We start from the raw sequence: 70,552 nt of genomic DNA, 5'->3' as shown, positions 1-70,552 counted from the left end.
CTGAGTTTTTCAATGAACCCTGAAAGGAACGAGAGGAATGTGTATCAGTGTCCTGATACCTGTCAGGTTTTCTAATGTTGTCCCTATTCCTAGGGTTACAACTCGTTATGGAGGGATCCTGTTGAGGAGACCTACCTCTGGATTGAGATCTATTCTCTTTATTCTTTTGTTGTTTGTTATTATCCCATTTCTTCTTTGAAGAAGCAGGTGCTTGCTTGATACTATCCTTTTCAGGACCACCCATCAGTTGAGGTTTTACCGCTCTAGGTCCCAAACTGTCTATACCTAATTCTGCATAAGCAGTTTCAATTATTTTAGGTAATTCATGTTCTTGTTGCAAAGGAGTGAACTCCCTCAGGCATTGGCATAATGCCACCGAAGCTGCTTCTCCTTTAATATTTGCCAATTATATAGCTGATACTTTGGCAAAATGACCTAGTAGTTTCATCCCTAAGTTCAGAGCAGGTTCTGCTCTATATTCGTTCTGTATTTGTCTCAATACATCTGGTATTACTGCTAATGACGGATAACCGTGAGTTCTGGTATATAAGGCAGCAAAAACTGTACCTCAAGAGGTACAATCCTCTATCTGGGGGGGTTATGCCCATGGGCAAGCAATCTGTTAGCATTCTGTGTTTTTCATGCGGGCTGGTGTTTGGGATTACTGCTTCTAGCTCTGTTATTTTTTGAGCCATCCAGAATGGCATCTGTTCAAGTTTAGTGGGCATTTTACCCATCACTGTGTGTAATGTTTGTGGTGTAATTTTAGTGGTTTATGTTTGAGTCGAACTTGTTGGTGTAGCTGTTGCTGGCTGAATTGTGAGTGTTCTCATCATGAACTGTGTCATGTTTCTGTTAAATTTCATTAATTCTTTTTGAAGTGTAAGTAAGTCTCCTGCTGGCAGTGTTTCAATGTCAGGATGTGGTATGTAGGCCGCTAGTACTGGCCATGTAGCTCCGTCTCTTCCGAGCGGACCGAGTCTTACTCATTTTCTTGCATGGGGTAGGGTGCCTTTAGACCAGTATAAATGCTCCTGGCAAGTAAGCAGAACTTCAATGTCCTCATACGGGCAATATTAATTCGGTATTTCATCTTCTGTGTAGTAATGAAATGTCTTTGTTCGTGCATTTGCCTGTGGGAATGTAACCCATGAATAGAATTCCTCTGTTCTAATTGATTTGTGTGCCTCAAACACAAAGGTTACTGGCCCACCCCTAGTTGTTAAACCATATGAAGCTAGTTTTAGGGTGATGGCATTTCTAACATTTTCTGTAATTTGTATTGCATCTGCATCTTCTTCTTCGGCTGAGAGATTTAGCTCATGTACAGCGCTATCCGCTTGCTCAGTCATTGTTTTTTGTAAGAAGAGTTTTTCAAGAGAACCAAGATAAAGTGTTATGCACAAATAGGAACAATGTATCCTTCAAGCTTGATTAACCAACAGCCAATACATAGGATTTTGCCTACTCAGCTGCGGCAGCTTTTTGTACCCTCTCACTCCAGACGTCTCTGGGGAAATGTGAGTAGGGGTCTCTGAGAAAAGCACAACTGAACTACTCAGATTTGACTGTTAAATAAGTACCCACCCAACATTGGCGGCGCCATGTGATGTAGTTCCAATAAAACCTATATACGAACTGCGCGTTTAGACAACACACACTGTAGGATTGGTGTTAGACTGATTCTACACACCCCCACCGGGTATGTTGGCCTGTGTACCAGCTGGCTTACAGTGCCACTAGAAACTCCTCTTACCAAGGAGAGAATAGTTCTTGGCAACTATCGAACATGACAACCCTGATCCCTCAGGACCGTAGAAACAGTGTACTACTTTTCGCTCAGTCACTCGTGCTCACCTAGTCTCAAAGCGATACACAGAATAAACGGTATGGACGTTTTAAAATAAGTATTTATTGAACAGTCGTTATTCTGGTGTAAAATAGGTGTGCTGAAACAACCATTGGATAGTAACAGATATAAATGATTAGAAGCACTAAGAAAGTAAACGGATGGTAGATCTATACCATTTTGTTATAACCACGAAAAGGCAAGTACATAAAATACATGACAATAAAATGCGTACTCCTGCAATGCTTTTCTGACTAGATGTACCTAAGCGTACCTAGCATGTATGTAGATGTTAAGCCAAGAATCCCTCTAGGATAAAGTCAACCCCATTACCTGAAGTGAGAGACTGTGTGACCCTGTCTTGGTCTCGAGTTGGACACCCCGCAAGGGATGTTAGACCACTGCGAGCTGGAGTATCTGCATGCAGGAACCTCAGCGTCTCACGTCAGTGTGTCGGCAGGGAAATCCTGATCTCCTCTCTCTGTCTCAGCAAGATTGGGTATTTATATACCCGAAGGTCTCCATGGGGTTGTACCTTGCTGTGCCACTTGTCGGGCTTAGGATGACATCGGGAATGAACTTTATACATAGGTATTATACAGGAGATGGTAGTCCTGCTGAGTTTCCAAGAATCCTCATGCATAATATATGAGGCCTTTACCAGGGAAAATCAAGTGTTCTGTGTGCAGTGTTGTATCTAGGAAAAAGGTCAGTCCCTAAGAACTGTTATGTATTTAATGTAGGGAAGAATAAAGGTGAAGGGTTAGGATGTTACCTGATCCTATAGTGGGGTACCTCTATGAAATATAACACCTCTTGCCTCTTTCTGCACCCTTCTTTCTGTACCTCTCTTGCCCTCTTTCTGCACCCCTGTTCCCTTTTTCTGCACCTCTCTTGCCTGTTTCTGCACCCCTCTTTCCTGTTTCTGTATCTCTGTTGCTTCTTTTTGCACTGCTCTTGCTTCTTACTACACCTCTCTTGCCTCTTTCTGCACCCCTCTTGCCTCCTTCTGCACCTCTGTTGGTTCTTTCTGAAGTGCTCTTGCTTCTTTCTGTACCTCTTTTTTGTGTTTCTACACCTCTCATGCCTATTTCTGCACCTCTCTTGCATCTTTCAGCACCCCTCTTGCCTCTTTTTTGTTTTTTTTATTTTTAAGCCATAAGTTTACTTCAAAATAAGAACATAACAACATAAGATACAGAAAAAAGGGAAACATCTCATGTCAAATATTTAAACATACATAATCCAAGAGGGGACCCATTTATATCAGTCGAGAAAACAATATCATCAGTCAGAGCTAAATAAGAATTATGCAAACATACCAGGAAGAGAGAAAAAAAATAGAGTACAATATTCAATCCCAATAAAGACTGAACCACACCTTTTTAAATTTAAGCCAAGCTCGTGGACCTCTAGCTTTGGCTACTGCTAATTCCATTTCATATAATTATAGAAGTAAAACCCAAAATGTATTAATGCTTGGACTCGTATTTTGAATCCACACCCGGGCAATACATAAACGAGCACAAGCTATAAAAATGGAAATGAAAAGTCTCATATAGCTGCCCATATCTCTTATAACCCCTAAAACGATTTCCTTCTCGGCAATCTGATCATCATGCCCAATCATCATTAGAAGTGCAGAAGTTACCTCCGCCCAAAATAAACTCAACCTTGGACATGTCACAAACATATGCTTTAAGTCTGCAGTGTACAGTTGACTTTTTGATTTAGCCAAAGATTGGGTAATGGCCCATTTAGATATACCCTCAGTATACAACATAAATATTATCCAATGCTGTTGGAGTTTTAAATTAACTGATGTAATAGCTGTGTCTATACACTCCAGCGAGTCCTGTAATTCCTCCTGAGTTATCTAAATATGAAAAATCCAACTAAGTTTCTCTGAAACCAATGATCCATTATCGCTAGCAGCTGCTATCAACTTCTGATAAACTTTACCAATGGTTCCTCGACGAACAGTCATTAAGAATGTTGATAATACTTCTGGGGTATTCATCAACTCTAAAAGCCTCTGACCCTGTACAAAATAGTCCCTTACTTGCAAGTACTTAAAGAAAGTATTCTGTTGTAATGCAAACTCCTCTTTCAAGGCTTCAAAAGATCGGAACCCCTGTCCATCAAAAAGTTGCACAATTGCAAGACACCCTTGCGCTGTCAGCTTTTACCAATAGAGTCATGAAATATGTCGGGCAGTGTGGGATTACCCCATAATTTCGTATATGAATGCATTACTGGAACAGAGTATTCCTGACAAATATCCTGCCATATCCTAGTGATATCCCTTATTATCTTGAACCTAACTCGTTTGTAGTAGTTCAGGTCTGCCGTTTTACAAAGAAGGAATCCAGTATTAGGTCGACAAGCCAATTGATATGAAAGCCAAACAAAATTAGTATCAGGCCCATCAAGTAAACTTTGAATACGGCCATCATATGCAGCCCAGAAATAAAGTTTAAAATCTGGAAGCTTAAACCCCCCTTGTTTGTACGGTAATTTAATGTGCCTAAGAGCTCTTCTAGCACATCTGTAGACCCAAATAATGCTACCTAGTATGCTATCTAACCGTTTAAAAAATGAAAACGGAACCATTAAAGGAATTGTCTGAAAAAAATACAAAATTTTCGGTAGAATATTCTATATTACATCTCCCGTATATACTGAGTGGAAGCCGATGCCAACTACGTAATTTGGCCGTAATAGTTTTAAGCAGTGATTCATAGTTCAAAGAGACCACTTTGTCCACTCGGCTACTTAGACATACTCCCAAATATACTGCTGTTGTTCTGATTCCTGGCAATTGCGTAGCCCTTGCGGGCTGATAATTTAAGATAGTCTGGGTTTTGTTCACATATAGTTTGTAACCTGAAAACGAGCCAAAACGCTGTGCTTCTTGCGTAATTTCAACTATAGCCTCATCTGGACTAGAAGAGAAAATAGCAATGTCGTCCGCGTATGCGGTTATTTTAAGTTCCATACCGCTAAGCAAAACTGGGTTGATCCTTGCATTTCACAACAAAAGTCTTATCAAAGGCTCAATATATAACGCAAACAGTAATGGGGATTACGGACATCCCTGCCGCATGCCCCTTCTAATAGGGAAATGAGCAGATGTAAGGCCGTTCAACTTCAGAGCTGCTATCGGGTTGCTATACAATTTTTGTATTGCAGAGATAAAACTTTGACAGAGACCGAATGATGACATAATTGGCCATAATGTTCCACAGGCAACTCGGTCAAAGGCCTTCTCTGCATCCAACATTAACATCCCCATATGCTGATTTAATTGACCAGAAACGTCAAATGCAGCAATTGCCCTATTAAAATGTACTGCTGTGTCTCTGCCGGGGACAAAACCATGTTGTTGTTCCGATACTAGCTGATGTATGGTCGGGGCCAGCTGAGAAGCTAATATTTTAGAATTTTTTTAGCGTCAGCGTTAATCAATGATATGGGGTGATACGGTCCCCATTCCTCTAACCGCTTCCCCTTTTTAGGGACTACTATTATATTAGTAATTTTCCAGGTGGAAGGAACATCCTCCCCTTTCATAATATTATTAAACAATATAATAAAAACTGGTGCCAAAATGTCCTTAAAGTTTTTATAAAATTCCAATGGGATAGTATCTTTACCAACCGCCTTACCAGTTTTTAAAGAACTCAGCGCTCAACCTCCCCAAGTTCAATATCTCTTTGCAAAGATTTGTAATCCATTGGATTCAAAACCGGTAGCTCAGACTCCTGTATATAGTCCAAAGGTGCCTCTTTCTGCACCTCTTTTGCTTCTTTCTGCTCCTTCATTGGTTCTTTCTGCACTGCTCTTGCTCCATTCTGCACCTTCTGCACCCCTATTGCCTCTTTCTACACCCCTCTTGCCTCCTTCTGCACCTCTGTTGGTTCTCTCTGAACTGCTCCTTCTGCACCTCTCTTGCAAATTTCTGCAACCCTCTTGCCTCTTTCTGCACCCCTATTCCTTCTTTCTGCACCTCTCTTGCCTCTGTCTGCACCCCTGTTCCTTCTTTCTGCACCTCTTTTGCCTGTTTCTGCAAATCTCTTGCCTCTTTCTGCACCCCTCTTGCCTCTTTCTACACCTCAATTGCTTGTTTCTGTACTTCTTTTGCTTTATGCAAACCTCTTGCTTCTTTCTGTACACTTCTTGCCTCTTTCTGCACCCTTCATTCCTCTTTGTGCACCTCTTTTGCCTCTTTGTGTACATATTTTGCCTCTTTCTGCACTCCTCTTGCCCCTTTCTGTACCTCTTTTGCCTATTTCTGCAATTCTCTTGCTTCTTTCTGTACCCCTCTTGCCTCTTTCTGCACCTCTGTTGCTTCTTTCTGCACCTCGCTTGCCTCTTTCAGCACCTCTGTTGCTTCTTTCTGCAATTCTCTTGCCTCTTTCTGCACCCCCTGACTCTATCTGCACCTCTATTGCTTCTTTCAGCATTTCTCTTGCTTCTTTCTGCACCTCTCTTGCTTCTTTCTGTACCTCTCTTCCAAATTTCTGCACCTCTCTCGTAAATTTCTGCACCTCTCTTGCAAATTTCTGTACACCTCTTCTTCTTTCTGCACCTCTTTTGCTTATTCCGCACTAGTCTTGCCTTTTTTTGCACCCCTCTTGGTTCTTCTGCTCTGCTCTTGCTTCATTCTGCGCCTCTCTTGCAAAATTTTGCACCCCTCTTGCTGGAGTCTTCCCTTTTTATGCACCTCTCTTGCCTCAGTGTGCACCCCTGTTCCTTCTTTCTTCACCTCTTTTGCCTGTTTCTGCAACTCTCAAGCCGCTTTCTGTACTTCTCTACCTCTTTCTGTACCTCCATTACTTGTTTCTGCACTTTTCTTGCTTCTTTCTGCACCCCTCTTGCCTCTTTGTACACCTCATTTGCTTGTTTCTGTTCTTCTTTTGCTTCTTTATGCAAACCTCTTGCTTATTTCTGTACACCTCTTGCCTCTTTCTGCACTCTTCTGCCCTCTTTGTGCACCTCTTTTGCCTCTTTGTGTACCTATTTTGCCTCTTTCTGCACCCCTCTTGCCTCATTCTGTACCTCTTTTGCCTGTTTCTGCAACTCTTGCTTCTTTCTGTACCCCTCTTGCCTCTTTCTGCACCTCCATTGGTTCTTTCTGCACTGCTCTTGCTTCTTTCTGCACCTCTCTTGCAAATTTCTGCACCCCTCTTGCTTCTTTCTGCACTCTTTTTCCCTTTTTGTTTACCTCTCTTGCCTCTGTGTGCACCTATTTTGCCTCTTTGTGCACCTATTTTGCCTCTTTCTGCACCCCTCTTGCCTCTTTCTGTACCTCTTTTGCCTGTTTCTGCAACTCTTGCTTCTTTCTGTACCCCTCTTGCCTCTTTCTGCACCTCCATTGGTTCTTTCTTCACTGCTCTTGCTTCTTTCTGCACCTCTCTTGCAAATTTCTGCACCCCTCTTGCTTCTTTCTGCACTCTTTTTCCCTTTTTGTTTACCTCTCTTGCCTCTGTGTGCACCTATTTTGCATCTTTATGCACCCCTCATCTCTTTCTGCAACTCTTTTGCCTGTTTCTGCAACTCTCTTGCTTCTTTCTGTACCCCTCTTGCCTCTTTCTGCACCTCTGTTGCTTCTTTCTGTACCCCTCCTGCCTCTATCTGCAACACTGTTACTTCTTTCAGCATTTCTCTTGCTTCTTTCTGCACCGCTCTTGCTTCTTTCAGTACCTCTCTTGCAAATTTCTGCACCTCTCTCATAAATTTCTGCACCTCTCTTGTAAATTTCCGTGTACCTCTTCCTCTTTCTGCACCTCTTTTGTTTCTTTCCGCACTACTCTTGCCTTTTTCTGCAACCCTCTTGGTTCTTTCTGCTCTGCTCTTGCTTCATTCTGCACCTCTCTTGTAAATTTCTGCACCCCTCTTGCCTCTTGCTGTAGTCTTCCCTTTTTATGCACCTCTCTTGCCTCAGTGTGCACCCCTGTTCCTTCTTTCTGCACCTCTTTTGCCTGTTTCTGTAACTCTCAAGCCTCTTTCTGTACTCCTCCCGCCTCTTTCTGCACCTCCATTGCTTGTTTCTGCACTTTTCTTGCTTCTTTCTGCACCTCTCTTGCCTCTTTCTGCACCCTTCTTCCCTCTTTGTGCACCTTTCTTAGCTCATTTTACACCTCTCTTGCCTCTTTCTTTACCCCTCTTGCCTCTTCCTGCACTTCTTTTGCTTCTTTATGCACTTCTCTTTCTTCTTTCTGTACCTTTGTTGTTTCTTTCTGCACTTCTATTGCCTCTTTCTGCACCCCTCCTGCCTCTATCTGCACCCCTGTTGCTTCTTTATGCATTTCTCCTGCTTATTTCTGTACCTCTCTTGCCTCTTTCTGTACCTCACCTGTAAATTTCTATACCTCTCTTGCATCTTTCTGCACCTCTCTTGCCTCTTTCTGTGCCCCTCTTGCCTCTTTCTGCACCTCTTTTTCTTCTTTCTGCATCTCCATTGCTTCTTTCTGCACTGCTCTTGCTCCTTTCTGCATCTCTTTTGCAAATTTCTGTACCCCTCTTGAACATTTCTGCACCACTCTTGCCTCCTTCTGCACCTCTGTTGGTTATTTATGCATTGCTCTTGCTTCTTTATGGACCTCTTTTGCCTGTCTCTGAAACTCTTCTGCCTCTTTCTGACATTCTCTTGCCTCCTTCTGCACCTCTGTTGCTTCTTTATGCATTTCTCTTGCCTCTTTCTGCACACCTCCTTGCCTCTTTCTGCACCTCTGTTGCTTCTTTCTGTACTTCTCTTACTTCTTTCTGCACCTCTCTTGCTTCTTTCTGTACCTCTCTTGCAAATTTCTATACCTCTCTTGCCTCTTTCGTCACCTCTCTTGCCTCTTTCTGTACCCCTCTTGCCTCTTTCTGCACCTCTTTTTCTTCTTTCTGCACCTTCATTGCTTCTTTCTGCACTGCTCTTGCTTCTTTCTGCACCTCTCTTGTAAACTTCTGCACCCCTCTTGCTTCTTTCTGAACTCTTTTTCCCTTTTTCTTTACCTCTCTTGCCTCTGTCTGCACCCCTGTGCCATCTTTGTGCACCTCTGTTGCTTCTTTCTGCACTTCTCTTGCTTATTTCTGCACCTCCTTTGCTTCTCTCTGCACCCTCTTGCTCCTTTCTGCACCCTGCTCCCCTCTTTGTGCATCTCTCTTGACTCTTTCTGCACCTCTCTTGCCTCTTTCTGTATTCCTCTTGCCTCTTTCTGCTCCTCTTTTGCTTCTTTCTCCACTTCTCTTGCCTCTTTCTGCACCTCTGTTGTTTCTTTCTGTACTGCTCTTGCATCTTTATGCACGTCTCTTGTAAATTTCTGCACCCCACTTGCCTCCTTCTGCACCTCTATTGGTTCTTTATGCACTGCTCTTGCTTCTTTCTGCACCTCTTTTGCCTCTTTCTGCAACTCTCCTGCCTCTTTCTGTATGCTTCTTCCCTTTTCTGCACCTCTCTTCCCTCTCTCTGCACCCCTGTTCCCTCTTTCTGCACCTCTTGTGCCTCTTTCTGCAACTCTCCTGCCTCTTTTTGTATGCTTCTTCCCTTTTCTGCACCTCTCTTCCCTCTCTCTGCAACCCTGTTCCCTCTTTCTGCACCTCTTTTGCATGCTTCTGCAACTCTCTTGCCTCTTTCCGTACTTCGCTTGCCTCTTTCTGCACCTCTGTTGCCTCCTTTTGTACCCCTCTTGCCTCTTTCTGTACCTCTTTTGCTTCTTTCTCCACTTTTCTTGCCACTTTATGCACCCCTCTGCCTCCTTCTGTACCTCAGTTGTTTCTTTCTGCACCACTCTTGTTTTTTCTGCACCTCTCTTGCAAATCTCTGCACCCCTCTTGCCTTCTTCTGCACCTCTGTTGGTTCTTTCTGCACTGCTCTTGATTCTCTATGCACCTCTTTTGCCTCCTGCAAATCTCTTCCCTTTCTGCAGTTCTCTTGCCGCCTTCTACACATCTGTTGCTTCCTTCTGCACTTCTATTGCCTCTTTCTGCACCCCTCTTGCCTCTTTCTGGACCTCTGTTGCTTCTTTCCACACTTCTCTTGCTTCTTTCTGCACCTCTGTTGCTTCTTTCGGCACCCTGTTCCCTTTTTCTGCACCTCTCTTGCCTCTTTCTATCCCACTCTTGCCTCTTTCTGTACTTATTTAGTCTCTTTCTACAATTCTCTTGCCTCTTTCTGCACCCCTCTTGCCTCCTTCTGCACCTCTGTTGTTTCTTTTTGCACTGCTCTTGCTTCTTTCTGCTCCTCTCTTATAAATTTCTGTACCACTCTTGCAAATTTCTGCACCCCTATTTCCTCCTTCTGCACCTCTGTTGGAGGTTTTTTCTGAACTGCTCTTGCTTCGTTATGCACCTCTTTTGCCTGCTTCTGCAACTCTCTTGCCTCTTTCTGATCTCCTGCCTCCTTCTGTACCTCTGTTGCGTCTTTCTGCACTTCTCTTGTTGCCTCTTTCTGCACCGCTCTTGCCTCTTTCTGCACCTCTGTTGCTTCTTTCTGCACCTCTTCTGCTTCTTTCTGCACCTCTCTTGCTTCTTTTTGTACCTCTCTTGCAAATTTCTGCATATCTCCTGCCTCTTGCTGTACCTCTCTTTGCCTCTTTCTGCACCTCTTGTGCTTCTTTCTGCAGTACTCTTGCCTCTTTCTTTACCCCTTTTGCCTCTTTCTGCACCTCTGTTGTTTCTTTCTGCATCTATTTTGAACATTTCTGTACCCCTCTTGCCTCTTTCTGTACTCTTCTTCCCTTTCCTACGCCTCTCTTCCCTCTGTCTGCACCCCTGTTTCCTCTTTCTGCACTTCTATTGCCTCCTTCTGCAACTCTCTTGCCTCTTTCTTGACCTCTGTTGCTTCTTTCCGCACTTCTCTTGCTTCTTTCTGCACCTCTGTTGCTTCTTTCTGCACCCTGTTCCCTTTTTTTGTGCACCTATCTTGCCTCTTTCTATACCACTCTTGCCTCTTTCTACACCTATTTAGTCTCTTTCTACAATTCTCTTGCCTCTTTCTGTACCCCTCTTGCCTCCTTCTGCACCTCTGTTGTTTCTTTTTGCACTGCTCTTGCGTCTTTCTGCACCTCTCTTATAAATTTCTGTACCACTCTTGCAAATTTCTGCACCCCTCTTTCCTCCTTCTGCACCTCTGTTGGAGGTTCTTTCTGAACTGCTCTTGCTTGCTTCTGCAACTCTCTTGCCTCTTTCTGATCTCCTGCCTCCTTCTGTACCTCTGTTGCGTCTTTCTGCACTTCTCTTGTTGCCTCTTTCTGCACCGTTCTTGCCTCTTTCTGCACCTCTGTTGCTTCTTTCTGTACCTCTTCTGCTTCTTTCTGCACCTCTCTTGCTTCTTTTTGTAACTCTCTTGCAAATTGCTGCACATCTATTGCCTCTTGCTGTACCTCTCTTGCCTCTTTCTGCACCTCTTGTGCTTCTTTCTGCAGTTCTCTTGCCTCTTTCTGTACCCCTTTTGCCTCTTTCTGCACCTCTGTTGTTTCTTTCTGCATCCCTTTTGCACATTTCTGTACCCCTTTTGCCTCTTTCTGTACTCTTCTTCCCTTTTCTACACCTCTCTTCCCTCTGCCTGCACCCCTGTTTCCTCTTTCTGCACCTCTTTTGCCTGTTTCTGCAACTCTCATGCCTCTTTCTGTACATCTCTTGACTCTTTCTGCACCTTTGTTGCTTCTTTCTGCACTTCTCGTACCTCTTTCTGTACCCCTCTTGCCTCTTTCTGCACCTCTGTTGCCTCTTTCTGTACTCCTCTTGCCTCTTTCTGTACCTCTTGTGCTTCTTTCTGCACTGCTCTTTCATCTTTCTATACCTCTCTTGCAAATTTCTGCACCCCTCTTGCTTCCTTCTGTACATCTGTTTCTTCTTTCTGTATCTCTTTTGCCTGCTTCTGCAACTCGCTTGCCTCTTTCTGCACTTTTCTTGCCTCCTTCTGAACCTCTGTTGCTTCTTTCTGCATTTTTATTGCCCCTTTCTGTACCCCTCTTGCCTCTTTCTGGGCCTCTGTTGATTCTTTCTGCACTTCTCTTGCTTCTTTCTGCACCTCTCTTGCTTCTTTCTGCACCTCTCTTGCTTCTTTCTGTACCCCTCTTGCCTCTTTCTGTACCCTTCTTCCCTCTTTCTGCACCTCTCTTGCTTCTTTCTGCATCCCTATTCTCTTTTCTGCACCTTTCTTGCCTGTTTCTGCAACTCTATTGCCTCTTTCTGCAGTTCTCTTGCCTCCTCCTGCACTTCTGTTGCTTCTTTCTGGACTTTCCCTGCCTATTTCTGCACATTTCTTGCCTCCTTCTGCACCTCTGTTGGTTATTTATGCACTGCTCTTGCTTCTTTCTGCACCACATGTGCCTGTTTCTGCAACTCTCTTGCCTCTTTCTGCACTTCTCTTGCCTCCTTCTGCACCTGTGTTGCTTCTTTCTGTACCTCTCTTGCTTCTTTCTGCATCTCTCTTGCTTCTGTCTGCATCCCTCTTGCGTCTTTCTGCACCTCTCTTATAAATTTCTGTACCACTCTTGCAAATTTCTGCACCCCTCTTTCCTCCTTCTGCACCTCTGTTGGAGGTTCTTTCTGAACTGCTCTTGCTTGCTTCTGCAACTCTCTTGCCTCTTTCTGATCTCCTGCCTCCTTCTGTACCTCTGTTGCGTCTTTCTGCACTTCTCTTGTTGCCTCTTTCTGCACCGTTCTTGCCTCTTTCTGCACCTCTGTTGCTTCTTTCTGTACCTCTTCTGCTTCTTTCTGCACCTCTCTTGCTTCTTTTTGTAACTCTCTTGCAAATTGCTGCACATCTATTGCCTCTTGCTGTACCTCTCTTGCCTCTTTCTGCACCTCTTGTGCTTCTTTCTGCAGTTCTCTTGCCTCTTTCTGTACCCCTTTTGCCTCTTTCTGCACCTCTGTTGTTTCTTTCTGCATCCCTTTTGCACATTTCTGTACCCCTTTTGCCTCTTTCTGTACTCTTCTTCCCTTTTCTACACCTCTCTTCCCTCTGCCTGCACCCCTGTTTCCTCTTTCTGCACCTCTTTTGCCTGTTTCTGCAACTCTCATGCCTCTTTCTGTACATCTCTTGACTCTTTCTGCACCTTTGTTGCTTCTTTCTGCACTTCTCGTACCTCTTTCTGTACCCCTCTTGCCTCTTTCTGCACCTCTGTTGCCTCTTTCTGTACTCCTCTTGCCTCTTTCTGTACCTCTTGTGCTTCTTTCTGCACTGCTCTTTCATCTTTCTATACCTCTCTTGCAAATTTCTGCACCCCTCTTGCTTCCTTCTGTACATCTGTTTCTTCTTTCTGTATCTCTTTTGCCTGCTTCTGCAACTCGCTTGCCTCTTTCTGCACTTTTCTTGCCTCCTTCTGAACCTCTGTTGCTTCTTTCTGCATTTTTATTGCCCCTTTCTGTACCCCTCTTGCCTCTTTCTGGGCCTCTGTTGATTCTTTCTGCACTTCTCTTGCTTCTTTCTGCACCTCTCTTGCTTCTTTCTGCACCTCTCTTGCTTCTTTCTGTACCCCTCTTGCCTCTTTCTGTACCCTTCTTCCCTCTTTCTGCACCTCTCTTGCTTCTTTCTGCATCCCTATTCTCTTTTCTGCACCTTTCTTGCCTGTTTCTGCAACTCTATTGCCTCTTTCTGCAGTTCTCTTGCCTCCTCCTGCACTTCTGTTGCTTCTTTCTGGACTTTCCCTGCCTATTTCTGCACATTTCTTGCCTCCTTCTGCACCTCTGTTGGTTATTTATGCACTGCTCTTGCTTCTTTCTGCACCACATGTGCCTGTTTCTGCAACTCTCTTGCCTCTTTCTGCACTTCTCTTGCCTCCTTCTGCACCTGTGTTGCTTCTTTCTGTACCTCTCTTGCTTCTTTCTGCATCTCTCTTGCTTCTGTCTGCATCCCTCTTGCTTCTTTCTGCACCCTTCTTCCCTCTTTCTGCACCTCTCCTGCTTCTTTCTGCACCCGTGTTTCCCTTTTCTGTACCTCTATTGCCTGTTTCTGCAACTCTCTTGCCTCTTTCTGCACTTCTCTTGCTTCTTTCTGTACTTCACTTGCTTCTTTCTGCACCCCTCTTGCTTTTTTCTGCACTTCTCTTGCTTCCTTCTGCATCCCTCGTGTCTCTTTCTGCAGCCCTCTTCTCTCTTTCTACTCCTCTCTTGCCTCTTTTTTCTCCTCTCTTGCCTCTTTCTGCACTTCATTTACCTCTTTCTACACTTCTATTGCCTCGTTCTGCAATTCTCTTGCCTCTTTCTGCACATTTCTTACCTTTTTCTGCACCTCTCTTGCCTCTGTCTGCATCCTTTTCCCCTCTTTCTGTACCTCTGTTGCTTCTTTCTGCACTTCTCTAGCCTCTTTCTATACTCCTCTTGCCACATTCTGCACCTCTGTTACTTGTTTCTGCACTATATAGCTTCTTTCTGCATCTCAGTTGCTTCTTTCTGCACTGCTCTTGCTTCTTTCTGCACCGCTCTTGCAATTTTCTGTACCCTTGTTGCCTTCTCTTGCACCTCTGTTAATTTTTTCTGCACTGCTCTTGTTTCTTTATGCACCTCTTTTGCTTCTTTCTGCACCCCTCTTGCCTCTTTCTGTACTCTTCTTCCCTTCGTTGCACCTCTCTTTACTCTGTCTACACCCCTATTTCCTTTTCTGCACATCTCTAGCCTGTTTCTGCAACTCTCGCCTGTTTCTGCAACTCTCGCCTCTTTCTGCAGTTCTCTTGCCTTCTTCTGCACTTCTGTTGCTTCTTTCTCATCTTTTCTTGCCTATTTCTCTACCCCTCTTGCCTTTTTCTGCATCCCTCTAGCCTCCTTCTCTACCTCTGTTGGTTCCTTCTGCACTGCTCTTGCTTCTTTCTGCACCACATGTGCCTGTTTCTGCAACTCCCTTGCCTCGTTCTGCACTTTTCTTGCCTCCTTCTGCACCTGTGTTGTTTCTTTCTGTATCTCTCTGGCTTCTTTCTGAACATCTCTTGCTTTTTTCTGCACCCTCTTGCCTCTTTCTGTACCCTTCTTCCCTCTTTCTGCACCTCTCTTGCTTCTTTCTGCACCCCTGTTCCCTTTTTCTGTACCTCTCTTGCCTGTTTCTGCACTTCTCTTGCTTCTTTCTGCACCTCTCTTACTTCTTTCTGCACTTCTCTTGCTTCTTTCTGCATCGCTCTTACCTCTTTCTGCACCCCTCTTCCCTCTTTCTGCAATTCTCTTGCCTCTTTCTGCACATTTCCTACTCTTTCTGCACCTCTTTTGTTCTTTTCTGCAATTATCTGGCCTCTTTCTGCACTCTTCTGCCCTCTTTGTGCACCTCTTTTGCCTCTTTGTGCACCTATTTTGCCTATTTCTGCACCCCTCTTGCCTCTTTCTGTACCTCTTTTGCCTGTTTCTGCAACTCTTGCTTCTTTCTATACCCCTCTTGCCTCTTTCTGCACCTCCATTGGTTCTTTCTGCACTGCTCTTGCTTCTTTCTGCACCTCTCTTGCAAATTTCTGCACCCCTCTTGCTTCTTTCTGCACTCTTTTTCCCTTTTTGTTTACCTCTCTTGCCTCTGTGTGCACCTATTTTGCATCTTTCTGCACCCCTCATCTCTTTCTGCAACTCTTTTGCCTGTTTCTGCAACTCTCTTGCTTCTTTCTGTACCCCTCATGCCTCTTTCTGCACCTCTGTTGCTTCTTTCTGCACCCCTACTGCCTCTATATGCACCACTGTTGCTTCTTTCAGCATTTCTCTTGCTTCTTTCTGCACCGCTCTTGCTTCTTTCTGTACCTCTCTTGCAAATTTCTGCACCTCTCTCGTAAATTTATGCACCTCTCTTGTAAATTTCTGTGCACCTCTTCCTCTTTCTGCACCTCTTTTGTTTCTTTCCCCACTACCCTTGCCTTTTTCTGCACCCCTCTTGGTTCTTTCTGCTCTGCTCTTGCTTCATTCTGCACCTCTCTTGTAAATTTCTGCACCCCTCTTGCCTCTTGCTGTAGTCTTCCCTTTTTATGCACCTCTCTTGCCTCAGTGTGCACCCCTGTTCCTTCTTTCTGCACCTCTTTTGCCTGTTTCTGTAACTCTCAAGCCTCTTTGTGTACTCCTCCCGCCTCTTTCTGCACCTCCATTGCTTGTTTCTGCACTTTTCTTGCTTCTTTCTGCACCTCTCTTGCCTCTTTCTGCACCCTTCTTCCCTCTTTGTGCACCTTTCTTAGCTCATTCTACACCTCTCTTGCCTCTTTCTTTACCCCTCTTGCCTCTTCCTGCACTTCTTTTGCTTCTTTATGCACTTCTCTTTCTTCTTTCTGTACCTTTGTTGTTTCTTTCTGCACTTCTATTGCCTCTTTCTGCACTCCTCCTGCCTCTATCTGCACCTCTGTTGTTTCTTTATGCATTTCTCCTGCTTATTTCTGCACCTCTCTTGCCTCTTTCTGTATCTCACCTGTAAATTTCTATACCTCTCTTGCATCTTTCTGCACCTCTCTTGCCTCTTTCTGTACCCCTCTTGCCTCTTTCTGCACCTATTTTTCTTCTTTCTGTATCTCCATTGCTTCTTTCTGCACTGCTCTTTCTCCTTTCTGCATCTCTTTTGCAAATTTCTGTACCCCTCTTGCACATTTCGGCACCACTCTTGCCTCCTTCTGCACCTCTGTTGATTATTTATGCATTGCTCTTGCTTCTTTATGGACCTCTTTTGCCTGTCTCTGAAACTCTTCTGCCTCTTTCTGACATTCTCTTGCCTCCTTCTGCACCTCTGTTGCTTCTTTATGCATTTCTCTTGCCTCTTTCTGCACACCTCCTTGCCTCTTTCTGCACCTCTGTTGCTTCTTTCTGTACTTCTCTTACTTCTTTCTGCACCTCTTTTGCCTCTTTCTGTACCTCTCTTGCAAATTTCTATACCTCTCTTGCCTCTTTCGTCACCTCTCTTGCCTCTTTCTGTACCCGTCTTGCCTCTTTCTGCACCTCTTTTTCTTCTTTCTGCACCTCCATTGCTTCTTTCTGCACTGCTCTTGCTTCTTTCTGCACCTCTCTTGTAAACTTCTGCACCCCTCTTGCTTCTTTCTGAACTATTTTTCCCTTTTTCTTTACCTCTCTTGCCTCTGTCTGCACCCCTGTGCCATCTTTGTGCACCTCTGTTGCTTCTTTCTGCACTTCTCTTGCTTATTTCTGCACCTCCTTTGCTTCTCTCTGCACCTTCTTGCTCCTTTCTGCACCCTGCTCCCCGCTTTGTGCATCTCTCTTGACTCTTTCTGCACCTCTCTTGCCTCTTTCTGTATCCCTCTTGCCTCTTTCTGCTCCTCTTTTGCTTCTTTCTCCACTTCTCTTGCCTCTTTCTGCACCTCTGTTGTTTCTTTCTGTACTGCTCTTGCATCTTTCTGCACCCCTCTTGTAAATTTCTGCACCCCACTTGCCTCCTTCTGCACCTCTATTGGTTCGTTATGCACTGCTCTTGCTTCTTTCTGCACCTCTTTTGCCTCTGTCTGCAACTCTCCTGCCCCTTTCTGTATGCTTCTTCCCTTTTCTGCACCTCTCTTCCCTCTCTCTGCACCCCTGTTCCGTCTTTCTGCACCTCTTTTGCATGCTTCTGCAACTCTCTTGCCTCTTTCTGTACTTCGCTTGCCTCTTTCTGCACCTCTGTTGCCTCCTTTTGTACCCCTCTTGCCTCTTTCTGTACCTCTTTTGCTTCTTTCTCCACTTTTCTTGCCACTTTATGCACCCCTCTGCCTCCTTCTGTACCTCAGTTGTTTCTTTCTGCACCACTCTTGTTTTTTCTGCACCTCTCTTGCAAATCTCTGCACCCCTCTTGCCTTCTTCTGCACCTCTGTTGGTTCTTTCTGCACTGCTCTTTATTCTCTTTGCACCTCTTTTGCCTCCTGCAAATCTCTTCCCTTTCTGCAGTTCTCTTGCCGCCTTCTACACATCTGTTGCTTCCTTCTGCACTTCTATTGCCTCTTTCAGCACCCCTCTTGCCTCTTTCTGGACCTCTGTTGCTTCTTTCCACACTTCTCTTGCTTCTTTCTGCACCTCTGTTGCTTCTTTCGGCACCCTGTTCCCTTTTTCTGCACCTCTCTTGCCTCTTTCTATCCCACTCTTGCCTCTTTCTGTACTTATTTAGTCTCTTTCTACAATTCTCTTGCCTCTTTCTGCACCCCTCTTGTCTCCTTCTGCACCTGTGTTGTTTCTTTTTGCACTGCTCTTGCTTCTTTCTGCACCTCTCTTATAAATTTCTGTACCACTCTTGCAAATTTCTGCACCCCTCTTTCCTCCTTCTGCACCTCCGTTGGAGGTTTTTTCTGAACTGCTCTTGCTTCGTTATGGACCTCTTTTGCCTGCTTCTGCAACTCTCTTGCCTCTTTCTGATCTCCTGCCTCCTTTTGTACCTCTGTTGCGTCTTTCTGCACTTCTCTTGTTGCCTCTTTCTGCACCGCTCTTGCTTCTTTCTGTACCTCTCTTGCAAATTTCTGCACCTCTCTCGTAAATTTCTGCACCTCTCTTGTAAATTTCTGTGCACCTCTTCCTCTTTCTGCACCTCTTTTGTTTCTTTCCGCACTACCCTTGCCTTTTTCTGCACCCCTCTTGGTTCTTTCTGCTCTGCTCTTGCTTCATTCTGCACCTTTCTTGTAAATTTCTGCACCCCTCTTGCCTCTTGCTGTAGTCTTCCCTTTTTATGCACCTCTCTTGCCTCAGTGTGCACCCCTGTTCCTTCTTTCTGCACCTCTTTTGCCTGTTTCTGTAACTCTCAAGCCTCTTTCTGTACTCCTCCCGCCTCTTTCTGCACCTCCATTGCTTGTTTCTGCACTTTTCTTGCTTCTTTCTGCACCTCTCTTGCCTCTTTCTGCACCCTTCTTCCCTCTTTGTGCACCTTTCTTAGCTCATTCTACACCTCTCTTGCCTCTTTCTTTACCCCTCTTGCCTCTTCCTGCACTTCTTTTGCTTCTTTATGCACTTCTCTTTCTTCTTTCTGTACCTTTGTTGTTTCTTTCTGCACTTCTATTGCCTCTTTCTGCACCCCTCCTGCCTCTATCTGCACCTCTGTTGCTTCTTTATGCATTTCTCCTGCTTATTTCTGCACCTCTCTTGCCTCTTTCTGTATCTCACCTGTAAATTTCTATACCTCTCTTGCATCTTTCTGCACCTCTCTTGCCTCTTTCTGTACCCCTCTTGCCTCTTTCTGCACCTATTTTTCTTCTTTCTGTATCTCCATTGCTTCTTTCTGCACTGCTTGTGCTCCTTTCTGCATCTCTTTTGCAAATTTCAGTACCCCTCTTGCACATTTTGGCACCACTCTTGTCTCCTTCTGCACCTCTGTTGGTTATTTATGCATTGCTCTTGCTTCTTTATGGACCTCTTTTGCCTGTTTCTGAAACTCTTCTGCCTCTTTCTGACATTCTCTTGCCTCCTTCTGCACCTCTGTTGCTTCTTTATGCATTTCTCTTGCCTCTTTCTGCACACCTCCTTGCCTCTTTCTGCACCTCTGTTGCTTCTTTCTGTACTTCTCTTACTTCTTTCTGCACCTCTCTTGCTTCTTTCTGTACCTCTCTTGCAAATTTCTATACCTCTCTTGCCTCTTTCGTCACCTCTCTTGCCTCTTTCTGTACCCGTCTTGCCTCTTTCTGCACCTCTTTTTCTTCTTTCTGCACCTCCATTGCTTCTTTTTGCACTGCTCTTGCTTCTTTCTGCAACTCTCTTGTAAACTTCTGCACCCCTCTTGCTTCTTTCTGAACTATTTTTCCCTTTTTCTTTACCTCTCTTGCCTCTGTCTGCACCCCTGTGCCATCTTTGTGCACCTCTGTTGCTTCTTTCTGCACTTCTCTTGCTTATTTCTGCACCTCCTTTGCTTCCCTCTGCACCTTGTTGCTCCTTTCTGCACCCTGCTCCCCGCTTTGTGCATCTCTCTTGACTCTTTCTGCACCTCTCTTGCCTCTTTCTGTATCCCTCTTGCCTCTTTCTGCTCCTCTTTTTCTTCTTTCTCCACTTCTCTTGCCTCTTTCTGCACCTCTGTTGTTTCTTTCTGTACTGCTCTTGCATCTTTCTGCACCTCTCTTGTAAATTTCTGCACCCCACTTGCCTCCTTCTGCACCTCTATTGGTTCTTTATGCACTGCTCTTGCTTCTTTCTGCACCTCTTTTGCCTCTGTCTGCAACTCTCCTGCCCCTTTCTGTATGCTTCTTCCCTTTTCTGCACCTCTCTTCCCTCTCTCTGCACCCCTGTTCCCTCTTTCTGCACCTCTTTTGGATGCTTCTGCAACTCTCTTGCCTCTTTCCGTACTTCACTTGCCTCTTTCTGCACCTCTGTTGCCTCCTGTTGTACCCCTCTTGCCTCTTTCTGTACCTCTTTTGCTTCTTTCTCCACTTTTCTTGCCACTTTATGCACCCCTCTGCCTCCTTCTGTACCTCAGTTGTTTCTTTCTGCACCACTCTTGTTTTTTCTGCACCTCTCTTGCAAATCTCTGCACCCCTCTTGCCTTCTTCTGCACCTCTGTTGGTTCTTTCTGCACTGCTCTTTATTCTCTATGCACCTCTTTTGCCTCCTGCAAATCTCTTCCCTTTCTGCAGTTCTCTTGCCGCCTTCTACACATCTGTTGCTTCCTTCTGCACTTCTATTGCCTCTTTCAGCACCCCTCTTGCCTCTTTCTGGACCTCTGTTGCTTCTTTCCACACTTCTCTTGCTTCTTTCTGCACCTCTGTTGCTTCTTTCGGCACCCTGTTCCCTTTTTCTGCACCTCTCTTGCCTCTTTCTATCCCACTCTTGCCTCTTTCTGTACTTATTTAGTCTCTTTCTACAATTCTCTTGCCTCTTTCTGCACCCCTCTTGCCTCCTTCTGCACCTCTGTTGTTTCTTTTTGCCCTGCTCTTGCTTCTTTCTGCACCTCTCTTATAAATTTCTGTACCACTCTTGCAAATTTCTGCACCCCTCTTTCCTCCTTCTGCACCTCTGTTGGAGGTTTTTTCTGAACTGCTCTTGTTGCCTCTTTCTGCACTGCTCTTGCCTCTTTCTGCACCTCTCTTGCTTCTTTCTGTACCTCTTCTGCTTCTTTCTGCACCTCTCTTGCTTCTTTTTGTAACTCTCTTGCAAATTTCTGCACATCTATTGCCTCTTGCTGTACCTCTCTTGCCTCTTTCTGCACCTCTTGTGCTTCTTTCTGCAGTTCTCTTGCCTCTTTCTGTACCCCTTTTGCCGCTTTCTGCACTTCTGTTGTTTCTTTCTGCATCTCTTTTGCACATTTCTGTACCCCTTTTGCCTCTTTCTGTACTCTTCTTCCCTTTTCTACACCTCTCTTCCCTCTGCCTGCACCCCTGTTTCCTCTTTCTGCACCTCTTTTGCCTGTTTCTGCAACTCTCTTGCCTCTTTCTGTACATCTCTTGACTGTTGGACAGGCCACACGGAGGGCTTGCTTCCCCCCCGCACGACAGGGCCCGAGCTCCGGCCCACCAGGCACACCCCCGTGACAAGCCCCTGTACTCCGTCTCCCGACGGACCCCCTGCCCTCGGACCCCTACTCATCACGGGGCCCAGCCCCACCGGCTTCCCCGGCCGGGTCAAGCCGCCATCTTGGGCCCTGCACCACGCGGCCGCGTGGCCTCACCTCGACCCTATCCCCGGGCCTGGCCGGCCCGACATCCCGGCACCACCATCCACCCAGGAGGTGAGCGGACCACTTGGCAGGTCAATGGGAGAACGAAGCGTCAAGAGCTCTTCCCCCCGCCAGGTGCCGATCGCCTCCGGCAGCCCCCAGGCGCTGGCTCCACCCCCTGCTGGGTGTCTGGACACCTTCATCCCGGACCCTCCGACCTCCAAGTGCGAGGGTCCGGACATCAAAGGGCACCAGCCCTATAACTAAGGCAGCTCCGGAGCAGGAAGGCAGTTGTATCCTGGAGTCGAGAGACACCGAGTGAACTCAACCCTGACGGTCTACTGGCGCTGCCGTAGCCCGCTCTTGTGAACCATCGTCCTGCCTGCTGGCGCTGCCGCGGCCTTCTGCAACCTTCATCTTCCTGGGACCTGCTGGCGCTGCCGCGGCCCGTTGTAACGACCACCTTCACCGGGACCTGCTGGCGCTGCCGCGGACCGTACATCTTCCTGGGACCTGCTGGCGCTGCCGCGGCCCGTTGTAACGACCATCTTCACCGGGACCTGCTGGCGCTGCCGCGGACCGTACATCTTCCGGGGACCTGCTGGCGCTGCCGCGGCCCGTTGTATCAACCATCCTTACCGGGACCTGCTGGCGCTGCCGCGGACCGTACTGCCTAAACACCAAGCTCGAGGATTGTGAACTCGTCATCCTCTCATCTGAACTACCTGATTGGTAAATAGACTGACCCGCTACCCCCTTCCCTACCTTACGAGACTCTAATCGAGGGGACCCCTGCGTCCAGACCTCCTTGTACCATTCTACCGTATCATAACTAAGTACCTATAAAGAACACTGAACCTTATCCGTGTGTGATCTCTGTCTGTGGGGGGGGAAGTTACTTGTCTGTACGATCGCTGGAGACGGCTCTCTCCGGAGACCTCTCCCCCTGACCCCGGCCGGCCCTCCCGGTCTGTCTACCTTTTCTAACATTGGTGGCCAGCGGCGCGATCCGAATCAACGCGTAATCGTACAGAGAGTAGCTCACCCCACGACAAAAACACGATGTCGACCAAAGAGAGCAGCTCTACCGAGAAATTCCAAATGGAGAAATTAGAAGAATACAACCACCGCGAACTGAGACAATTTTGCATGGAACTTGGCATTGCTACCACCGGCCTGAGTACCAAGGATGATCTAAAGCGCGCTCTGGAGTCATGGACAGAAACGGGGGTCACAGGACCCTCCGACCAAAGCAGCGTCACACCAGACCAAACCAGCATCACACCAGAGGGGAACGCCACGGCTCCCGAGGAGCGGGGAACGGGCCTCCCGCAAGAGGAGATCCGAGAAAGAGACAGAGTCAGATTACACGAGTTGGAGATGGCACGACTCAAGATGGATGGGGAACTCAAGTTGGCTGAACAGAAAATTAACCTCGAGCAGATGCGGCTTCGAGAGGAACGAGAAGAAAAGCAGAGACAAAGAGAGCTGGAAGAGAAAAAAATAACGCTCGAGCACGAGCGCCGACTAGCGGAAATAGAACTGCGCAAACAGAATAAGGAACTGGGGGTGCCTGAGCGACCACACACCCCGGGGCCAAGTGAGAAAAAAGTTCACATCCCCAAGGATGTTGTCCGTGAATATGTCCGAGAAGACGACATACAACAATGGTTTAAAGCCTATGAGATCGCAATGACCTCCCACCGAATCGACCGGAGTGATTGGGGAGCCGGACTTTGGGGGAGGTTTATCAACGAGGGTCGCGATGCCCTGCTGCAGCTCCCCGATCACCAGATGTCGTCCTACGACCACATGAAGGCTGCCCTCCTCACCCGCTACGGCCTCACGCCCGAGATGTACCGCCAGAGGTTCAGAGATTGCACCAGGATCCCAGGTACAACTTGGGTGGAATACGTGAACTATTTCAGCCGGGCATTCGAAGGGTGGATCAAGGGAAGTCAGGTCGCCACTTACGAACAACTCTTCAACCTTATGGTGTGGGAGCACCTGTCAAACAACTGTTTCGTCGAGCTCCGGCAGCACCTACTCGACAGTAAGCTGACCGACCCCCGGCAGCTCGCCGCCGAAGCTGACCGGTGGGAAAGCACCCGAGTGGGCCGGAGAGGGCCCCACGATCAGAACAGAGGCAACCAAGGCCAGCACCGTCCTCGGGGAGGAGGAGGGGGCCAGGGGCGAGGGAGAGACGCCTTACCAACAACACCCGTGGCCAGCACCCCGCCTCCGGCCGGCCGGGGCAACCCCCCGTTGCGGCCTGGGTACCGAGCCAACGTCACGTGCCACCGGTGCCAGCGACTAGGCCACTACGCCAATGACCCGAACTGCCCGCTAAATCAAACACCCAAGCCCCGCCAGGTAGCGGCCGCTGCACTAGGGGAAGAGCAATCATCGGAGGGACCCGAAGAGTACGAGCCGGCCCAGCAAGGGTGGGAACCGGCCGCCATGGTCCTGGCATGCCTAGGGGGAAGAGACATGGTTCCGCGGGCTCCCCTACCCGCCAACACCCGAAAATACGGTCAGTGGGTGACCATTAATGGACAGAGAGCCGAGGCCTTGCGTGACACCGGCGCCAGCGTGACGGCCGTCCGCTGTCATCTGGTGAAGCCCGAGCAGATCCTGCCGAACATTCTCTGCCCCGTCCGCTCGGCAGATAACTCTGAGAGTATGTGTAAGATGGCCTGCGTCCCGTTTGAATGGGGAGGGGTCTCCGGCCTACTGAAGGTGACGGTCCGGGACGATGCCCCCGTGGACTGCCTCCTGGGGAATGACCTCGAGAGTTCCCCGTGGGCCACCGTCGAGAGAAGAGAGCACTTGGGGATGCTGGGCCTCCCGGACTGGGCCTGCATAACCACCCGATCCATGGCCGCCCGGGCCACCCCCCGATCAGAAGAAACCGAATGGCCAGCACCTCCGCCCCCGGTTGCCCCCGTCGAGGGCAACGGCGAGTCCGATCTCCCGGACCCGACTATCGAAGCAGACGCACAACACCAGGACCTTCTGGATCTGGCTCAGTGGCGTCAAGAGGGGGGGCCCACCCAAGAACAGTTCCGCCAGGAACAAAAGACCTGTCCCTCCCTCGAGGGACTCCGCCAACAAGCCGATACCCAAAACGCAGGGGACACCTCCGGAACCCACTGGGTCTACTGGGACAACGACCTGCTCTACAGCGAGCAAAGAATCGCCGAGCTGGGGGCCGGTCGAGTTCTGGTGGTACCGCTCCGCTTCCGAGACTTTCTGCTCAACCTGGCCCACGATGTCCCCCTGGCTGGACACCTGGGCCAGGACAAAACATACAGTCGCCTGGTGACCCACTTTTTCTGGCCGAAAATGAGGAATGACGTCCTGAACCACTGCCGATCTTGCCCCACGTGCCAAGCCAGCGGGAAGAGTGGTCGGAAGCTGAAGGCCCCTCTGCAACCCTTCCCTGTGGTCACCACCCCGTTCGAGAGGGTGGGGATAGACATTGTGGGGCCTCTGGACCCCCGCACGGCACAAGGACACAGGTTCATCTTGGTACTAGTGGACCATGCCACCCGCTACCCCGAGGCGGTGCCCCTACGGACAGTGACAGCTCCGGTGGTTGGCCGGGCCCTGATGGGGATCTTCTCCCGGGTAGGCTTCCCCCGAGAAGTCGTCAGCGACCGAGGTACGAATTTCATATCTAAATACATGAAGTCCCTCTGGCAACAATGCGGGGTCACCTACAGATTCACGACCCCCTATCACCCCCAAGGGAACGGACTAGTGGAGCGTTTTAACCGCACTCTCAAGGGGATGATTGGGGGATTGGAAGAGCCTCTCCGTCGCCAGTGGGATGTGCTGCTCCCGTGCCTCCTCTTCGCCTACCGAGAAGTCCCCCAGAAGTCCCTCGGCTTTAGCCCTTTCGAACTCCTGTACGGGCACCCTGTGCGAGGGCCCCTCAGCCTAGTCAAGGAAGGTTGGGAGATGGCCCCCTTAACGACCCCTCCCGACGTCTTCAAATACATCCTGGCCCTACGAAACCAGACCCGGCGCTTCAGGGAGATGGCCAAGGCGAACCTCGAGGCCAGTCAGGAGGACATGAAGAGGTGGTATGATCACAATGCCTCCTCCGTTGAATTCGAGCCTGGGCAGCAAGTATGGGTGATGTCCCCCACCGAACCGTGTGCCCTGCAAGACAAGTGGACGGGGCCCTTCAAAGTGGTCGAGCGTAAAAGCCCCGTCACTTACCTCATCGACATGGGGACCACCCGGAACCCCCTGCGGGTCCTCCACACTAACCGGCTCAAACCACACTTTGTGCGCTCCGAACTAAGCCTCCTGATGGCGACCGACAGTGGTACAGAAGAAGACTCCGAGCCCCTCCCGGATCTCTTGAAGACTCAGGAGAAGGACGGCTCCGTGGATGGGGTCCGGCTCTCCGACGCCCTCACTTCGGAGCAACGCCAGGACTGCCGGGACCTCCTGCTGCAGTTCGCTGCCCTGTTCGCCCTCACCCCCGGGGTCACTCCCTGGTGTTTGCACGACGTAGACACCGGGGACAGTCCCCCGGTCCGGCACCGGGCCTACCGCGTACCAGATCGGGTACGGGCCTGCATACAGGAGGAAGTGGCCAAGATGCTCACGATCGGGGTCATCGAGCCCTCGGACAGTCCCTGGGCCAGTCCGGTTGTATTAGTTCCCAAGGCCGCTGCCCCCGGCACCGCCCCTGAACTGAGATTCTGCGTCGACTACCGGGGCTTGAACGCTGTCACCCGGAACGACGCTCATCCCATCCCCCGAGCAGACGAGCTGATCGACCGGCTAGGGGCCGCCCGCTACCTCAGTATCTTCGACCTAACGGCGGGCTACTGGCAGATCGGCCTCACACCCAGGGCTCAGGAACGGTCAGCCTTCTCCACCCCCGATGGCCACTATCAATTTAAGGTCATGCCCTTTGGCATGAAAAATGCCCCCGCCACATTCCAACGTCTTGTGAACCAGGTCTTGGCAGGGCTCGAAGAATTCAGCGCTGCCTATCTAGACGATATCGCTGTGTACAGCCGCCACTGGTCCGACCACCTCCGTCACCTCCAAGAGGTCCTCCAAGCCCTCCAGCGGGCCGGCCTCACCATTAAAGCCGGCAAGTGCCAAATTGGCCAAGGGTCGGTGACCTACCTTGGGCACCAAGTGGGAAGCGGGCTGGTGGCCCCACTACAACTTAAGATTGCTGCCATCCAGTCCTGGCAGCCCCCCGTCACCCAGACCGAGGTCCGAGCCTTCTTGGGGCTCACCGGATACTACCGGCGGTTCGTAAAGGACTACGGCAGCATCGTGGGGCCCCTCACGGGACTCACATCCAAGAATCAACCGAAGCGGGTCCACTGGACTCCTGATTGTCAAGCGGCCTTCGAGGAGCTGAAGGCCGCCCTGTGCACCGCCCCGGTGCTCCAGGCCCCCGATTACAGTCGGGAATTTGTGGTGCAGACCGACGCCTCCGACCACGGCATCGGGGCCGTCCTCTCTCAGCTGAACTCCGAAGGTCATGACCAGCCGGTGGCCTTCATCAGTCGACGTCTCCTGGCCCGAGAACAGCGTTGGAGCACAATCGAGAGGGAGGCATTTGCAGTAGTATGGGCCCTCAAAAAGCTCCGACCCTATCTCTTCGGTACCCACTTCCGGGTACAAACCGACCATCGACCCCTGCAATGGCTGATGCAGATGCGGGGGGAGAACCCAAAACTCTTGCGCTGGTCCATTTCCCTGCAGGGAATGGACTTCACTGTGGAGCACCGGCCAGGCCAAGACCACGCCAACGCGGATGGCCTGTCCCGCTTTTTCCGCCTCGACGAAGAGAGTCCCCAAGGAGATGGGTGACTCTCCCCGCCTTCAGCTGGGGGGGACGCATGTTGGACAGGCCACACGGAGGGCTTGCTTCCCCCCCGCACGACAGGGCCCGAGCTCCGGCCCACCAGGCACACCCCCGTGACAAGCCCCTGTACTCCGTCTCCCGACGGACCCCCTGCCCTCGGACCCCTACTCATCACGGGGCCCAGCCCCACCGGCTTCCCCGGCCGGGTCAAGCCGCCATCTTGGGCCCTGCACCACGCGGCCGCGTGGCCTCACCTCGACCCTAACCCCGGGCCTGGCCGGCCCGACATCCCGGCACCACCATCCACCCAGGAGGTGAGCGGACCACTTGGCAGGTCAATGGGAGAACGAAGCGTCAAGAGCTCTTCCCCCCGCCAGGTGCCGATCGCCTCCGGCAGCCCCCAGGCGCTGGCTCCACCCCCTGCTGGGTGTCTGGACACCTTCATCCCGGACCCTCCGACCTCCAAGTGCGAGGGTCCGGACATCAAAGGGCACCAGCCCTATAACTAAGGCAGCTCCGGAGCAGGAAGGCAGTTGTATCCTGGAGTCGAGAGACACCGAGTGAACTCAACCCTGACGGTCTACTGGCGCTGCCGTAGCCCGCTCTTGTGAACCATCGTCCTGCCTGCTGGCGCTGCCGCGGCCTTCTGCAACCTTCATCTTCCTGGGACCTGCTGGCGCTGCCGCGGCCCGTTGTAACGACCACCTTCACCGGGACCTGCTGGCGCTGCCGCGGACCGTACATCTTCCTGGGACCTGCTGGCGCTGCCGCGGCCCGTTGTAACGACCATCTTCACCGGGACCTGCTGGCGCTGCCGCGGACCGTACATCTTCCGGGGACCTGCTGGCGCTGCCGCGGCCCGTTGTATCAACCATCCTTACCGGGACCTGCTGGCGCTGCCGCGGACCGTACTGCCTAAACACCAAGCTCGAGGATTGTGAACTCGTCATCCTCTCATCTGAACTACCTGATTGGTAAATAGACTGACCCGCTACCCCCTTCCCTACCTTACGAGACTCTAATCGAGGGGACCCCTGCGTCCAGACCTCCTTGTACCATTCTACCGTATCATAACTAAGTACCTATAAAGAACACTGAACCTTATCCGTGTGTGATCTCTGTCTGTGGGGGGGGAAGTTACTTGTCTGTACGATCGCTGGAGACGGCTCTCTCCGGAGACCTCTCCCCCTGACCCCGGCCGGCCCTCCCGGTCCGTCTACCTTTTCTAACATTGACTCTTTCTGCACCTTTGTTGCTTCTTTCTGCACTTCTCGTACCTCTTTCTGTACCCCTCTTGCCTCTTTCTGCACCTCTGTTGCCTCTTTCTGTACTCCTCTTGCCTCTTTCTGTACCTCTTGTGCTTCTTTCTGCACTGCTCTTGCATCTTTCTGTACCTCTCTTGCAAGTTTCTGCACCCCTCTTGCTTCCTTCTGTACATCTGTTGGTTCTTTCTGTATCTCTTTTGCCTGCTTCTGCAACTCGCTTGCCTCTTTCTGCACTTCTCTTGCCTCCTTCTGAACCTCTGTTGCTTCTTTCTGCATTTTTATTGCCCCTTTCTGTACCCCTCTTGCCTCTTTCTGGGCCTCTGTTGCTTCTTTCTGCACTTCTCTTGCTTCTTTCTGCACCTCTCTTGCTTCTTTCTGCACCTCTCTTGCTTCTTTCTGTACCCCTCTTGCCTCTTTCTGTACCCTTCGTCCCTCTTTCTGCACCTCTCTTGCTTCTTTCTGCATCCCTATTCTCTTTTCTGCACCTCTCTTGCCTGTTTCTGCAACTCTATTGCCTCTTTCTGCAGTTCTCTTGCCTCCTCCTGCACTTCTGTTGCTTCTTTCTGGACTTTCCCTGCCTATTTATGCACATTTCTTGCCTCCTTCTGCACCTCTGTTGGTTATTTATGCACTGCTCTTGCTTCTTTCTGCACCACATGTGCCTGTTTCTGCAACTCTCTTGCCTCTTTCTGCACTTCTCTTGCCTCCTTCTGCACCTGTGTTGCTTCTTTCTGTACCTCTCTTGCTTCTTTCTGCATCTCTCTTGCTTCTGTCTGCATCCCTCTTGCTTCTTTCTGCACCCTTCTTCCCTCTTTCTGCACCTCTCTTGCTTCTTTCTGCACCCGTGTTTCCCTTTTCTGTACCTCTCTTGCCTGTTTCTGCAACTCTCTTGCCTCTTTCTGCACTTCTCTTGCTTCTTTCTGTACTTCACTTGCTTCTTTCTGCACCCCTCTTGCTTTTTTCTGCACTTCTCTTGCTTCCTTCTGCATCCCTCGTGTCTCTTTCTGCAGCCCTCTTCTCTCTTTCTACTCCTCTCTTGCCTCTTTTTTCTCCTCTCTTGCCTCTTTCTGCACTTCATTTACCTCTTTCTACACTTCTATTGCCTCGTTCTGCAATTCTCTTGCCTCTTTCTGCACATTTCTTACCTTTTTCTGCACCTCTCTTGCCTCTGTCTGCATCCTTTTTCCCTCTTTCTGTACCTCTGTTGCTTCTTTCTGCACTTCTCTAGCCTCTTTCTATACCCCTCTTGCCACTTTCTGCACCTCTGTTACTTGTTTCTGCACTATATAGCTTCTTTCTGCATCTCTGTTGCTTCTTTCTGCACTGCTCTTGCTTCTTTCTGCACCGCTCTTGCAATTTTCTGTACCCTTGTTGCCTTCTTCTGCACCTCTGTTAATTTTTTCTGCACTGCTCTTGTTTCTTTATGCACCTCTTTTGCCTCTTTCTGCACCCCTCTTGCCTCTTTCTGTACTCTTCTTCCCTTCGTTGCACCTCTCTACCCTCTGTCTACACCCCTATTTCCTTTTCTGCACCTCTCTTGCCTGTTTCTGCAACTATCGCCTGTTTCTGCAACTCTCGACTCTTTCTGCAGTTCTCTTGCCTTCTTCTGCACTTCTGTTGCTTCTTTCTCATCATTTCTTGCCTATTTCTCCACCCCTCTTGCCTTTTTCTGCATCCCTCTAGCCTCCTTCTGTACATCTGTTGGTTCCTTCTGCACTGCTCTTGCTTCTTTCTGCACCACATGTGCCTGTTTCTGCAACTCTCTTGCCTCGTTCTGCATTTTTCTTGCCTCCTTCTGCACCTGTGTTGCTTCTTTCTGTATCTCTCTGGCTTCTTTCTGAACATCTCTTGCTTTTTTCTGCACCCTCTTGCCTCTTTCTGTACCCTTCTTCCCTCTTTCTGCACCTCTCTTGCTTCTTTCTGCACCCCTGTTCCCTTTTTCTGTACCTCTCTTGCCTGTTTCTGCACTTCTCTTGCTTCTTTCTGCACCTCTCTTACTTCTTTCTGCACTTCTCTTGCTTCTTTCTGCATCGCTCCTACCTCTTTCTGCACCCCTCTTCCCTCTTTCTGCAATTCTCTTGCCTCTTTCTGCACATTTCCTTCTCTTTCTGCACCTCTTTTGTTCTTTTCTGCAATTATCTGGCCTCTTTCTGCACTCTTCTGCCCTCTTTGTGCACCTCTTTTGCCTCTTTGTGCACCTATTTTGCCTCTTTCTGCACCCCTCTTGCCTCTTTCTCTACCTCTTTTGCCTGTTTCTGCAACTCTTGCTTCTTTCTGTACCCCTCTTGCCTCTTTCTGCACCTCCATTGGTTCTTTCTGCACTGCTCTTGCTTCTTTCTGCACCTCTCTTGCAAATTTCTGCACCCCTCTTGCTTCTTTCTGCACTCTTTTTCCCTTTTTGTTTACCTCTCTTGCCTCTGTGTGCACCTATTTTGCATCTTTCTGCACCCCTCATCTCTTTCTGCAACTCTTTTGCCTGTTTCTGCAACTCTCTTGCTTCTTTCTGTACCCCTCATGCCTCTTTCTGCACCTCTGTTGCTTCTTTCTGCACCCCTCCTGGCTCTATATGCACCACTGTTGCTTCTTTCAGCATTTCTCTTGCTTCTTTCTGCACCGCTCTTGCTTCTTTCTGTACCTCTCTTGCAAATTTCTGCACCTCTCTCGTAAATTTCTGCACCTCTCTTGTAAATTTCTGTGCACCTCTTCCTCTTTCTGCACCTCTTTTGTTTCTTTCCGCACTACCCTTGCCTTTTTCTGCACCCCTCTTGGTTCTTTCTGCTCTGCTCTTGCTTCATTCTGCACCTCTCTTGTAAATTTCTGCACCCCTCTTGCCTCTTGCTGTAGTCTTCCCTTTTTATGCACCTCTCTTGCCTCAGTGTGCACCCCCGTTCCTTCTTTCTGCACCTCTTTTGCCTGTTTCTGTAACTCTCAAGCCTCTTTCTGTACTCCTCCCGCCTCTTTCTGCACCTCCATTGCTTGTTTCTGCACTTTTCTTGCTTCTTTCTGCACCTCTCTTTCCTCTTTCTGCACCCTTCTTCCCTCTTTGTGCACCTTTCTTAGCTCATTCTACACCTCTCTTGCCTCTTTCTTTACCCCTCTTGCCTCTTCCTGCACTTCTTTTGCTTCTTTATGCACTTCTCTTTCTTCTTTCTGTACCTTTGTTGTTTCTTTCTGCACTTCTATTGCCTCTTTCGGCACCCCTCCTGACTCTATCTGCCCCTCTGTTGCTTCTTTATGCATTTCTCCTGCTTATTTCTGCACCTCTCTTGCCTCTTTCTGTATCTCACCTGTAAATTTCTATACCTCTCTTGCATCTTTCTGCACCTCTCTTGCCTCTTTCTGTACCCCTCTTGCCTCTTTCTGCACCTATTTTTCTTCTTTCTGTATCTCCATTGCTTCTTTCTGCACTGCTCTTGCTCCTTTCTGCATCTCTTTTGCAAATTTCTGTACCCCTCTTGCACATTTCGGCACCACTCTTGCCTCCTTCTGCACCTCTGTTGGTTAGTTATGCATTGCTCTTGCTTCTTTATGGACCTCTTTTGCCTGTTTCTGAAACTCTTCTGCCTCTTTCTGACATTCTCTTGCCTCCTTCTGCACCTCTGTTGCTTCTTTATGCATTTCTCTTGCCTCTTTCTGCACACCTCCTTGCCTCTTTCTGCACCTCTCTTGCTTCTTTCTGTACTTCTCTTACTTCTTTCTGCACCTCTCTTGCTTCTTTCTGTACCTCTCTTGCAAATTTCTATACCTCTCTTGCCTCTTTTGTCACCTCTCTTGCCTCTTTCTGTACCCGTCTTGCCTCTTTCTGCACCTCTTTTTCTTCTTTCTGCACCTCCATTGCTTCTTTTTGCACTGCTCTTGCTTCTTTCTGCACCTCTCTTGTAAACTTCTGCACCCCTCTTGCTTCTTTCTGAACTATTTTTCCCTTTTTCTTTACCTCTCTTGCCTCTGTCTGCACCCCTGTGCCATCTTTGTGCACCTCTGTTGCTTCTTTCTGCACTTCTCTTGCTTATTTCTGCACCTCCTTTGCTTCTCTCTGCACCTTCTTGCTCCTTTCTGCACCCTGCTCCCCGCTTTGTGCATCTCTCTTGACTCTTTCTGCACCTCTCTTGCCTCTTTCTGTATCCCTCTTGCCTCTTTCTGCTCCTCTTTTGCGTCTTTCTCCACTTCTCTTGCCTCTTTCTGCACCTCTGTTGTTTCTTTCTGTACTGCTCTTGCATCTTTCTGCACCTCTGTTGTAAATTTCTGCACCCCACTTGCCTCCTTCTGCACCTCTATTGGTTCTTTATGCACTGCTCTTGCTTCTTTCTGCACTTCTTTTGCCTCTGTCTGCAACTCACCTGCCCCTTTCTGTATGCTTCTTCCCTTTTCTGCACCTCTCTTCCCTCTCTCTGCACCCCTGTTCCCTCTTTCTGTACCTCTTTTGCATGCTTCTGCAACCCTCTTGCCTCTTTCCGTACTTCGCTTGCCTCTTTCTGCACCTCTGTTGCCTCCTTTTGTACCCCTCTTGCCTCTTTCTGTACCTCTTTTGCTTCTTTCTCCACTTTTCTTGCCACGTTATGCACCCCTCTGCCTCCTTCTGTACCTCAGTTGTTTCTTTCTGCACCACTCTTGTTTTTTCTGCACCTCTCTTGCAAATCTCTGCGCCCCTCCTGCCCTCTTCTGCACCTCTGTTGGTTCTTTCTGCACTGCTCTTTATTCTCTATGCACCTCTTTTGCCTCCTGCAAATCTCTTCCCTTTCTGCACTTCTATTGCTTCTTTCCACACTTCTCTTGCTTCTTTCTGCACCTCTGTTGCTTCTTTTGGCACCCTGTTCCCTTTTTCTGCACCTCTCTTGCCTCTTTCTATCCCACTCTTGCCTCTTTCTGTACCTATTTAGTCTATTTCTACAATTCTCTTGCCTCTTTCTGCACCCCTCTTGCCTCCTTCTGCACCTCTGTTGTTTCTTTTTGCACTGCTCTTGCTTCTTTCTGCACCTCTCTTATAAATTTCTGTACCACTCTTGCAAATTTCTGCACCCCTCTTTCCTCCTTCTGCACCTCTGTTGGAGGTTTTTTCTGAAATGCTCTTGCTTCGTTATGCACCTCTTTTGCCTGCTTCTGCAACTCTCTTGCCTCTTTCTGATCTCCTGCCTCCTTCTGTACCTCTGTTGCGTCTTTCTGCACTTCTCTTGTTGCCTCTTTCTGCACCGCTCTTGCCTCTTTCTGCACCTCTGTTGCTTCTTTCTGTACCTCTTCTGCTTCTTTCTGCACGTCTCTTGCTTCTTTTTGTAACTCTCTTGCAAATTTCTGCACATCTATTGCCTCTTGATGTACCTCTCTTGCCTCTTTCTGCACCTCTTGTGCTTCTTTCTGCAGTTCTCTTGCCTCTTTCTGTACCCCTTTTGCCTCTTTCTGCACCTCTGTTGTTTCTTTCTGCATCTCTTTTGCACATTTCTGTACCCCTTTTACCTCTTTCTGTACTCTTCTTCCCTTTTCTACACCTCTCTTCCCTCTGCCTGCACCCCTGTTTCCTCTTTCTGCACCTCTTTTGCCTGTTTCTGCAACTCTCATGCCTCTTTCTGTACATCTCTTGACTCTTTCTGCACCTTTGTTGCTTCTTTCTGCACTTCTCGTACCTCTTTCTGTACCCCTCTTGCCTCTTTCTGCACCTCTGTTGCCTCTTTCTGTACTCCTCTTGCCTCTTTCTGTACCTCTTGTGCTTCTTTCTGCACTGCTCTTGCATCTTTCTGTACCTCTCTTGCAAATTTCTGCACCCCTCTTGCTTCCTTCTGTACATCTGTTGGTTCTTTCTGTATCTCTTTTGCCTGCTTCTGCAACTCGCTTGCCTCTTTCCGCACTTCTCTTGCCTCCTTCTGAACCTCTGTTGCTTCTTTCTGCATTTTTATTGCCCCTTTCTGTACCCCTCTTGCCTCTTTCTGGGCCTCTGTTGCTTCTTTCTGCACTTCTCTTGCTTCTTTCTGCACCTCTCTTGCTTCTTTCTGTACCTCTCTTGCTTCTTTCTGTACCCCTCTTGCCTCTTTCTGTACCCTTCTTCCCTCTTTCTGCACCTCTCTTGCTTCTTTCTGCATCCCTATTCTCTTTTCTGCACCTCTCTTGCCTGTTTCTGCAACTCTATTGCCTCTTTCTGCAGTTCTCTTGCCTCCTCCTGCACTTCTGTTGCTTCTTTCTGGACTTTCCCTGCCTATTTAAGCACATTTCTTGCCTCCTTCTGCACCTCTGTTGGTTATTTATGCACTGCTCTTGCTTCTTTCTGCACCACATGTGCCTGTTTCTGCAACTCTCTTGTCTCTTTCTGCACTTCTCTTGCCTCCTTCTGCACCTGTGTTGCTTCTTTCTGTACCTCTCTTGCTTCTTTCTGCATCTCTCTTGCTTCTGTCTGCATCCCTCTTGCTTCTTTCTGCACCCTTCTTCCCTCTTTCTGCACCGCTCTTGCTTCTTTCTGCACCCGTGTTTCCCTTTTCTGTACCTCTCTTGCCTGTTTCTGCAACTCTCTTGCCTCTTTCTGCACTTCTCTTGCTTCTTTCTGTACTTCACTTGCTTCTTTCTGCACCCCTCTTGCTTTTTTCTGCATTTCTCTTGCTTCCTTCTGCATCCCTCGTGTCTCTTTCTGCAGCCCTCTTCTCTCTTTCTACTCCTCTCTTGCCTCTTTTTTCTCCTCTCTTGCCTCTTTCTGCACTTCATTTACCTCTTTCTACACTTCTATTGCCTCGTTCTGCAATTCTCTTGCCTCTTTCTGCACATTTCTTACCTTTTTCTGCACCTCTCTTGCCTCTGTCTGCATCCTTTTTCCCTCTTTCTGTACCTCTGTTGCTTCTTTCTGCACTTCTCTAGCCTCTTTCTATACCCCTCTTGCCACTTTCTGCACCTCTGTTACTTGTTTCTGCACTATATAGCTTCTTTCTGCATCTCTGTTGCTTCTTTCTGCACTGCTCTTGCTTCTTTCTGCACCGCTCTTGCAATTTTCTGTACCCTTGTTGCCTTCTTCTGCACCTCTATTAATTTTTTCTGCACTGCTCTTGTTTCTTTATGCACCTCTTTTGCCTCTTTCTGCACCCCTCTTGCCTCTTTCTGTACTCTTCTTCCCTTCGTTGCACCTCTCTTTACTCTGTCTACACCCCTATTTCCTTTTCTGCACCTCTCTTGCCTGTTTCTGCAACTCTCGCCTGTTTCTGCAACTCTCGCCTCTTTTTGCAGTTCTCTTGACTTCTTCTGCACTTCTGTTGCTTCTTTCTCATCTTTTCTTGCCTATTTCTCCACCCCTCTTGCCTTTTTCTGCAACCCTCTAGCCTCCTTCTGTACCTCTGTTGGTTCCTTCTGCACTGCTCTTGCTTCTTTCTGCACCACATGTGCCTGTTTCTGCAACTCTCTTGCCTCGTTCTGCACTTTTCTTGCCTCCTTCTGCACCTGTGTTGCTTCTTTCTGTATCTCTCTGGCTTCTTTCTGAACATCTCTTGCTTTTTTCTGCACCCTCTTGCCTCTTTCTGTACCCTTCTTCCTCTTTCTGCACCGCTCTTGCTTCTTTCTTCACCCCTGTTCCCTTTTTCTGTACCTCTCTTGCCTGTTTCTGCACTTCTCTTGCTTCTTTCTGCACCTCTCTTACTTCTTTCTGCACTTCTCTTGCTTCTTTCTGCATCGCTCTTACCTCTTTCTGCACCCCTCTTCCCTCTTTCTGCAATTCTCTTGCCTCTTTCTGCACATTTCCTACTCTTTCTGCACCTCTTTTGTTCTTTTCTGCAATTATCTGGCCTCTTTCTGCACTCTTCTGCCCTTTTTGTGCACCTCTTTTGCCTCTTTGTGCACCTATTTTGCCTCTTTCTGCACCCCTCTTGCCCCTTTCTGTACCTCTTTTGCCTGTTTCTGCAACTCTTGCTTCTTTCTGTACCCCTCTGTTAGAAAGGGTAGACGGACCGGGAGGGTCGGCCGGGGTCAGGAGGAGAGGTCTCCGGGGAGAGCCGTCTCCAGCGATCGTACAGACAAGTAACTTCCCCCCCACAGACAGATACCACACACGGATAAGGTTCAGTGTTCTTTATAAGCACTTCTTAAGGTACGGTTGAATGGTACAAGGAGGTCTGGACTCAGGGGTCCCCTCGATTCAAGTCTCTCAAAGCAGGGTAAGGGGTAGCGGGACAGTCTGTCTACCAGTCAGGTAGTTTGGATGAGATGATGATTAGCTCACAATCCTCGAGCTTAGTTGGTACGGGCCGCGGCAGCGCCAGCAGGTCCCGGAAAGATGGTCGATGTACGGTCCGCGGCAGCGCCAGCAGGTCCCGGTGAGGATGGTCGTTACAACGGGCCGCGTCAGCGCCAGCAGGTCCCGGAAAGATGGTCGATGTACGGTCCGCGGCAGCGCCAGCAGGTCCCGGTGAGGATGGTCGTTACAACGGGCCGCGGCAGCGCCAGCAGGTCCCGACGAGGATGGATGTTGTAGAAGGCCGCGGCAGCGCCAGCAGGCAGGACGATGGTTCACAAGAGCGGGCTACGGCAGCGCCAGTAGTCCGTCAAGGCTGAGTTCTCTCGGTGTCTCTCGACTCCAGGATACAACTGCCTTCCTGCTCCGGAGTTGCCCCAGTTATAGGGCAGGCGCCCTTTGATGTCCGGACCCTCGCACTTGGAGGTCGGAGGGCCCGGGATGAAGGTGTCCAGACACCCAGCAGGGGGTGGAGCCAGCGCCTGGGGGAGCTGGAGGCGATCGGCACCTGGCGGGGGAAGAGCTCTTGACACTTCGTCCTCCCATTGACCTGCCAAGTGGTCCGCTCACCTCCCGGGTGGATGGTGGTGCCGGGATGTCGGGGCCGGCCAGGCCCGGGGTTAGGGTCGGGGCGAGGCCACGCGGCCTCGTGGTGCAGGGCCCAAGATGGCGGCTTGAACCGGCCGGGGGAGCCGGTGGGGCTGGGCCCCGTGATGAGTAGAGGTCCGAGGGCAGAAGATCCGTCGGGAGACGGGGTACAGGTGCTTTTCGTGGATTATGCCTGGTGGGCCGGAGCTCGGGCCCTGTCGTGCGGGGAGGGAGCAAGCCCTTCGTGTGGCCTGTCCAACATGCGTCCCCCCCAGCTGAAGGCGGGGAGAGTCACCCATCTCCTTGGGGACTCTCTTCGTCGAGGCGGAAAAAGCGGGACAGGCCATCCGCGTTGGCGTGGTCTTGGCCTGGTCGGTGCTCCACAGTGAAGTCCATTCCCTGCAGGGAGATGGACCAGCGCAAGAGTTTTGGGTTCTCCCCCCGCATCTGCATCAGCCACTGCAGGGGTCGATGGTCGGTTTGTACCCGGAAGTGGGTACCGAAGAGATAGGGCCGGAGCTTTTTGAGGGCCCACACCACTGCGAAGGCCTCCCTCTCGATGGTGCTCCAGCGCTGTTCTCGGGCCAGGAGACGTCGACTGATGAAGGCCACCGGCTGGTCATGACCTTCGGGGTTTAACTGAGAAAGGACGGCTCCGATGCCGTGGTCGGAGGCGTCGGTCTGTACCACGAATTCCCGACCGTAATCGGGGGCCTGGAGCACAGGGGCGGTGCACAGGGCGGCCTTCAGCTTCTCGAAGGCCGCTTGACAATCGGGGGTCCAGTTAATCCGCTTCGGTTGGTTCTTGGACGTGAGACCCGTGAGGGGCCCCACGATGCTGCCGTAGTCCTTCACGAACCGCCGGTAGTAGCCGGTGAGCCCCAAGAAGGCTCGGACCTCGGTCTGGGTGACGGGGGGCTGCCAGGACTGGATGGCAGCAATCTTAAGTTGTAGCGGGGCCACCAGCCCGCTTCCCACTTGGTGCCCAAGGTAGGTCACAGACCCTTGGCCAATTTGGCACTTGCCGGCCTTAATGGTGAGGCCGGCCCGCTGGAGGGCCTGTAGGACCTCTTGGAGGTGACGGAGGTGGTCGGGCCAGTGGCGGCTGTATACAGCGATATCGTCCAGGTAGGCAGCGCTGAACTCTTCGAGCCCCGCCAAGACCTGGTTCACGAGGCGTTGAAACGTGGCGGGGGCATTCTTCATGCCGAAGGGCATGACCTTGAATTGGTAGTGGCCATCGGGGGTAGAGAAGGCTGACCGTTCCTGAGCCCTGGGTGTGAGGCCGATCTGCCAGTAGCCCGCTGTTAGGTCGAAGATACTGAGGTAGCGGGTGGCCCCCAGCCGGTCGATCAGCTCGTCTGCTCGGGGGATCGGATGAGCGTCGGTCCGGGTGACAGCGTTCAAGCCCCGGTAGTCGACGCAGAATCTCAGTTCAGGTGCGGTGCCGGGGGCAGCGGCTTTGGGGACCAATACAACCGGACTGGCCCAGGGACTGTCCGAGGGCTCGATGACCCCGATTGTGAGCATCTTGGCCACCTCCTCCTGTATGCAGGCCCGTACCCGATCTGGTACGCGGTAGGCCCGGTGTCGGACAGGGGGACTGTCCCCGGTGTCCACGTCGTGCAAACACCAAGGGGTGACCCCGGGGGTGAGGGAGAACAGGGTAGCGAACTGCAGCAGGAGGTTCCGGCAACCCTGGCGTTGCTCCGAAGTGAGGGCGTCAGAGAGCCGGACCCCGTCCACGGAGCCGTCATTCTCCTGAGTCTTCAGAAGATCCGGGAGGGGTTCGGAGTCTTCCTCTGCCCCACTGTCCGTAGCCATCAGGAGGCTGAGTTCTGAGCGCACAAAGTGTGGTTTGAGTCGGTTGGTGTGGAGGACCCGAAGGGGGTTCCGGGAGGTCCCCAGGTCGATGAGGTAAGTGACGGGGCTTTTGCGCTCGACCACTTTGAAGGGCCCCGTCCACTTATCTTGCAAGGCACATGGTTCGGTGGGGGACATCACCCATACTTGTTGTCCAGGCTCGAACTCAACGGAGGAGGCATTGTGATCATACCACTTCTTCATGTCCTCCTGGCTGGCCTCGAGGTTCGCCTTGGCCATCTCTCTGAAGCGCCGGGTCTGATTGCGTAGGGCCAGGAGGTATTTGAAGACGTCTGGAGGGGTTTTTAGGGGGGCCATCTCCCAACCTTCTTTTACTAGGCTGAGGGGCCCTCGCACAGGGTGCCCGTACAGGAGTTCGAAAGGGCTAAACCCGAGGGACTTCTGGGGAACTTCGCGGTAGGCGAAGAGGAGGCACGGGAGTAGTACATCCCACTGGCGACGGAGGGGCTCTTCCAATCCCCCAATCATCCCCTTGAGGGTGCGGTTAAAACGCTCCACTAGTCCGTTCCCTTGGGGGTGATAGGGGGTCGTGAATCTGTAGGTGACCCCGCATTGTTGCCAGAGGGACTTCATGTATTTGGATATAAAGTTCGTGCCTCGGTCGCTGACGACTTCTCGGGGGAAGCCTACCCGGGAGAAGATCCCCATTAGGGCCCGGCCAACCACCGGAGCTGTCACGGTCCGTAGGGGCACCGCCTCGGGGTAGCGGGTGGCATGGTCCACCAGTACTAAGATGAACCTGTGTCCTTGTGCCGTGCGGGGGTCCAGAGGCCCCACGATGTCTATCCCCACCCTCTCGAACGGGGTGGTGACCACAGGGAAGGGTTGCAGAGGGGCTTTCAGCTTCCGACCACTCTTCCCGCTGGCTTGGCATGTGGGGCAAGATCGGCAGTGGTTCAGGACGTCGTTCCTCATCTTCGGCCAGAAAAAGTGGGTCACTAGGCGGCTGTACGTTTTATCTTGGCCCAGGTGTCCAGCCAGGGGGACATCGTGGGCCAGGTTGAGCAGAAAGTCTCTGAAGCGGAGAGGTACCACCAGTACTCGACCGGCCCCCAGCTCGGCGATTCTTTGCTCGCTGTATAGCAGGTCGTTATCCCAGTAGACCCAGTGAGTTCCGGTGGAGTCCCCTGCGTTCTGGGCGCTGGCTTGTTGGCGGAGTCCCTCGAGGGAGGGACAGGTCTTTTGTTCCTGGCGGAACTGTGCTTGGGTGGGCCCCCCCTCTTGACGCCACTGAGCCAGGTCAGGAAGGTCCTGAGGTTGCGCGTCCCCTTCGGCCGTCGGGTCTGGGAGGCTGGCCTCGTCGTTGTCTTCTACTGGGGCGACTGGGGGCGGAGGTGCTGGCCATTCTGGTTCTTCTGATCGAGGGACGGCACGGGCGGCCATGGACCGGGTGGTTATGCAGGCCCAGTCCGGGAGGCCCAGCATCCCCAGGTGCTCTCTTCTCTCAACGGTGGCCCACGGGGAACTCTCGAGGTCATTCCCCAGGAGGCAGTCCACGGGGGCATCGTCCCGGACCGTCACCTTCAACAGGCCGGAGACCCCTCCCCATTCGAATGGAACGCAGGCCATTTGACACATACTTTCAGAGTTGTCTGCCGAGCGGACGGGGCAGAGAATGTTCGGCAGGATCTGCTCGGGCTTCACCAGGTGACAGCGGACGGCCGTCACACTGGCGCCTGTGTCACGCAAGGCCTCGGCTCGCTGTCCATTAATGGTCACCCACTGACCGTATTTCCTGGTGTTAGCGGGTAGGGGAGCCCGCGGGACCATGTCTCTTCCCCCTAAGCACGCCAGGACCATGGCGGCCGGTTCCCACTCTTGCTGGGCCGGCTCATTCTCCTCTGGTTCCTCCAATGATCGCTCTTCCCCCAGGGCGGCGGCAGCTACCTGGCGGGGCTTGGGTGTTTGGTTCTGCGGGCAGCTCGGGTCATTGGCGTAGTGGCCGACTCGCTGGCATCGGTGGCACGTTGTTGGACAGGCCACACGGAGGGCTTGCTTCCCCCCCGCACGACAGGGCCCGAGCTCCGGCCCACCAGGCACACCCCCGTGACAAGCCCCTGTACTCCGTCTCCCGACGGACCCTCTGCCCTCGGACCCCTACTCATCACGGGGCCCAGCCCCACCGGCTTCCCCGGCCGGGTCAAGCCGCCATCTTGGGCCCTGCACCACGCGGCCGCGTGGCCTCACCTCGACCCTAACCCCGGGCCTGGCCGGCCCGACATCCCGGCACCACCATCCACCCAGGAGGTGAGCGGACCACTTGGCAGGTCAATGGGAGAACGAAGCGTCAAGAGCTCTTCCCCCGCCAGGTGCCGATCGCCTCCAGCAGCCCCCAGGCGCTGGCTCCACCCCCTGCTGGGTGTCTGGACACCTTCATCCCGGACCCTCCGACCTCCAAGTGCGAGGGTCCGGACATCAAAGGGCACCAGCCCTATAACTAAGGCAGCTCCGGAGCAGGAAGGCAGTTGTATCCTGGAGTCGAGAGACACCGAGTGAACTCAACCCTGACGGTCTACTGGCGCTGCCGTAGCCCGCTCTTGTGAACCATCGTCCTGCCTGCTGGCGCTGCCGCGGCCTTCTGCAACCTTCATCTTCCTGGGACCTGCTGGCGCTGCCGCGGCCCGTTGTAACGACCACCTTCACCGGGACCTGCTGGCGCTGCCGCGGACCGTACATCTTCCTGGGACCTGCTGGCGCTGCCGCGGCCCGTTGTAACGACCATCTTCACCGGGACCTGCTGGCGCTGCCGCGGACCGTACATCTTCCGGGGACCTGCTGGCGCTGCCACGGCCCGTTGTATCAACCATCCTTACCGGGACCTGCTGGCGCTGCCGCGGACCGTACTGCCTAAACACCAAGCTCGAGGATTGTGAACTCGTCATCCTCTCATCTGAACTACCTGATTGGTAAATAGACTGACCCGCTACCCCCTTCCCTACCTTACGAGACTCTAATCGAGGGGACCCCTGCGTCCAGACCTCCTTGTACCATTCTACCGTATCATAACTAAGTACCTATAAAGAACACTGAACCTTATCCGTGTGTGATCTCTGTCTGTGGGGGGGAAGTTACTTGTCTGTACGATCGCTGGAGACGGCTCTCTCCGGAGACCTCTCCCCCTGACCCCGGCCGGCCCTCCCGGTCCGTCTACCTTTTCTAACATTGGTGGCCAGCGGCGCGATCCGAATCAACGCGTAATCGTACAGAGAGTAGCTCACCCCACGACAAAAACACGATGTCGACCAAAGAGAGCAGCTCTACCGAGAAATTCCAAATGGAGAAATTAGAAGAATACAACCACCGCGAACTGAGACAATTTTGCATGGAACTTGGCATTGCTACCACCGGCCTGAGTACCAAGGATGATCTAAAGCGCGCTCTGGAGTCATGGACAGAAACGGGGGTCACAGGACCCTCCGACCAAAGCAGCGTCACACCAGACCAAACCAGCATCACACCAGAGGGGAACGCCACGGCTCCCGAGGAGCGGGGAACGGGCCTCCCGCAAGAGGAGATCCGAGAAAGAGACAGAGTCAGATTACACGAGTTGGAGATGGCACGACTCAAGATGGATGGGGAACTCAAGTTGGCTGAACAGAAACTTAACCTCGAGCAGATGCGGCTTCGAGAGGAACGAGAAGAAAAGCAGAGACAAAGAGAGCTGGAAGAGAAAAAAATAACGCTCGAGCACGAGCGCCGACTAGCGGAAATAGAACTGCGCAAACAGAATAAGGAACTGGGGGTGCCTGAGCGACCACACACCCCGGGGCCAAGTGAGAAAAAAGTTCACATCCCCAAGGATGTTGTCCGCGAATATGTCCGAGAAGACGACATACAACAATGGTTTAAAGCCTATGAGATCGCAATGACCTCCCACCGAATCGACCGGAGTGATTGGGGAGCCGGACTTTGGGGGAGGTTTATCAACGAGGGTCGCGATGCCCTGCTGCAGCTCCCCGATCACCAGATGTCGTCCTACGACCACATGAAGGCTGCCCTCCTCACCCGCTACGGCCTCACGCCCGAGATGTACCGCCAGAGGTTCAGAGATTGCACCAGGATCCCAGGTACAACTTGGGTAGAATACGTGAACTATTTCAGCCGGGCATTCGAAGGGTGGATCAAGGGAAGTCAGGTCGCCACTTACGAACAACTCTTCAATCTTATGGTGTGGGAGCACCTGTCAAACAACTGTTTCGTCGAGCTCCGGCAGCACCTACTCGACAGTAAGCTGACCGACCCCCGGCAGCTCGCCGCCGAAGCTGACCGGTGGGAAAGCACCCGAGTGGGCCGGAGAGGGCCCCACGATCAGAACAGAGGCAACCAAGGCCAGCACCGTCCTCGGGGAGGAGGAGGGGGCCAGGGGCGAGGGAGAGACGCCTTACCAACAACACCCGTGGCCAGCACCCCGCCTCCGGCCGGCCGGGGCAACCCCCCGTTGCGGCCTGGGTACCGAGCCAACGTCACGTGCCACCGGTGCCAGCGACTAGGCCACTACGCCAATGACCCGAACTGCCCGCTAAATCAAACACCCAAGCCCCGCCAGGTAGCGGCCGCTGCCCTAGGGGAAGAGCAATCATCGGAGGGACCCGAAGAGTACGAGCCGGCCCAGCAAGGGTGGGAACCGGCCGCCATGGTCCTGGCATGCCTAGGGGGAAGAGACATGGTTCCGCGGGCTCCCCTACCCGCCAACACCCGAAAATACGGTCAGTGGGTGACCATTAATGGACAGAGAGCCGAGGCCTTGCGTGACACCGGCGCCAGCATGACGGCCGTCCGCTGTCATCTGGTGAAGCCCGAGCAGATCCTGCCGAACATTCTCTGCCCCGTCCGCTCGGCAGATAACTCTGAGAGTATGTGTAAGATGGCCTGCGTCCCGTTTGAATGGGGAGGGGTCTCCGGCCTACTGAAGGTGACGGTCCGGGACGATGCCCCCGTGGACTGCCTCCTGGGGAATGACCTCGAGAGTTCCCCGTGGGCCACCGTCGAGAGAAGAGAGCACTTGGGGATGCTGGGCCTCCCGGACTGGGCCTGCATAACCACCCGATCCATGGCCGCCCGGGCCACCCCCCGATCAGAAGAAACCGAATGGCCAGCACCTCCGCCCCCGGTTGCCCCCGTCGAGGGCAACGGCGAGTCCGATCTCCCGGACCCGACTATCGAAGCAGACGCACAACACCAGGACCTTCTGGATCTGGCTCAGTGGCGTCAAGAGGGGGGGCCCACCCAAGAACAGTTCCGCCAGGAACAAAAGACCTGTCCCTCCCTCGAGGGACTCCGCCAACAAGCCGATACCCAAAACGCAGGGGACACCCCCGGAACCCACTGGGTCTACTGGGACAACGACCTGCTCTACAGCGAGCAAAGAATCGCCGAGCTGGGGGCCGGTCGAGTTCTGGTGGTACCGCTCCGCTTCCGAGACTTTCTGCTCAACCTGGCCCACGATGTCCCCCTGGCTGGACACCTGGGCCAGGACAAAACATACAGTCGCCTGGTGACCCACTTTTTCTGGCCGAAAATGAGGAATGACGTCCTGAACCACTGCCGATCTTGCCCCACGTGCCAAGCCAGCGGGAAGAGTGGTCGGAAGCTGAAGGCCCCTCTGCAACCCTTCCCTGTGGTCACCACCCCGTTCGAGAGGGTGGGGATAGACATTGTGGGGCCTCTGGACCCCCGCACGGCACAAGGACACAGGTTCATCTTGGTACTAGTGGACCATGCCACCCGCTACCCCGAGGCGGTGCCCCTACGGACAGTGACAGCTCCGGTGGTTGGCCGGGCCCTGATGGGGATCTTCTCCCGGGTAGGCTTCCCCCGAGAAGTCGTCAGCGACCGAGGTACGAATTTCATATCTAAATACATGAAGTCCCTCTGGCAACAATGCGGGGTCACCTACAGATTCACGACCCCCTATCACCCCCAAGGGAACGGACTAGTGGAGCGTTTTAACCGCACTCTCAAGGGGATGATTGGGGGATTGGAAGAGCCTCTCCGTCGCCAGTGGGATGTGCTGCTCCCGTGCCTCCTCTTCGCCTACCGAGAAGTCCCCCAGAAGTCCCTCGGCTTTAGCCCTTTCGAACTCCTGTACGGGCACCCTGTGCGAGGGCCCCTCAGCCTAGTCAAGGAAGGTTGGGAGATGGCCCCCTTAACGACCCCTCCCGACGTCTTCAAATACATCCTGGCCCTACGAAACCAGACCCGGCGCTTCAGGGAGATGGCCAAGGCGAACCTCGAGGCCAGTCAGGAGGACATGAAGAGGTGGTATGATCACAATGCCTCCTCCGTTGAATTCGAGCCTGGGCAGCAAGTATGGGTGATGTCCCCCACCGAACCATGTGCCCTGCAAGACAAGTGGACGGGGCCCTTCAAAGTGGTCGAGCGTAAAAGCCCCGTCACTTACCTCATCGACATGGGGACCACCCGGAACCCCCTGCGGGTCCTCCACACTAACCGGCTCAAACCACACTTTGTGCGCTCCGAACTAAGCCTCCTGATGGCGACCGACAGTGGTACAGAAGAAGACTCCGAGCCCCTCCCGGATCTCTTGAAGACTCAGGAGAAGGACGGCTCCGTGGATGGGGTCCGGCTCTCCGACGCCCTCACTTCGGAGCAACGCCAGGACTGCCGGGACCTCCTGCTGCAGTTCGCTGCCCTGTTCGCCCTCACCCCCGGGGTCACTCCCTGGTGTTTGCACGACGTAGACACCGGGGACAGTCCCCCGGTCCGGCACCGGGCCTACCGCGTACCAGATCAGGTACGGGCCTTCATACAGGAGGAAGTGGCCAAGATGCTCACGATCGGGGTCATCGAGCCCTCGGACAGTCCCTGGGCCAGTCCGGTTGTATTAGTTCCCAAGGCCGCTGCCCCCGGCACCGCCCCTGAACTGAGATTCTGCGTCGACTACCGGGGCTTGAACGCTGTCACCCGGACCGACGCTCATCTCATCCCCCGAGCAGACGAGCTGATCGACCGGCTAGGGGCCGCCCGCTACCTCAGTATCTTCGACCTAACGGCGGGCTACTGGCAGATCGGCCTCACACCCAGGGCTCAGGAACGGTCAGCCTTCTCCACCCCCGATGGCCACTATCAATTTAAGGTCATGCCCTTTGGCATGAAAAATGCCCCCGCCACATTCCAACGTCTTGTGAACCAGGTCTTGGCAGGGCTCGAAGAATTCAGCGCTGCCTATCTAGACGATATCGCTGTGTACAGCCGCCACTGGTCCGACCACCTCCGTCACCTCCAAGAGGTCCTCCAAGCCCTCCAGCGGGCCGGCCTCACCATTAAAGCCGGCAAGTGCCAAATTGGCCAAGGGTCGGTGACCTACCTTGGGCACCAAGTGGGAAGCGGGCTGGTGGCCCCACTACAACTTAAGATTGCTGCCATCCAGTCCTGGCAGCCCCCCGTCACCCAGACCGAGGTCCGAGCCTTCTTGGGGCTCACCGGATACTACCGGCGGTTCGTAAAGGACTACGGCAGCATCGTGGGGCCCCTCACGGGACTCACATCCAAGAATCAACCGAAGCGGGTCCACTGGACTCCTGATTGTCAAGCGGCCTTCGAGGAGCTGAAGGCCGCCCTGTGCACCGCCCCGGTGCTCCAGGCCCCCGATTACAGTCGGGAATTTGTGGTGCAGACCGACGCCTCCGACCACGGCATCGGGGCCGTCCTCTCTCAGCTGAACTCCGAAGGTCATGACCAGCCGGTGGCCTTCATCAGTCGACGTCTCCTGGCCCGAGAACAGCGTTGGAGCACAATCGAGAGGGAGGCATTTGCAGTAGTGTGGGCCCTCAAAAAGCTCCGACCCTATCTCTTCGGTACCCACTTCCGGGTACAAACCGACCATCGACCCCTGCAATGGCTGATGCAGATGCGGGGGGAGAACCCAAAACTCTTGCGCTGGTCCATTTCCCTGCAGGGAATGGACTTCACTGTGGAGCACCGGCCAGGCCAAGACCACGCCAACGCGGATGGCCTGTCCCGCTTTTTCCGCCTCGACGAAGAGAGTCCCCAAGGAGATGGGTGACTCTCCCCGCCTTCAGCTGGGGGGGACGCGTGTTGGACAGGCCACACGGAGGGCTTGCTTCCCCCCCGCACGACAGGGCCCGAGCTCCGGCCCACCAGGCACACCCCCGTGACAAGCCCCTGTACTCCGTCTCCCGACGGACCCTCTGCCCTCGGACCCCTACTCATCACGGGGCCCAGCCCCACCGGCTTCCCCGGCCGGGTCAAGCCGCCATCTTGGGCCCTGCACCACGCGGCCGCGTGGCCTCACCTCGACCCTAACCCCGGGCCTGGCCGGCCCGACATCCCGGCACCACCATCCACCCAGGAGGTGAGCGGACCACTTGGCAGGTCAATGGGAGAACGAAGCGTCAAGAGCTCTTCCCCCGCCAGGTGCCGATCGCCTCCAGCAGCCCCCAGGCGCTGGCTCCACCCCCTGCTGGGTGTCTGGACACCTTCATCCCGGACCCTCCGACCTCCAAGTGCGAGGGTCCGGACATCAAAGGGCACCAGCCCTATAACTAAGGCAGCTCCGGAGCAGGAAGGCAGTTGTATCCTGGAGTCGAGAGACACCGAGTGAACTCAACCCTGACGGTCTACTGGCGCTGCCGTAGCCCGCTCTTGTGAACCATCGTCCTGCCTGCTGGCGCTGCCGCGGCCTTCTGCAACCTTCATCTTCCTGGGACCTGCTGGCGCTGCCGCGGCCCGTTGTAACGACCACCTTCACCGGGACCTGCTGGCGCTGCCGCGGACCGTACATCTTCCTGGGACCTGCTGCCGCGGCCCGTTGTAACGACCATCTTCACCGGGACCTGCTGGCGCTGCCGCGGACCGTACATCTTCCGGGGACCTGCTGGCGCTGCCGCGGCCCGTTGTATCAACCATCCTTACCGGGACCTGCTGGCGCTGCCGCGGACCGTACTGCCTAAACACCAAGCTCGAGGATTGTGAACTCGTCATCCTCTCATCTGAACTACCTGATTGGTAAATAGACTGACCCGCTACCCCCTTCCCTACCTTACGAGACTCTAATCGAGGGGACCCCTGCGTCCAGACCTCCTTGTACCATTCTACCGTATCATAACTAAGTACCTATAAAGAACACTGAACCTTATCCGTGTGTGATCTCTGTCTGTGGGGGGGGAAGTTACTTGTCTGTACGATCGCTGGAGACGGCTCTCTCCGGAGACCTCTCCCCCTGACCCCGGCCGGCCCTCCCGGTCCGTCTACCTTTTCTAACACACGTGACGTTGGCTCGGACCCCAGGACGCCACGGGGGGTTGCCCCGACCGGCCGGAGCCGGGGTGCTGGCCACGGGTGTTGCGGGCAAGGCGTCTCTCCCTCGCCCCTGGCCCCATCCTCCTCCCCGAGGACGGTGCTGGCCTTGGTTGTTTCTGTTCTGTTCGTGTGGCCCCCTCCGGCCCACTCGGGTGCTTTCCCATCGGTCAGCTTCGGCGGCGAGCTGCCGGGGGTCAGTCAGCTTACTGTCGAGGAGGTGCTGCCTGAGCTCGACGAAGCAGTTGTTCGACAGGTGCTCCCATACCATCAGGTTAAAGAGTTGTTCGTAGGTGGTGACCTGGCTCCCCTTTATCCAACCCTCGAAGGCACGGCTGAAATAGTTCACGTATTCTACCCAAGTTGTACCTGGGATCCGGGTGCAATCTCTGAACCTCTGGCGGTACATCTCGGGTGTGAGGCCGTAGCGGGTGAGGAGGGCAGCCTTCATGTGGTCGTAGGACGACATTTGGTGATCTGGGAGCTGCAGTAGGGCATCGCGACCCTCGTTGATAAACCTCCCCCAGAGTCCGGCTCCCCAATCACTCCGGTCGATCCGGTGGGAGGTCATGGCGATCTCGTAGGCTTTAAACCACTGTTGTATGTCGTCTTCTCGGACATACTCGCGGACAACATCCTTGGGGATGTGGACTTTTTTCTCGATTGGCCCCGGGGTGTGTGGTCGCTCAGGCACCCCCAGTTCTTTATTCTGTTTCCGAAGTTCTATTTCCGCCAGTTTGCGCTCGTGCTCGAGCGTTATTTTTTTCTCCTCCAGCTCTCTCTGTCTCTGCTTCTCTTCTCATTCATCTCGGAGCCGCATGTGCTCGAGGTTGAGTTTCTGTTCAGCTAACTTGAGTTCCCCATCCATCTTGAGTCGTGCCATTTCCAACTCGTGCAATCTGGTTCTTTCTCTTTCTCGGATCTCCTCCTGCGAGAGGCCCGTTCCCCGCTCCTCGGGAGCCGTGGCGTTCCCCTCTGGTGTGATGCTGCTTTGGTCGGAGGGTCCGGCGACCCCAGTTTCTGTCCACGACTCTAGGGCGTGCTTTAGATCATCTTTGGTACTCAGGCCGGTGGTAGCAATGCCAAGTTCTATGCAGAATTGTCTCAGTTCGCGGTGGTTGTATTCTTCTAATTTATCCATTTGGAATTTCTCGGTGGAGTTGCTATCTTTGGCTGACATCGTGTTGTTGTCGTGGGGTGAGCTACTCTCTGTACGATTACGCGTTGATTCGGATCGCGCCGCTGGCCACCAATGTTAGAAAGGGTAGACGGACCGGGAGGGTCGGCCGGGGTCAGGAGGAGAGGTCTCCGGGGAGAGCCGTCTCCAGCGATCGTACAGACAAGTAACTTCCCCCCCACAGACAGATACCACACACGGATAAGGTTCAGTGTTCTTTATAAGCACTTCTTAAGGTACGGTTGAATGGTACAAGGAGGTCTGGACTCAGGGGTCCCCTCGATTCAAGTCTCTCAAAGCAGGGTAAGGGGTAGCGGGACAGTCTGTCTACCAGTCAGGTAGTTTGGATGATATGATGATTAGCTCACAATCCTCGAGCTTAGTTGGTACGGGCCGCGGCAGCGCCAGCAGGTCCCGGAAAGATGGTCGATGTACGGTCCGCGGCAGCGCCAGCAGGTCCCGGTGAGGATGGTCGTTACAACGGGCCGCGGCAGCGCCAGCAGGTCCCGGAAAGATGGTCGATGTACGGTCCGCGGCAGCGCCAGCAGGTCCCGGTGAGGATGGTCGTTACAACGGGCCGCGGCAGCGCCAGCAGGTCCCGACGAGGATGGATGTTGTAGAAGGCCGCGGCAGCGCCAGCAGGCAGGACGATGGTTCACAAGAGCGGGCTACGGCAGCGCCAGTAGTCCGTCAAGGCTGAGTTCTCTCGGTGTCTCTCGACTCCAGGATACAACTGCCTTCCTGCTCCGGAGTTGCCCCAGTTATAGGGCAGGCGCCCTTTGATGTCCGGACCCTCGCACTTGGAGGTCGGAGGGCCCGGGATGAAGGTGTCCAGACACCCAGCAGGGGGTGGAGCCAGCGCCTGGGGGAGCTGGAGGCGATCGGCACCTGGCGGGGGAAGAGCTCTTGACACTTCGTCCTCCCATTGACCTGCCAAGTGGTCCGCTCACCTCCCGGGTGGATGGTGGTGCCGGGATGTCGGGGCCGGCCAGGCCCGGGGTTAGGGTCGGGGCGAGGCCACGCGGCCTCGTGGTGCAGGGCCCAAGATGGCGGCTTGAACCGGCCGGGGGAGCCGGTGGGGCTGGGCCCCGTGATGAGTAAAGGTCCGAGGGCAGAAGATCCGTCGGGAGACGGGGTACAGGTGCTTTTCGTGGATTATGCCTGGTGGGCCGGAGCTCGGGCCCTGTCGTGCGGGGAGGGAGCAAGCCCTTCGTGTGGCCTGTCCAACACCCTCTTGCCTCTTTCTGCACCTCCATTGGTTCTTTCTGCACTGCTCTTGCTTCTTTCTGCACCTCTCTTGCAAATTTCTGCACCCCTCTTGCTTCTTTCTGCACTCTTTTTCCCTTTTTGTTTACCTCTCTTGCCTCTGTGTGCACCTATTTTGCATCTTTCTGCACCCCTCATCTCTTTCTGCAACTCTTTTGCCTGTTTCTGCAACTCTCTTGCTTCTTTCTGTACCCCTCATGCCTCTTTCTGCACCTCTGTTGCTTCTTTCTGCACCCCTCCTGCCTCTATCTGCACCACTGTTGCTTCTTTCAGCATTTCTCTTGCTTCTTTCTGCACCGCTCTTGCTTCTTACTGTACCTCTCTTGCAAATTTCTGTATCTCTCTCGTAAATTTCTGCACCTCTCTTGTAAATTTCTGTGCACCTCTTCCTCTTTCTGCACCTCTTTTGTTTCTTTCCGCACTACCCTTGCCTTTTTCTGCACCCCTCTTGGTTCTTTCTGCTCTGCTCTTGCTTCATTCTGCACCTCTCTTGTAAATTTCTGCACCCCTCTTGCCTCTTGCTGTAGTCTTCCCTTTTTATGCACCTCTCTTGCCTCAGTGTGCACCCCTGTTCCTTCTTTCTGTACCTCTTTTGGCTGTTTCTGTAACTCTCAAGCCTCTTTCTGTACTCCTCCCGCCTCTTTCTGCACCTCCATTGCTTGTTTCTGCACTTTTCTTGCTTCTTTCTGCACCTCTCTTGCCTCTTTCTGCACCCTTATTCCCTCTTTGTGCACCTTTCTTAGCTCATTCTACACCTCTCTTGCCTCTTTCTTTACCCCTCTTGCCTCTTCCTGCACTTCTTTTGCTTCTTTATGCACTTCTCTTTCTTCTTTCTGTACCTTTGTTGTTTCTTTCTGCACTTCTATTGCCTCTTTCTGCACTCTTCCTGCCTCTATCTGCACCTCTGTTTCTTCTTTATGCATTTCTCCTGCTTATTTCTGCACCTCTCTTGCCTCTTTCTGTATCTCACCTGTAAATTTCTATACCTCTCTTGCATCTTTCTGCACCTCTCTTGCCTCTTTCTGTACCCCTCTTGCCTCTTTCTGCACCTATTTTTCTTCTTTCTGTATCTCCATTGCTTCTTTCTGCACTGCTCTTTCTCCTTTCTGCATCTCTTTTGCAAATTTCTGTACCCCTCTGGCACATTTCGGCACCACTCTTGCCTCCTTCTGCACCTCTGTTGATTATTTATGCATTGCTCTTGCTTCTTTATGGACCTCTTTTGCCTGTTTCTGAAACTCTTCTGCCTCTTTCTGACATTCTCTTGCCTCCTTCTGCACCTCTGTTGCTTCTTTATGCATTTCTCTTGCCTCTTTCTGCACACCTCCTTGCCTCTTTCTGCACCTCTGTTGCTTCTTTCGGTACTTCTCTTACTTTTTTCTGCACCTCTCTTGCTTCTTTCTGTACCTCTCTTGCAAATTTCTATACCTCTCTTGCCTCTTTTGTCACCTCTCTTGCCTCTTTCTGTACCCGTCTTGCCTCTTTCTGCACCTCTTTTTCTTCTTTCTGCACCTCCATTGCTTCTTTTTGCACTGCTCTTGCTTCTTTCTGCACCTCTCTTGTAAACTTCTGCACCCCTCTTGCTTCTTTCTGAACTATTTTTCCCTTTTTCTTTACCTCTCTTGCCTCTGTCTGCACCCCTGTGCCATCTTTGTGCACCTCTGTTGCTTCTTTCTGCACTTCTCTTGCTTATTTCTGTACCTCCTTTGCTTCTCTCTGCACCTTCTTGCTCCTTTCTGCACCCTGCTCCCCGCTTTGTGCATCTCTCTTGACTCTTTCTGCACCTCTCTTGCCTCTTTCTGTATCCCTCTTGCCTCTTTCTGCTCCTCTTTTGCGTCTTTCTCCACTTCTCTTGCCTCTTTCTGCACCTCTGTTGTTTCTTTCTGTACTGCTCTTGCATCTTTCTGCACCTCTCTTGTAAATTTCTGCACCCCACTTGCCTCCTTCTGCAACTCTATTGGTTCTTTATGCACTGCTCTTGCTTCTTTCTGCACTTCTTTTGCCTCTGTCTGCAACTCTCCTGCCCCTTTCTGTATGCTTCTTCCCTTTTCTGCACCTCTCTTCCCTCTCTCTGCACCCCTGTTCCCTCTTTCTGCACCTCTTTTGCATGCTTCTGCAACTCTCTTGCCTCTTTCCGTACTTCGCTTGCCTCTTTCTGCACCTCTGTTGCCTCCTTTTGTACCCCTCTTGCCTCTTTCTGTACCTCTTTTGCTTCTTTCTCCACTTTCTTGCCACGTAATGCACCCCTCTGCCTCCTTCTGTACCTCAGTTGTTTCTTTCTGCACCACTCTTGTTTTTTCTGCACCTCTCTTGCAAATCTCTGCACCCCTCTTGCCTTCTTCCGCACCTCTGTTGGTTCTTTCTGCACTGCTCTTTATTCTCTATGCACCTCTTTTGCCTCCTGCAAATCTCTTCCCTTTCTGCAGTTCTCTTGCCGCCTTCTACAAATCTGTTGCTTTCTTCTGCACTTCTATTGCCTCTTTCAGCACCCCTCTTGCCTCTTTCTGGACCTCTGTTGCTTCTTTCCACACTTCTCTTGCTTCTTTCTGCACCTCTGTTGCTTCTTTCGGCACCCTGTTCCCTTTTTCTGCACCTCTCTTGCCTCTTTCTATCCTACTCTTGCCTCTTTCTGTACCTATTTAGTCTATTTCTACAATACTCTTGCCTCTTTCTGCACCCCTCTTGCCTCCTTCTGCACCTCTGTTGTTTCTTTTTGCACTGCTCTTGCTTCTTTCTGCACCTCTCTTATAAATTTCTGTACCACTCTTGCAAATTTCTGCACCCCTCTTTCCTCCTTGTGCACCTCTGTTGGAGGTTTTTTCTGAACTGCTCTTGCTTCGTTATGCACCTCTTTTGCCTGCTTCTGCAACTCTCTTGCCTCTTTCTGATCTCCTGCCTCCTTCTGTACCTCTGTTGCGTCTTTCTGCACTTCTCTTGTTGCCTCTTTCTGCACCGCTCTTGCCTCTTTCTGCACCTCTGTTGCTTCTTTCTGTACCTCTTCTGCTTCTTTCTGCACCTCTCTTGCTTCTTTTTGTAACTCTCTTGCAAATTTCTGCACATCTATTGCCTCTTGCTGTACCTCTCTTGCCTCTTTCTGCACCTCTTGTGCTTCTTTCTGCAGTTCTCTTGCCTCTTTCTGTACCCCTTTTGCCTCTTTCTGCACCTCTGTTGTTTCTTTCTGCAACTCTTTTGCACATTTCTGTACCCCTTTTGCCTCTTTCTGTACTCTTCTTCCCTTTTCTACACCTCTCTTCCCTCTGCCTGCACCCCTGTTTCCTCTTTCTGCACCTCTTTTGCCTGTTTCTGCAACTCTCATGCCTCTTTCTGTACATCTCTTGACTCTTTCTGCACCTTTGTTGCTTCTTTCTGCACTTCTCGTACCTCTTTCTGTACCCCTCTTGCCTCTTTCTGCACCTCTGTTGCCTCTTTCTGTACTCCTCTTGCCTCTTTCTGTACCTCTTGTGCTTCTTTCTGCACTGCTCTTGCATCTTTCTGTACCTCTCTTGCAAATTTCTGCACCCCTCTTGCTTCTTTCTGAACTATTTTTCCCTTTTTCTTTACCTCTCTTGCCTCTGTCTGCACCCCTGTGCCATCTTTGTGCACCTCTGTTGCTTCTTTCTGTACTTCTCTTGCTTATTTCTGTACCTCCTTTGCTTCTCTCTGCACCTTCTTGCTCCTTTCTGCACCCTGCTCCCCGCTTTGTGCATCTCTCTTGACTCTTTCTGCACCTCTCTTGCCTCTTTCTGTATCCCTCTTGCCTCTTTCTGCTCCTCTTTTGCGTCTTTCTCCACTTCTCTTGCCTCTTTCTGCACCTCTGTTGTTTCTTTCTGTACTGCTCTTGCATCTTTCTGCACCTCTCTTGTAAATTTCTGCACCCCACTTGCCTCCTTCTGCACCTCTATTGGTTCTTTATGCACTGCTCTTGCTTCTTTCTGCACTTCTTTTGCCTCTGTCTGCAACTCTCCTGCCCCTTTCTGTATGCTTCTTCCCTTTTCTGCACCTCTCTTCCCTCTCTCTGCACCCCTGTTCCCTCTTTCTGCACCTCTTTTGCATGCTTCTGCAACTCTCTTGCCTCTTTCCGTACTTCGCTTGCCTCTTTCTGCACCTCTGTTGCCTCCTTTTGTACCCCTCTTGCCTCTTTCTGTACCTCTTTTGCTTCTTTCTCCACTTTCTTGCCACGTTATGCACCCCTCTGCCTCCTTCTGTACCTCAGTTGTTTCTTTCTGCACCACTCTTGTTTTTTCTGCACCTCTCTTGCAAATCTCTGCACCCCTCTTGCCTTCTTCTGCACCTCTGTTGGTTCTTTCTGCACTGCTCTTTATTCTCTATGCACCTCTTTTGCCTCCTGCAAATCTCTTCCCTTTCTGCAGTTCTCTTGCCGCCTTCTACAAATCTGTTGCTTTCTTCTGCACTTCTATTGCCTCTTTCAGCACCCCTCTTGCCTCTTTCTGGACCTCTGTTGCTTCTTTCCACACTTCTCTTGCTTCTTTCTGCACCTCTGTTGCTTCTTTCGGCACCCTGTTCCCTTTTTCTGCACCTCTCTTGCCTCTTTCTATCCTACTCTTGCCTCTTTCTGTACCTATTTAGTCTATTTCTACAATACTCTTGCCTCTTTCTGCACCCCTCTTGCCTCCTTCTGCACCTCTGTTGTTTCTTTTTGCACTGCTCTTGCTTCTTTCTGCACCTCTCTTCTAAATTTCTGTACCACTCTTGCAAATTTCTGCACCCCTCTTTCCTCCTTGTGCACCTCTGTTGGAGGTTTTTTCTGAACTGCTCTTGCTTCGTTATGCACCTCTTTTGCCTGCTTCTGCAACTCTCTTGCCTCTTTCTGATCTCCTGCCTCCTTCTGTACCTCTGTTGCGTCTTTCTGCACTTCTCTTGTTGCCTCTTTCTGCACCGCTCTTGCCTCTTTCTGCACCTCTGTTGCTTCTTTCTGTACCTCTTCTGCTTCTTTCTGCACCTCTCTTGCTTCTTTTTGTAACTCTCTTGCAAATTTCTGCACATCTATTGCCTCTTGCTGTACCTCTCTTGCCTCTTTCTGCACCTCTTGTGCTTCTTTCTGCAGTTCTCTTGCCTCTTTCTGTACCCCTTTTGCCTCTTTCTGCACCTCTGTTGTTTCTTTCTGCATCTCTTTTGCACATTTCTGTACCCCTTTTGCCTCTTTCTGTACTCTTCTTCCCTTTTCTACACCTCTCTTCCCTCTGCCTGCACCCCTGTTTCCTCTTTCTGCACCTCTTTTGCCTGTTTCTGCAACTCTCATGCCTCTTTCTGTATATCTCTTGACTCTTTCTGCACCTTTGTTGCTTCTTTCTGCACTTCTCGTACCTCTTTCTGTACCCCTCTTGCCTCTTTCTGCACCTCTGTTGCCTCTTTCTGTACTCCTCTTGCCTCTTGCTGTACCTCTTGTGCTTCTTTCTGCACTGCTCTTGCATCTTTCTGTACCTCTCTTGCAAATTTCTGCACCCCTCTTGCTTCCTTCTGTACATCTGTTGGTTCTTTCTGTATCTCTTTTGCCTGCTTCTGCAACTCGCTTGCCTCTTTCTGCACTTTTCTTGCCTCCTTCTGAACCTCTGTTGCTTCTTTCTGCATGTTTATTGCCCCTTTCTGTACCCCTCTTGCCTCTTTCTGGGCCTCTGTTGATTCTTTCTGCACTTCTCTTGCTTCTTTCTGCACCTCTCTTGCTTCTTTCTGCACCTCTCTTGCTTCTTTCTGTATCCCTCTTGCCTCTTTCTGTACCCTTCTTCCCTCTTTCTGCACCTCTCTTGCTTCTTTCTGCATCCCTATTCTCTTTTCTGCACCTCTCTTGCCTGTTTCTGCAACTCTATTGCCTCTTTCTGCAGTTCTCTTGCCTCCTCCTGCACTTCTGTTGCTTCTTTCTGGACTTTCCCTGCCTATTAATGCACATTTCTTGCCTCCTTCTGCACCTCTGTTGGTTATTTATGCACTGCTCTTGCTTCTTTCTGCACCACATGTGCCTGTTTCTGCAACTCTCTTGTCTCTTTCTGCACTTCTCTTGCCTCCTTCTGCACCTGTGTTGCTTCTTTCTGTACCTCTCTTGCTTCTTTCTGCATCTCTCTTGCTTCTGTCTGCATCCCTCTTGCTTCTTTCTGCACCCTTCTTCCCTCTTTCTGCACCTCTCTTGCTTCTTTCTGCACCCGTGTTTCCCTTTTCTGTACCTCTCTTGCCTGTTTATGCAACTCTCTTGCCTCTTTCTGCACTTCTCTTGCTTCTTTCTGTACTTCACTTGCTTCTTTCTGCACCCCTCTTGCTTTTTTCTGCACTTCTCTTGCTTCCTTCTGCATCCCTCGTGTCTTTTTCTGCAGCCCTCTTCTCTCTTTCTACTCCTCTCTTGCCTCTTTTTTCTCCTCTCTTGTCTCTTTCTGCACTTCATTTACCTCTTTCTACACTTCTATTGCCTCGTTCTGCAATTCTCTTGCCTCTTTCTGCACATTTCTTACCTTTTTCTGCACCTCTCTTGCCTCTGTCTGCATCCTTTTCCCTCTTTCTGTACCTCTGTTGCTTCTTTCTGCACTTCTCTAGCCTCTTTCTATACCCCTCTTGCCACTTTCTGCACCTCTGTTACTTGTTTCTGCACTATATAGCTTCTTTCTGCATCTCTGTTGCTTCTTTCTGCACTGCTCTTGCTTCTTTCTGCACCGCTCTTGCAATTTTCTGTACCCTTGTTGCCTTCTTCTGCACCTCTGTTAATTTTTTCTGCACTGCTCTTGTTTCTTTATGCACCTCTTTTGCCTCTTTCTGCACCCCTCTTGCCTCTTTCTGTACTCTTCTTCCCTTCGTTGGACCTCTCTACCCTCTGTCTACACCCCTATATCCTTTTCTGCACCTCTCTTGCCTGTTTCTGCAACTCTCGCCTGTTTCTGCAACTCTCGCCTCTTTCTGCAGTTCTCTTGCCTTCTTCTGCACTTCTGTTGCTTCTTTCTCATCTTTTCTTGCCTATTTCTCCACCCCTCTTGCCTTTTTCTGCAACCCTCTAGCCTCCTTCTGTACCTCTGTTGGTTCCTTCTGCACTGCTCTTGCTTCTTTCTGCACCACATGTGCCTGTTTCTGCAACTCTCTTGCCTCGTTCTGCACTTTTCTTGCCTCCTTCTGCACCTGTGTTGCTTCTTTCTGTATCTCTCTGGCTTCTTTCTGAACATCTCTTGCTTTTTTCTGCACCCTCCTGCCTCTTTCTGTACCCTTCTTCCCTCTTTCTGCACCTCTCTTGCTTCTTTCTGCACCCCTGTTCCCTTTTTCTGTACCTCTCTTGCCTGTTTCTGCACTTCTCTTGCTTCTTTCTGCACCTCTCTTACTTCTTTCTGCACTTCTCTTGCTTCTTTCTGCATCGCTCTTACCTCTTTCTGCACCCCTCTTCCCTCTTTCTGCAATTCTCTTGCCTCTTTCTGCACATTTCCTACTCTTTCTGCACCTCTTTTGTTCTTTTCTGCAATTATCTGGCCTCTTTCTGCACTCTTCTGCCCTCTTTGTGCACCTCTTTTGCCTCTTTGTGCACCTATTTTGCCTCTTTCTGCACCCCTCTTGCCTCTTTCTGTACCTCTTTTGCCTGTTTCTGCAACTCTTGCTTCTTTCTGTACCCCTCTTGCCTCTTTCTGCACCTCCATTGGTTCTTTCTGCACTGCTCTTGCTTCTTTCTGCACCTCTCTTGCAAATTTCTGCACCCCTCTTGCTTCTTTCTGCACTCTTTTTCCCTTTTTGTTTACCTCTCTTGCCTCTGTGTGCACCTATTTTGCATCTTTCTGCACCCCTCATCTCTTTCTGCAACTCTTTTGCCTGTTTCTGCAACTCTCTTGCTTCTTTCTGTACCCCTCATGCCTCTTTCTGCACCTCTGTTGCTTCTTTCTGCACCCCTCCTGCCTCTATCTGCACCACTGTTGCTTCTTTCAGCATTTCTCTTGCTTTTTTCTGCACCGCTCTTGCTTCTTACTGTACCTCTCTTGCAAATTTCTGTACCTCTCTCGTAAATTTCTGCACCTCTCTTGTAAATTTCTGTGCACCTCTTCCTCTTTCTGCACCTCTTTTGTTTCTTTCCGCACTACCCTTGCCTTTTTCTGCACCCCTCTTGGTTCTTTCTGCTCTGCTCTTGCTTCATTCTGCACCTCTCTTGTAAATTTCTGCACCCCTCTTGCCTCTGCTGTAGTCTTCCCTTTTTATGCACCTCTCTTGCCTCAGTGTGCACCCCTGTTCCTTCTTTCTGTACCTCTTTTGCCTGTTTCTGTAACTCTCAAGCCTCTTTCTGTACTCCTCCCGCCTCTTTCTGCACCTCCATTGCTTGTTTCTGCACTTTTCTTGCTTTTTTCTGCACCTCTCTTGCCTCTTTCTGCACCCTTCTTCCCTCTTTGTGCACCTTTCTTAGCTCATTCTACACCTCTCTTGCCTCTTTCTTTACCCCTCTTGCCTCTTCCTGCACTTCTTTTGCTTCTTTATGCACTTCTCTTTCTTCTTTCTGTACCTTTGTTGTTTCTTTCTGCACTTCTATTGCCTCTTTCTGCACTCCTCCTGCCTCTATCTGCACCTCTGTTGCTTCTTTATGCATTTCTCCTGCTTATTTCTGCACCTCTCTTGCCTCTTTCTGTATCTCACCTGTAAATTTCTATACCTCTCTTGCATCTTTCTGCACCTCTCTTGCCTCTTTCTGTACCCCTCTTGCCTCTTTCTGCACCTATTTTTCTTCTTTCTGTATCTCCATTGCTTCTTTCTGCACTGCTCTTTCTCCTTTCTGCATCTCTTTTGCAAATTTTTGTACCCCTCTTGCACATTTCGGCACCACTCTTGCCTCCTTCTGCACCTCTGTTGATTATTTATGCATTGCTCTTGCTTCTTTATGGACCTCTTTTGCCTGTTTCTGAAACTCTTCTGCCTCTTTCTGACAATCTCTTGCCTCCTTCTGCACCTCTGTTGCTTCTTTATGCATTTCTCTTGCCTCTTTCTGCACACCTCCTTGCCTCTTTCTGCACCTCTGTTGCTTCTTTCTGTACTTCTCTTACTTCTTTCTGCACCTCTCTTGCTTCTTTCTGTACCTCTCTTGCAAATTTCTATACCTCTCTTGCCTCTTTTGTCACCTCTCTTGCCTCTTTCTGTACCCGTCTTGCCTCTTTCTGCACCTCTTTTTCTTCTTTCTGCACCTCCATTGCTTCTTTTTGCACTGCTCTTGCTTCTTTCTGCACCTCTCTTGTAAACTTCTGCACCCCTCTTGCTTCTTTCTGAACTATTTTTCCCTTTTTCTTTACCTCTCTTGCCTCTGTCTGCACCCCTGTTGTGAGACCGGCCTCACGGCGTGGCCCTCTCCATCATCCAGCCAACCTGCAACCACCCTCAAGACACGACATCCCCGACTCCGGCCGCCCCAGCCACCCCCGATCCGCGGGCCGGCCAGAGGCCTGACCAACTCACCACCCTACCACGCATGTCCAACCAAGGAAGCGGGAGCCCTCAACACAGACCCAGAGGCGCCAGCCCAGTCACACCTCGGGTCGCCTTCCCCGGGAGGACTCAATCGGCCACCAGGCCCCTGGGGAGCAGGCGCCTCCCCTACCGAGCGTCTGGGGTCCCTCCCAGACCCACCTGAAAAGACCAAAGAAGTGAGCGGCAGGAAATCCCGCCGAACCCCCTCCGTCACCCCAGTCCCCCCTCTGCGAGCACTCCGGACTTCAAAGTACCAGCGGAGTATAACAAGGGGTGCCGGAGAAACAAGGACAGAGAAGACCTGGAACCATCTGAGCCTGCTGACGTTGTCGCGGCTCCTGAACGCTGAAGTCACCTGGGCCTGCTGAGTGACTCGCGGCCTCTTGCTATTGAACCATCTGAGCCCGGCTGACGAGGTCGCGGCTCCCGAACACTGAACCACCTAGGCCTGCTGAGTGACTCGCGGCCCTCAGCTATTAAACCATCTGAGCCCTGCTGACGGAATCGCGGCTCCTGAACTCCGACCACCTGTGCCTGCTGAGAGACTCGCGGCGCTCCCCTTGAGGACGACTCGGGAAGAGATCGCCCAGAGACACGACACCCTCCGGCTCGAGGATTGTGAGCTTCCGCAGGGTATTTCGCAGAGACACTATCTTGAAAGACTGTCCCGCTACCCCCATTCCCCACGACTGACTTGTGGTACGTTGTGCCACTGCTGTACTATTTGCCTTTTGGGTCATAAAGATCCCTTGAAATCATCGATAAAAGAACTTATCGTCCTACAAAGAATACGTGTGGTGTCCCTCTGTTCACAGTGCAGTTCAGGGTGTGCGCGCCTGGTTCGGCTTACTTGGGAGAGGTGGGTCAAAGGGGTGGGCAAGACGTGTACCGAACCCCCTTCCGGCGAACGCCTTTCCAACACCTGTGCCATCTTTGTGCACCTCTGTTGCTTCTTTCTGCACTTCTCTTGCTTATTTCTGCACCTCCTTTGCTTCTCTCTGCACCTTCTTGCTCCTTTCTGCACCCTGCTCCCCGCTTTGTGCATCTCTCTTGACTCTTTCTGCACCTCTCTTGCATCTTTCTGTATCCCTCTTGCCTCTTTCTGCTCCTCTTTTGCTTCTTTCTCCACTTCTCTTGCCTCTTTCTGCACCTCTGTTGTTTCTTTCTGTACTGCTCTTGCATCTTTCTGCACCTCTCTTGTAAATTTATGCACCCCACTTGCCTCCTTCTGCACCTCTATTGGTTCTTTATGCACTGCTCTTGCTTCTTTCTGCACCTCTTTTGCCTCTGTCTGCAACTCTCCTGCCCCTTTCTGTATGCTTCTTCCCTTTTCTGCACCTCTCTTCCCTCTCTCTGCACACCTGTTCCGTCTTTCTGCACCTCTTTTGCATGCTTCTGCAACTCTCTTGCCTCTTTCTGTACCTCTTTTGCTTCTTTCTCCACTTTTCTTGCCACTTTATGCACCCCTCTGCCTCCTTCTGTACCTCAGTTGTTTCTTTCTGCACCACTCTTGTTTTTTCTGCACCTCTCTTGCAAATCTCTGCACCCCTCTTGCCTTCTTCTGCACCTCTGTTGGTTTTTTCTGCACTGCTCTTTTTCTCTTTGCACCTCTTTTGCCTCCTGCAAATCTCTTCCCTTTCTGCAGTTCTCTTGCCGCCTTCTACACATCTGTTGCTTCCTTCTGCACTTCTATTGCCTCTTTCAGCACCCCTCTTGCCTCTTTCTGGACCTCTGTTGCTTCTTTCCACACTTCTCTTGCTTCTTTCTGCACCTCTGTTGCTTCTTTCGGCACCCTGTTCCCTTTTTCTGCACCTCTCTTGCCTCTTTCTATCCCACTCTTGCCTCTTTCTGTACTTATTTAGTCTCTTTCTACAATTCTCTTGCCTCTTTCTGCACCCCTCTTGTCTCCTTCTGCACCTCTGTTGTTTCTTTTTGCACTGCTCTTGCTTCTTTCTGCACCTCTCTTACAAATTTCTGTACCACTCTTGCAAATTTCTGCACCCCTCTTTCCTCCTTCTGCACCTCTGTTGGAGGTTTTTTCTGAACTGCTCTTGCTTCGTTATGGACCTCTTTTGCCTGCTTCTGCAACTCTCTTGCCTCTTTCTGATCTCCTGCCTCCTTTTGTACCTCTGTTGCGTCTTTCTGCACTTCTCTTGTTACCTCTTTCTGCACCGCTCTTGCTTCTTTCTGTACCTCTCTTGCAAATTTCTGCACCTCTCTCGTAAATTTCTGCACCTCTCTTGTAAATTTCTGTGTACCTCTTCCTCTTTCTGCACCTCTTTTGTTTCTTTCCGCACTACCCTTGCCTTTTTCTGCACCCCTCTTGGTTCTTTCTGCTCTGCTCTTGCTTCATTCTGCACCTCTCTTGTAAATTTCTGCACCCCTCTTGCCTCTTGCTGTAGTCTTCCCTTTTTATGCACCTCTCTTGCCTCAGTGTGCACCCCTGTTCCTTCTTTCTGCACCTCTTTTGCCTGTTTCTGTAACTCTCAAGCCTCTTTCTGTACTCCTCCCGCCTCTTTCTGCACCTCCATTGCTTGTTTCTGCACTTTTCTTGCTTCTTTCTGCACCTCTCTTGCCTCTTTCTGCACCCTTCTTCCCTCTTTGTGCACCTTTCTTAGCTCATTCTACACCTCTCTTGCCTCTTTCTTTACCCCTCTTGCCTCTTCCTGCACTTCTTTTGCTTCTTTATGCACTTCTCTTTCTTCTTTCTGTACCTTTGTTGTTTCTTTCTGCACTTCTATTGCCTCTTTCTGCACTCCTCCTGCCTCTATCTGCACCTCTGTTGCTTCTTTATGCATTTCTCCTGCTTATTTCTGCACCTCTCTTGCCTCTTTCAGTATCTCACCTGTAAATTTCTATATCTCTCTTGCATCTTTCTGCACCTCTCTTGCCTCTTTCTGTACCCTCTTGCCTCTTTCTGCACCTATTTTTCTTCTTTCTGTATCTCCATTGCTTCTTTCTGCACTGCTCTTTCTCCTTTCTGCATCTCTTTTGCAAATTTCTGTACCCCTCTTGCACATTTCGGCACCACTCTTGCCTCCTTCTGCACCTCTGTTGATTATTTATGCATTGCTTTTGCTTCTTTATGGACCTCTTTTGCCTGTTTCTGAAACTCTTCTGCCTCTTTCTGACATTCTCTTGCCTCCTTCTGCACCTCTGTTGCTTCTTTATGCATTTCTCTTGCCTCTTTCTGCACACCTCCTTGCCTCTTTCTGCACCTCTGTTGCTTCTTTCTGTACTTCTCTTACTTCTTTCTGCACCTCTCTTGCTTCTTTCTGTACCTCTCTTGCAAATTTCTATACCTCTCTTGCCTCTTTCGTCACCTCTCTTGCCTCTTTCTGTACCCGTCTTGCCTCTTTCTGCACCTCTTTTTCTTCTTTCTGCACCTCCATTGCTTCTTTCTGCACTGCTCTTGCTTCTTTCTGCACCTCTCTTGTAAACTTCTGCACCCCTCTTGCTTCTTTCTGAACTATTTTTCCCTTTTTCTTTACCTCTCTTGCCTCTGTCTGCACCCCTGTGCCATCTTTGTGCACCTCTGTTGCTTCTTTCTGCACTTCTCTTGCTTATTTCTGCACCTCCTTTGCTCCTCTCTGCACCTTCTTGCTCCTTTCTGCACCCTGCTCCCCGCTTTGTGCATCTCTCTTGACTCTTTCTGCACCTCTCTTGCCTCTTTCTGTATCCCTCTTGCCTCTTTCTGCTCCTCTTTTGCTTCTTTCTCCACTTCTCTTGCCTCTTTCTGCACCTCTGTTGTTTCTTTCTGTACTGCTCTTGCATCTTTCTGCACCTCTCTTGTAAATTTCTGCACCCCACTTGCCTCCTTCTGCACCTCTATTGGTTCTATATGCACTGCTCTTGCTTCTTTCTGCACCTCTTTTGCCTCTGTCTGCAACTCTCCTGCCCCTTTCTGTATGCTTCTTCCCTTTTCTGCACCTCTCTTCCCTCTCTCTGCACCCCTGTTCCCTCTTTCTGCACCTCTTTTGCATGCTTCTGCAACTCTCTTACCTCTTTCCGTACTTCGCTTGCCTCTTTCTGCACCTCCGTTGCCTCCTTTTGTACCCCTCTTGCCTCTTTCTGTACCTCTTTTGCTTCTTTCTCCACTTTTCTTGCCACTTTATGCACCCCTCTGCCTCCTTCTGTACCTCAGTGTGAGACCGGCCTCACGGCGTTGCCCTCTCCATCATCCCGCCAACCTGCAACCACCCTCAAGACACGACATCACCGACTCCGGCCGCCCCAGCCACCCCCGATCCACGGGCCGGCCAGAGACCTGACAGACTCAACACCCTACCACGCATGCCCAACCGAGGGAGCGGGAACCCTCGAGCCAGACCCAGAGGCGCCAGCCCAGTCACACCTCGGGTCGCCTTCCCCGGGAGGACTCAATCGGCCACCAGGCCCCTGGGGAGCAGGCGCCTCCCCTACCGAGCGTCTGGGGTCCCTCCCAGACCCACCTGAAAAGACCAAAGAAGTGAGCGGCAGGAAATCCCGCCGAACCCCCTCCGTCACCCCAGTCCCCCCTCTGCGAGCACTCCGGACTTCAAAGAACCCGCGGAGTATAACAAGGGGTGCCGGAGGAACAAGGAGAGAAGACCTGGAACCATCTGAGCCTGCGGACGCTGTCGCGGCTCCTGAATGCTGAAGTCACCTGGGCCTGCTGAGTGACTCGCGGCCTCTTGCTATTGCACCATCTGAGCCCTGCGGACGAGGTCGCGGCTCCCGAACACTGATCCACCTAGGCCTGCTGAGTGATTCGCGGCCCCCCCAGCTATTGAACCATCTGAGCCCTGCGGACGGAATCGCGGCTCCTGAACTCCGACCACCTGTGCCTGCTGAGAGACTCGCGGCGCTCCCCTTGAGGACGACTCGGTAAGAGATCGCCCAGAGACACGAAACCCTCCAGCTCGAGGATTGTGAGCTTCCGCAGGGTATTTCGCAGAGACACTATCTTGAAAGACTGTCCCGCTACCCCCATTCCCCACGACTGATTTGTGGTACGTTGTGCCACTGCTGTACTATTTGCCTTTTGGGTCATAAAGATCCCTTGAAATCTTCGATAAAAGAACTTATCGTCCTACAAAGAATACGTGTGGTGTCCCTCTGTTCACAGGGCAGATCAGGGTGTGCGCGCCTGGTTCGGCTTACTTGGGAGAGGTGGGTCAAAAGGGGGGGCAAGACGTGTATCGAACCCCCTTCCGGCGGACGCCTTTCCAACATTTGGTGGCAGACGACGGGATCCGAGCCGACACCGAAGGAGAGCGTGCAGTAAACGACTGACGCACTACCAAACAGAAATGGAAGGAGAAACCTCCCTGGGTGCCACAGGTACCGAAATAAGCTCACCGTTCCGAGAAGATCAATTGGACTATTACACGCATAGAGAACTAAAACAGTTTTGCAAAGACCTTGGCATCGCTACCACCGGACTGAGCACAAAGGAAGACTACCAGAAAGTACTGAAAGCCTGGGTCGAGACGGGGGCGCCCCCGACCCAAACGGAAAGAGACTCTACCCATGAACAAACAAGCACCCCGGCGAGAAACAACGGGCCAGAGGGGAACCTGTCCTCCGAGGAACTAGCGGACCGAGAGAGAAGCCGCAACCACGAACTGGAACTGGCAAAACTAAAAATCGAGGGAGAGATAAAACTGGCAGAGAAGAAGTTAGCCGTCGAGCAGTTACGGCTACAAGGGGAACTCGAAGAGAAGAGACTCCAAAGGGAGCACGACGAAAAGAAACTCCAGCTAGAACATGAATGCGGCTTGAAGGAAATTGAGTGGCGGGCTAGACACGAAAAGTCACAGCCGCCCGGGAATCCCCAGCCCGCTCCCGCCGGGGAAACCAAGGTTCACATCCCCAAGGATGTGGTCAAGGAGTATTATAAGAACGATGATATCCAGCAGTGGTTTAAAGCCTACGAAGTCGCCATGACCTCTCACCGAGTCCCGCAGAAGGATTGGGGGGCTGGCCTATGGGGCCGGTTCTTAAGCGAAGGAAGGGACACTCTGCTCGATCTGCCCTCCGCGGTCATGAACTCCTACAGCCACATGAAGGAAGCCCTCGTGGGCCGGTACGGACTCACCCCCGAAATGTACCGACAACGGTTCCGAGATTGCAAAAAGATACCGGGCACCACGTGGGTCGAATACGTGAACTTTTACAGCCGAGCTCTGGACGGGTGGATCAAGGGCAGCAAGGTCTCCACCTTCGAAGAACTGTTCGATCTGATCGCCTGGGAACATTTAGCGGCCAATTGCTTTATAGAACTGCGCCAGCATCTCCTAGACAGTAAACTCACCGACCCTCGGAAGCTGGCCGCTGAGGCTGATCGTTGGGTGAACACCCGGGCCACCCGGGGCCCCGTGGGGGACTACGGCCGCAACAGTCAGGGTCCCCCCCGCCAGAGGGGCGGAGGGAACCACGGCCGACCAAGAGACTTTGCCGGGGGGTCCTCCACCAGCCCCCCCAGCAGCCCACCAGCGGCGGGTTCGGCCCAGTCTCCAGCCAGCACCGGAGCCCCAGGACGACCAGGTCCACGAGCTAGTATCACCTGCTTCCGCTGCCAGCAGCCCGGACACTACGCCAATGACCCCCAGTGTCCCCAGTATCAGCGAACCACAACGACCAACCCCACGACCCGGCAGATGGCCTCCGTGGCTCTGGGGGAAGAAATGGAAGACTCCGAGGAATGGGAACCGGCGGCCATGGCCCTGGTCTCCCTTGGGGATCGAGAAATGGTCCCCGGGACACCCTTGCCCGCCAACACAGAGAAATACCGACAGCAGGTGACTATCAACGGCCACCGAGCCGAGGGCCTTCGCGACACCGGGGCGAGTGTCACCGCGGTCCACCGCAGCCTAATTTCCGAAGACCAGATCCTAGCCGGGGCCCTCTGTCCGGTCGTATCCTCCGACAATTCTGAGAGACTCTGCCAGATGGCCCTGGTGCCCTTCGAGTGGGGAGGGGTCTCCGGAGAACTGAAGGTAGCGGTCCGGACCTCGCAGCCCGTAGACTGCCTCCTGGGCAACGACCTGGAAAATTCCCCGTGGGGGCAGGTAGAACGAAGAGCCCACCTAGAGATGATGGGCCTACCGGAATGGGTCTGCGCCACCACGCGCTCCATGACCGCACGAGTGGCCCCCTCCCAGGGCGGTGAAGCCCTCTTACCGAACACTTTCCCCGAGAACAGGGACCCCCTACCAGAAGCAGACAGCCCTCCTTCCGAGGGAGAAGGAGACACTAACCCAGGGGAAGGACCGGAACCTTCCGCCCCAGAGGCCCCGATGGAACCCGAAGAACTGCCCGAGTTGGCCCAGTGGCACTGCGAAGGGGGGCCCTCCCGCGAAGAGTTCTGCCAGGAACAGACCACTTGCCCCTCCCTCGAGGGACTTAGACAACAAGCCGAAGCCCAGGTCGCCGGTGATCAAACCGGAACCCATTGGGTTTATTGGGACAATGGCCTCCTCTACAGCGAGCAAAAGTCCGCCAAGCTAGGCGCAGCACGAGTACTGGTGGTACCCCTGCAGTTCCGGAGCCTCCTCCTGGGCCTGGCCCACGATGTACCCTTGGCCGGACACTTAGGCCAAGACAAGACATACCAGCGATTGGTGACCCACTTCTATTGGCCCAAGATGCGAGCGAATGTAGAAACACACTGCAAGTCCTGCCTCACGTGCCAGGGCAGTGGGAAGAGTGGCGGAAAACGCAAAGCTCCCTTACAACCGTTCCCCGTTGTAAGTACCCCGTTCGAGCGGGTCGGCATCGACATCGTGGGACCCCTGGATCCGAAGACCGCCCAGGGCCACAGATTCATCCTCGTCCTGGTGGACCATGCCACCCGCTACCCCGAGGCCATCCCCCTCCGCACCGTGACGGCTCCCGTGGTGGGCCGGGCTCTCATGGGGATCTTCTCCCGGGTCGGATTTCCCCGCGAGGTTGTGAGTGATCGCGGCACGAACTTTATATCCCGCTACATGAAGTCCCTGTGGCAGCAGTGCGGAGTCACGTATAAATTCACGACCCCCTACCACCCCCAGGGCAACGGCCTGGTGGAACGCTTCAACCGAACTCTGAAGGGAATGATCCTGGGCCTTGAAGAGCCCCTGCGCCGGAAATGGGACGTCCTCCTCCCTTGCCTCCTGTTCGCGTACCGGGAGGTTCCCCAAAAGTCTCTGGGGTTCAGCCCCTTCGAACTGCTGTACGGACATCCCGTTCGAGGGCCCCTAAGCCTGGTCAAAGAGGGCTGGGAGACAAGCCCCCGGGGGACACCCCCAGATGTGTTCCGCTACATCCTGGCGCTCCGCAACCAGACGAGGAAGTTTAGGGAACTTGCAGAGGCTAACCTCGAGGCCAGCCAAGAAGAAATGAAGCGCTGGTATGACCAGAACGCAACCTTGGTCGAGTTCCAGCCGGGCCAGCAGGTTTGGGTCATGGCTCCGGTGAGACCCTGCGCCCTACAAGACAAATGGACTGGTCCATTCAAGGTGGTTGAACGGAAGAGCCAGGTCACGTATCTGGTCGACGTACAATCCCCACGGAACCCCCTCCGGGTCCTCCACGTAAACCGTCTCAAGCCCCACTTCGTAAGGACAGAACTGAGTTTGCTACTGGCCACCGATGAGGGGGCAGAAGAGGACACTGAACCCCTGCCCGATCTCCTGTGCACAAAAGAACTGGACGGTTCCGTGGAGGGTGTGAAACTGTCGGACACCCTCACTCCCCAGCAGGCCGACGACTGCCGCCAGCTGCTCGGACAATTCGCAGACCTTTTCTCCCTCATTCCAAGGGTGACCGACTGGTGTGTCCACGACGTGGACACCGGCGACTGCCCGCCTGTGAGACACCGAGCCTACCGGGTGCCTGACCGGGTCCGCACCTGCATCAAGACCGAGGTACAGAAAATGCTCAACCTAGGGGTCATCGAGCCCTCCGACAGCCCCTGGGCCAGCCCGGTGGTTCTGGTCCCGAAGGCTGCCTCCCCAGGGGTCGTCCCCGAACTAAGATTCTGTGTAGACTATCGGGGGCTCAATGCGGTCACCCGCGCAGACGCTCACCCTATTCCCCGAGCCGACGAGCTCATCGACCGCCTGGGGGCCGCCCAGTTCCTCAGCACTTTCGACCTGACCTGCGGGTACTGGCAGATCGCTCTCACGGAAGGGGTGAAAGAGCGCTCTGCCTTCTCCACGCCAGATGGCCACTACCGCTTCAGGGTCATGCCGTTCGGGATGAAAAACGCCCCAGCCACGTTCCAGCGGTTGGTGAACAAGGTCCTGGCCGGACTCGAGGAGTTCAGCGCAGCGTACCTTGACGACATCGCCGTATTCAGCTCTCAATGGCACGAGCATCTCCAGCACCTCCGACAAGTACTAATGGCCCTGCGCCAAGCGGGCCTGACAGTGAAAGCCAGCAAATGCCAGCTCGGACAAGGCTCCGTGGTCTACCTGGGGCATCAGGTGGGCAGCGGCCAGGTCACCCCTCTCCAGCCGAAGATCGATGCCATCAAGTCCTGGGAGCCCCCCACCACGCAGACAGAGGTTCGGGCCTTCCTGGGCCTTACGGGGTACTACCGGAGGTTCATTAAAAATTATGGTAGTATCGCAGGGCCCCTCACAGAGTTGACCTCCAAAAAGCTTCCACAGAAGGTGCAATGGACCCCCCAGTGCCAGCAGGCGTTCGACGCCTTGAAAACCGCCATGTGCACCGCTCCCGTACTCAAGGCCCCCGACTACTCCCGAGAGTTCGTGGTCCAGACCGACGCATCCGAACATGGCATCGGGGCCGTGCTCTCGCAGTTCGACGACAAGGGCATTGATCAGCCCATAGCCTTCATCAGCCGAAGGCTGCTGCCGAGAGAGCAGCGTTGGAGCACTATAGAGCGAGAGGCCTTTGCCGTAGTCTGGGCCCTCAAGAAACTGCGGCCCTACTTGTTCGGAACCCATTTTCGAGTACAGACGGACCACCGGCCCTTGCAGTGGCTAATGCGGATGAGGGGGGAGAACCCCAAGCTACTACGATGGTCCATCTCTCTCCAAGGGATGGATTTCACTGTCGAACATCGCCCCGGGACGGATCATGCCAACGCCGACGGCCTGTCCCGGTTCTTCCGCTTCGGCGAGGAGAACCCCCCAGTGGATGGGTAGTTCTCCACGCCTTTCAGCTGGGGGGACGCGTGTGAGACCGGCCTCACGGCGTTGCCCTCTCCATCATCCCGCCAACCTGCAACCACCCTCAAGACACGACATCCCCGAATCCGGCCGCCCCAGCCACCCCCGATCCACGGGCCGGCCAGAGACCTGA

The sequence above is a fragment of the Triturus cristatus genome, chromosome 10 (assembly GCF_964204655.1).
Source record: "Triturus cristatus chromosome 10, aTriCri1.1, whole genome shotgun sequence".
Taxonomy (NCBI): domain Eukaryota; kingdom Metazoa; phylum Chordata; class Amphibia; order Caudata; family Salamandridae; genus Triturus; species Triturus cristatus.
Note: the sequence above shows the minus strand (reverse complement) of the source record.